The sequence below is a fragment of the Phodopus roborovskii genome, unplaced genomic scaffold, assembly GCF_943737965.1.
Source record: "Phodopus roborovskii unplaced genomic scaffold, PHOROB, whole genome shotgun sequence".
NCBI classification, from domain to species: domain Eukaryota; kingdom Metazoa; phylum Chordata; class Mammalia; order Rodentia; family Cricetidae; genus Phodopus; species Phodopus roborovskii.
Genome location: NW_026126433.1, coordinates 8,467,814 through 8,529,388, shown reverse-complemented (window position 1 = coordinate 8,529,388; position 61,575 = coordinate 8,467,814). Strand labels below are relative to the sequence as shown.

Here is a 61,575-nt window from a genome sequence, read left to right as displayed (position 1 = left end):
ACTGAATGATCGCATGTAGACCAGACTGACCTTGAGGTAACCAAGATGACCTTGAATTTCTGATCTTCCCACTTAGACCTCCCCAGGTGCAAGATTGCAGGCAGGTACACACTACTACAATGCTCTGTGGTGCTAGGTCTCTGTGGTGCTGGTAAGCAGTCTACCAAGTGAACCTAGCACCAGCCTAAAAGACACTCAACTTTAGAAATGCTAGGGGTGGTTCTGGGAACATATGTTAGTATTTGTAAATAACAGCCAAACACCTATGTAGCTTAATTTGTAAAGTGATTCCAGCTTACTCTGATTCACATTTGTTTTCCTCCAGGGATGGCTTCCACAGGGGAGTAGGGGTGGGGAGTTGTGTCCAGGGAGTTTGGGACTGTTTTTGATTGCTGCTTCTGGGGAAGGTGTCACTGGCATCTATATAATGTGTGGGATTACCCTATAAGACAGATCAAGCCCTAAATCTCAACAGCCCAAGACTTTGTAGCGTATGTTGCTAAATGATTATGATCTGATGTGCACATGTTATAAATGAACATGCATTTGGCATGTCATGGCAAGAGCCTCCATGGTTCCCAGCTACATAAGCTGAACAGCTGAAACTTTCCAGGGATATTTGTAATAAAATATTTTAGCTAGATTTAAAATGAGCTACTTTCCCTCCTAAAGTTTATTTATACCAAATCATTTTAAGTCTTTTTTTTTTTTTTTTTTTTTTTTGCTTTCAAGTTGATGAAATATTTAAGTTCAGATCTTAAAGTTGGCAGTGAAACCTCAAATTTATTAAACATTTTGAATCCAGTAGTTTTTTGGAGTAAAACAGCAAGCTGGCCCACATGTTAGTGTGTTTATTTTACTTTTGGATGAGTACCAAAATACTTACACAATGTCCAAATACACAATGTTGCTGACTAGGCATAAAAACTTGGTTGTGTTACTATTTAATATCCACCACACCTTAGATCCTGTGTTGAAAAGAGGAAAGTTAGGGACCAAGAGTTTCAGGTGTGTGTCCTGAGCCCCCCTGTCCTGTTTGTAAGACTGATCCTTGGTGCTACGGGAGTTCCCCCAACACGGCAGCACATCAACAGATGATTATGGATACGGGCCTCTCCACTTGCTTAAGTCTATGGACTGGAACAAAACAGCATTTCCAGTTGACAAAAGGATCCACAGGTAATATTCCATCTCTTAAATAAAGCTTCTGGGAGTTAAACCAATAAACTGCAGCAATGAGAAAACTGTTGACAAAGTACAGCCAGGGAACATTCATTTCTACATATGCTGGGATCTGAACTCTAAGTGACAAGGTGAGGACCTGAAGTACTACAAAGGGAAACCAGGTACCAAGAAAGCACACGATGAGCCTGGGCAAGAGTGCTTCTCTAGACCTCACAGTGTAACCAGAGTGGGATTGGAAAGGAAAGTAGAGGACAGTCTTGTTCATATAGGATGCTATCCTAATTGCTTGTACCAAGGCAACAACTTCTGGCCATGAAATCAGAAAAGCCACAAATAAAACCATTAGCATAGACAATGACAGCCAGTAACTCTGAGTGCTGACATAGGAAGGGCATTGGTACATAGAAGCCCTGTGTGTCTTCAGGCTTTGTGAGATGGCTGGCGCTCCCAAAACATAAGCAAAGACTGAAGTCCAAATTAAAATGACTGTCAAGAAATAAAATAATTTTTGCCATTTAGATGAATGCTTGGTGGCTCGAGACAGATTGAAACAGTGATCTATACAAGCTAGTAAGCAAACTGGATAATGCAAAAAGCCATAAGTGAAGGAAATGATTTGTGTGAGCAGACAGATATGGTATTTTGTAAACCTAATACCTAGAACTACAAAGTCCCTAAAGTAGGACAGAATGGAAATGTTTATCAACAGCAGAAGATCAACAAATGCTAGTGAAAAGCAGAAATACTCCATAAAATTCCAATAGGTGTCTTTCCTTTTCATTCCTAAGATGAGGCTATTTAATAATATTTTCCCAAGTATGATCAAGAACAACAGACAGTTAACATCTAGGGGCTGCTTTGACTGGTGTAACAGGTGCTGAAATGAGCAGTTCACTGAAGAAAGAGCTGTCATTTTTAGTTAGATTTCAAGATGACCTCATGAATACATAGGACAAGAAACAGCTCCACTTTATCTTCTTTCCCTGAAAAAGAAGAAAAGCCTTGATGTTATCATGGCACTCTCTCTACTGTAAGACTTTATTTACATGCTTCTCCATTTGCACAAATTCATGACTTGTGAGTGGAGTGAAGCAGCATTACTAGTTGACAAATGGATGCACAGACAATGACCTAACACTATGAATAGTGACCAGGATCAAACATTTGGTCAGTTTTTGAGCTGTCTTTAAATTTACATGAAGTGTGACTTCTCTATTAAGTGTGGTTTTTATTGACTTGTAAAAGAGAGATTTACCTCAGCCAAAACATTAAAAGAAACACAGATTCAGGGAATTACCAATTACTCCAGACAACCTCCCTTTCTGTGCTTTTGATAGTGAAATTTAGAGGTTGTTTAGGGGTCATTTTGAATACACATTTTCACATTTTTCTATCTAGCTTTCTCTGAAGTTGGGTTGAGAATAACAGGAACCTATGAAAGAACAGGCTTTCTCTTCAGGACATACTTGTTTAAATCTGGCAACTGGGGAGAGAACACAGGAAAGAACAGGATTGTGCATGGGCACCTGAGAACATAAATCCAAGAACAAAGGGCAAGAGCTGAAGCTTGAGTGTCAAATGCATGGGCAAGTGGGAAAGACATCAGAGAGAAAGAAGCTGAGAAAGGATGATTCCAGAAACAGCCTTTCAAGAAAAACACATTGGGGAATAAAGTTCATTGCTTAGAATATACAAAATCCCTCCAGGGTTTGATCCCTGGCACTCCATCCCCTGCAAAAAGAAAACCCTGAACAACAACATACATACCAAATACACACACAGCAACAAGAACAATAAAATGCTAACAATAACAAATCTGAAGAATGTCAACAATTAGATGGGTTAAACTAACACATGGTAGGTGTATCGTTAAAATGTGCTGTACGCAGCCATTAAAAAATAGCAAGAAGGGTGGGATGTAGCACAAAGGTAGTACATCTGCATTGTGTGTTCACAGTCCTAGGCTTGATCCCAGCAATGCTGAAAAGCGTATTCAGCTAGGAAGATTTCGTTTTCTAGTGTAAAAAAGTACTTTTTCTATACTTGTTGAAATTTTTCACATGTAATTAAAGCAATGATAAAGTTCTACAATATTTTAAGTGAAATTCAAGTTATAATATTATGCAATATTTAGGCATAGTGTGTTGAGTCTCAGCTCCCGGGAGGCAAGTGGATCTACATAGAAGATCCAGACCAGCTAGGGGTACTGATATTTTACATTAATAGCAATGATACACTTGAAAGCTTTAGAAAAATAAGAACAAACACCCAAAAAGGGTAGACAGGAAGAATTAAACTCAGAGGTGAAATTAATGAAATAGAGACAACAAAAATACAAAGGATCGATGAAAAGATGAGTTAGTTCTTTCAAACAATCAAGTTAACCAAATTAACCAAACCTTTAGCTAAATTAACCAAAAGAGAAGGATCCAAATTAATATTATAGATGAGAATGACATTACAGCAGACACTCAGGAAATTCACAGAATCATAAGGACATGCTTTCAAAGTCTATTTCTACCAAGTTGAAAACAAAAATGGATGAATTTCTGTATGTGTACAACCTATCAGAGTTAAAAATTGAAATAGACCCATAACATCTAAAGAGAGAGAAGCAGTAATTTAAAAACCAACTAAAAAAGCCCGGGCCAGATAGAGTTAGTTATGGAATTTTACCAAACTCTCAAAGAAAACACCAATATTCCTCAGGTTATTCCATAAAACAGAAGCTGAATGGATATCTCTGAGCTCTTTTTATGAAGCCGGTATTTGTACCCAAACCAGACAAAGACAAACTAAAGAAAATTAAAGACCACTATTTCTTAGGAACATAAATGTAAAGATTTGCAACAAAATACATGCAAACAATCCAAGAACACATTAAAAAATATCATTCACTATAATAAAGTTAGCTTCCTCCCAGTGATATAAGGGTGGTTCAATAGAAGTTAATCAAAAAATGTAATCCACCATACAAGTAAAAGGATAAAAACCACATGGTCATCTCATCAGATGTAGAAAAGGCCTGTGACAAAAAACAACATCCCTTCATAAAACATTTTGGAGAAGGGAAAAATGGAACAGGAATGATAAGTGGGATAGGGCTTGGGAGGGTGTGATAGAGAATAGAATATGGTGAGGGGCAGCCAATACTAAAGGTCTTTTGAGCTAGGCGGTGGTGGTATAGGCCTTTAATTGTGGCACTCAGGAGGCAAGCCTAGTCTACAGAGTGAGTTCCAGGACAGCCAAGGGTTACACAGAAAAACTGTCTTGAAAAACAAAAGCCCCTTTGAAAGCACAAGTTTAAACAGAGTTATTCTGGGGGGGGGGTGGTAGGCAATACCCCAACTAGACACCATATACTTCCAAATAAAACCATTAATACCAAGATTGAGTCATCTACTTTTTGAGTTGTTGGTCAATGGTATCCATAGAGCTGCACTGAAACATTACAGCCTACTGCCGAAGTATTGGTTGCCCTCTAGAAATTGATGATAAGAACCCTATTGCTGAAGATACCACATGCTTGAGTTACATAGAACATGGAGATATCTAGCTGGTACTGGAAGCTAGCTTTCATATTGTTGGGAGGCACTATGCATGCTATCAGAAAAGTAATTGTCTCATCCAGCTATGAACTCTGTGAGCTACAATAACAACCTGCCTGGTAACAAATATTATAGAAGTAGCACAAATATTATAGAAGTGGCACAAATATTATAGAAGTAGCCAATCACTTTTTGATTGGATTTAAGGCCTGATCCACAGGATGGAACCCATACCTCACATCATCAATGAGGTCCAGAACCTGTGGCAAGATGGTCAAGGGCCCTAGGAGGAAACCTACTACTCTGCTAAATGGATATAGCAATAAAACTACTCCTAATGACCTATTGCTATACCTGTAGAGCAGCCATTACTCAGCTCTCGTCAAAATGCATATTATAGTAGCTGGCAATTAACATACAGATCCACAACAGGTCAACATGCAGAGAAGGACGGACTGTGAAAGTCCCAGGCCTAAATGGGCTATCTGTATCTTATCCTTCCTTCCGAGGCTCAGAGAGCCATGTGAAGATGGGGCAGAAAGACAGGAAGAGCCTGAGGCAGTGAATGAGTTCAAGGAAACTGTTTTCAGGATACAAAGGACAGATGTACATACTAACTCAGAGGTTGTGATGACATGCACAAGACTCAACTAACTCAATCCACATTAAATCCCAGAATGGAGGAGGGAATGTGTCACAAAGTCTCACCCCTAGCTAAGGAGCTATTGGCATTGTATTGGTGCCAGGAGAGGGAGAATCCATTTTCTTTAATGGAATGACACCTGATATACTGACCAGGCTCCTGAGCAAGACCCATGCCCAGAACTAGTTGGCCAACATAAACTGGCTTGATGTTTGTTTGTTTTGTTTTTGAGTAAGAGTGGGGAGGCCTCTGAGAGAAAGGAAGGATGAGGGAGGGAACAAGTCAGAATATATAAAGTTGGGTGGACAGGGAGATGAAACAGAGAGATGAATATGATCAAGATGCATTGAATGAGATTCTGAAAGGAAAAAAAATATCTAAAACATTAACAGCAATATATCAAGTTTATGTAAAAGTAATCATAAAGTACTAAAATTATAGAAAAAATATTAAAAATGGTATGGTAGTTAACACTAATAGGTGTTTCTGTCTTTGGTAAACTTTACAGAGTGAAGAAAGATGACAGACCTCAGTTACCTGGTGAACAAATTATTTCACAGGATTAGTGAAGAGACTGAGGGTAAAGAAGCCAGTGTGAGGTGGCTACCAGTCTGTTCACAGTGTGGATCATTACTCTCCAGGACCATCAGCCTATTGTGCCATCAACTCATGACAGTATACAGTTTATTTACATGAAATGTAAGAATCGTGGTTAAAAACATATTATTTTATAAATATAGGTATAAAAGAGAGCAAAGAAGCAAGTGCTTTTCTTCACTCAAGGTTTTTTTCCCTGTGCTCACTCCAGTTTAACTTGGCCTCTCTGAAAAAGTTCCATTCCAGATCTAGCAAACAAGGACAAAGAAATGTAGCTGTCCACCTGACTGACACTGCAGGCTTAATGAGTGGTGGCCTGGATGAGGAAGCCTAGAGGGAAGAGCAGACCACACAAAGCCCTCCTTGGACCAAGAGACAACTTGGCTTAAATTTAAACATGCCATGTTGGTTTAAAATGGAGGTGCAGGAGGAAAAGGCTGAGGGTTCACATGTATAAAAATCCTGGGGCCCCTCAGGGACTGGCTCAGTGGAAAAGAGCACACACTCCTGTAGATGATCTGGCTTGGTTCTCAGCACACATATTGGATGGCACACCTTTTATTCTAGTTCCAGGGGGAACCAATGCCTATGGATTCTATGGCAGCTGAACTCATGTGCACACAAATACACAATTAAAAATAAAAATCCAGGGCCAGAGAGATGGTTCAGCAGATGAAGGTGTCTGTGGCCACGCTGGATGACCTGAGTCAAACCCACAACCCCATGTGATAGAAGAAGAAAATGGACTCTTTCAGGTTGTCCTCTGACCTCCACACATAGGCTGTGGCTCCTCCCAAAATAAATGAAGATTAACAATTTCTTTAAAATCCAGCTTTAACAGTCTATTTTTGGAGTAAGAGAAGCAAGAGAATGTTCTATCCTCAGTGACTCTATTGCTGACATCATCTATCCAGACTGAAATTGGTGCTGGCTAATGTTTGGAGGATCCATTGTTTCCTGGGGGCTCAGAAAAACAAAAAAAAGGATTGGCTCTAATAGAAAACTTACTGGAAGGATTTGACAGAGAGAGTCTGAAGCAGAGTATGTGGGAGAATCTCACAACGGGGAGAAGTTCAGGGAAGGTACACATCTGCAGGCACCAAAAGCAATTAAAAGGGAGCATGCAAGTGATTCCTGAATATGGCCCTTGAAATCAAAACTTTCTCAGAGGAGACATTTCTTAGAGAATTTTATATATGTACCCACTTCTCCCATAATCCACTACAAATGTTCACAATTCCAATATTTTTCTCTTTTCCGCAGGCTCCCAGGATGAAGTGAAATCATCTTATCATACTTTGCCTGCCTCTGCCTACCAAGAGCTGGGACTAAATCCATGCATTGCCATGCCCGGTGCCTATTTTTAGATTATGCTATACTTAGTATACTTTACTAACACACCATACTTGCTATACTTTACTAACACACCATATTTGCTATACTATACTAACATGCCATACTTGCTATATTATACTAACATGCTATACTTACCATACTACAGTAACACGCCATACTTGCTATACTATACTAACAGGTCATACCTGCTATAGTACACTAACATACCACAGTTGCTATACTATACTAACATGCTATACTTACTCTATACTTACTATGCTATACTAACATGCCATACTGACTATACTACATTAACACAGCATACTTGCTATACTATACTATACTATACTATACTATACTATACTATACTATACTGATATGCCATACTTGCTATACTTACTATACTGTACTAATATGCTATACTTACTTTTGACTTGAGGTTATTGTTTTCATTTTACATCCTTCAACTGCATTACTATTGGCTCCTTGTGTGTTATGAGAAATCTCTGTGAAAGGAAACAAAGTGACCATCATTATCAGCCATTTTAATAAACAGTCTATATGTCCCTGTAGAGAATAAAATCATTTTGAGGCTAGAGGCAGCCAAGTGTGTCCCATCTTCATTTCTTTGAGCAGCAGGGAGGACTGTACTTAGTTTGACAGTCCACTCGAGACGCTGAGTTGGGCACACCTAACACAGCATGTGTTTAAAGAAATCTTGTAGTACAGTGCAGTTTTCCCAAGGTCCACACCAGCAGTTCTTACTATTTGGTTTAGTGTCTAGCTTAATATCAGCTAAATTCTCATCTGCATTTAATATGTGTAGATATCACACATACCATATCACTTCTGGAAAATTCTTTGTATATTTAGAAGAGTTGGAGAATAAAAAAGGCTAGTAACTTCAAGTATTATTGTAATACAATTGTATTGCAGAATCTCACTTCTGATCTCAATTTTAAAGCACTGACTACAGCATCAGAAGACAGGTGCAGTGGTGTCCACTCTGGGTCTGGGATGCAGGAAATGAATCAGTGCTACAGATGTTGTGTGAGGTGCGAAGAACGCTAGTCTGAGTCTCATCAGGGGTTTCCCATACCTGTGTCCTAAGATTAATTCTAAAACTAGGGTGTATAATTATGGCCCAGATCACATGTGGAAATGTGGCCCAATCTACACATGAAATAACCTTCTAAAAATAGGCACCATCCAAATGCAAGGGATTCTGTCACTGCTGTTACCCATAGGAGACTGCAATTAACTGTTGGTTAAAAAAAACTGTTCCTCCAAAACATAAACACAAACTTTTAAGATGTAATTCTTGCTTGATAGTGGTTTTGATAGCTTGATAGTGGTACAAAACTGAGGTTCCTAAAACATACACATTTTATTCAGTCCTTTAATAGCCCATATTTCCCATTGATACCCATCTCAGATCATTTCCTCAGATACCCTACACACACATATAATACATAACCCCATTTATGCATGTATACATTCCATATACATATCCCCCCATACACACACACACACACACACACACACACACACACACACACACACCCCATTCCTAGATTCTTCCTGTTAGATTGGCCCATGTGGAGACATCCTTCTGTGTTCTTGTCCCTGCCGTATACTGGATGACACAGTTGAAGATGATGGAGGCTCTGTCAATGTGGGTCCCTGTGTGACTGTGGGGCAGAGCCACTGAGGATTCACAGTTGATGCCTGGTAAGCAAATCTTTGCTGCATTAAGCCACTGAGATTTTTTAGATGACCTGTTAAGCCAATTCTGACTAGAGTAATTCCTCAGTGTTCTGTGTCCTCTGGAAGTGTTTTTAACCTCACATGACTTATTTCACAACAGAAAAGCTATAAAGGAAACTGTAACTTTGAAAAGTAACGATACGAATATAAGAAAATTGGCTACAATTACTATTTAATTTTAATTTATGTGTTCTAGTAGCTTTTAGGTTTTCTTCTGATGTGCTCACATAGGAAACTAATATCTCAATTCAGTGATCTGAATTTAAACTCCAAGAAATGAGAGTGTTGAAGGAAGGACATCAGACAGAGCAGGAATCAATGAAAGGTAAAAACAGCAACAGGATGAGCATCATGGCTCATGCCTATTAATCTCAGCACTCGGAAGGTGGGACCAGGAGGACTACATTGCCTGACTATTTTGAACCACTTTTCTTAATAATTAAAAATTTTCTGACAAAATAGTTTATACATACTACCAAAATTCATTCACAAAAGAGTGCTAAGTATCTATTACAGAAACCAACCTCTGGCTGGAGACATGGCTTGGTACTTCTGCTTTTGCAGAGGACCTGGATTTGGCTCCTTGCACCTGCATAGTGGCTCAGAGCCATCTGTAACTCTAGTTCCAGAGGATCCAGTACCCTCCTCCAGCCTCAACAGGAGCAGGCACATCTGTGCTGCACACACACAATACACACATAAATACCAATACATATAAAAATATACACAACACAGATATAAACACCAATATATATAAAAATATACACAACACAGACATGTACACAAATAAAAATAAAAATATACACAATGTAGGCATAAACACAAATACATATAAAAATATTTTAATCTTAAAAGAAACTATTTTAGACCTTCCCCCACAAAGTTTCAACAGTTATTTTCATTGACCAAGTATTTAAGAATAAAGTACTAAACTTAGTATAGAGCTTAACTCGTGTCACAAGACCAGAATTATACTAACATCAAAACCAAAGGTAGTTCAAGAAAAGTATATCATAAATCAATATGCTTTATGAACATAGGAGCAAAATTCTTTAACAAAACACTACAAAGTCCTACACAACCAGTGCCAACTAGTTTAGAAAATCTAGTAACAGGCTGGAGAGATGGCTCAGAGGTTAAGAGCCATCCAATTCCCAGCAACCACATGGTGCCTCACAACCATCTGTAATGAGATCTGATGCCCTCTTCTGGCATGCAGGGATACATGCAGGCAGCACATTGTATACATAATACATAAATACATCTTTACAAAAGAAAAAGAAAATCTAGTAACTAACTTGTAAATCTTCTAGATGACCATCTAGAGGCTGGAAAACAAGTGAATGATGAGTAAATGCAGTCCTCAGTAGGACCCTGGGGCAGAAAGTATGGTACAGAGATGTGTGAGCAGAGGCCTGTCTAAGGAGACTGTTACGAACAGATCCTTGGAGCCCAAAGGCCCCTGGGCCTTGCCAGTTATAGCTGAGTTCTGCTGCTGCATGCAGCTTCCCTTGATGTCCCTCATTCCTGCCATGTGACTTTCTCATGCTTCTGTACACTGCCTCTGGGCTTCTTCCAAGAGGGAATTGGATCTTGCTACACACTGCCTGGCCTCCTGGGATTTCCTTTGTGATCTGGTGGAGCCTGTCACCGTGGCACCTTGCATGCCTGCAGAAGCAGCCTGATGTGCATGACAGCACTGTCTGCCACCAGCTTGTCATTCTTAGTGCTGTCTGAATGTCTTAACCTTAAATGGCTCATTGTGAAGTACTGGCTCATACCTTGAGAACCTGTGTTTGGCTTACAGGGCTTATAGATAGACCCAAGCCTCTGACCCTGACAGCTCAGCCTACAAGCCACTAGCACTCAGCAATCAGAACAGTACGCCTCTGGTTTGAGAGTTTAAAGACAAGTCCCTGGTGTCTGACTCCAGGAGCAATTCTAAGTGCTGTTAAGTTTCTGGCTTTGAAATCCCATCTTATAAGCTTCCCCCATTCAGCACCTTAGGCTAGACCTTGTACCGTTCCCACCAGAGAGGGCTCCTCTACTAATTGATAACTACCTTCACCCAGTCTTTCAAGCTTGAGCTCCTGTTTTGACAAAATAGCTAAATTTAAATTTTGTCTTGTTCTCTCTGTCCTGCAGCTTTCACACAGGTTTTTCAACACCTTCTGCATGTATGTGTATGTTGTATATGCCTCTATGCACTTAAGATTTTAGGTGACTGTCCAGGTAGCTTGCTGTTTCTGTCTTCTCTGCACCTTTTGGAAGTTGCTTGACTGCATTTCCTAGTATTGTTATCCTCCTCCTCCTCAGGGTTTTGATGAGGTTGAAGATTAGACTGTCACTATTGTTGCTCTCTCTTCCTAAATAGAAATATTAGATACAAGACTTAAACTTTCCAGCTTAGGACAACTCTGTAGTAACCTGTTATACTATTACCTTAGGACTGGATATGTAGTTCTTGCCATTTGCTCTTGTTGCCTCCATAGCAATAGATCTTAAGTGGGTATGTTCTTACTTTTCTTTCTCCTAGAGCATAATTGATATATGCTATCTTTATATATATAGTCTTGTATCAAGCCTAAATATTTTCTTTAGACTAAAAGGGGAATTGTAGTGAGATATCCACCCGGCCCACACCTGTTGCACCAACCACGCCCATTTGGGCATGGTCACGGGTTTGGATGTGCTAGGGGACCCCAGCTTGCTCTCTTACTTCCTGGTCAGGTTGCATAGAGCATCTGGGTAGCATCTGTGAAGCGGGAACCCGCGGCAGTCATCTGCTTCTTGTGTAAGTGAATTCTCCCCAAATAAACCCCACTTAACCTATATTGAGTCCACTGAATTTTATTTTCCATGCTATATCTATCTATCCATCCATCCAACCATCCATCCATCCATCCACCTACCTACCTACCTATCTACCTACCTATCTATATATATCTGACTCTGGTAGGTTAACAGAATGTTGGGGGTTAAGCAGAACCCTTGAGCCAAACAATTCTACCTAAGTATATATGGTACTCTTGAATTTATTGATGTAAAAAAATTTTGTGGATGGCATATGTATACCTTTTTAAAAATTGAATTTAGTTATTGTGTGTACATGAGCAGATGTATGTATGCCACAAGATATGTGGTGGTCAGAAGACAAAGTGTTTGGTTTTCTCCTTTACCCTGGAGACCCTGGGGCTGTCAAGCACCATTCCCCACTGAGCCATCTTGTGCACCTTCTACCATGCTTAAGAGAAGATGTCCCACTGAATAGAATTTGCTATTTGTGCTACATTGCTGGCTAGAAAGGCTTGCAGCAAGGTTCCAGAGAAAATCTTTGTAATTAGACAATGTGTGAAATTGTGAAGATGAAACAGAGAAGACCCCAGATCTTAGAAATAGCAGGAATGTATCGTGTCTGCCAAGGAAAGCTACAGGCAACAACAGGTCTGTAAGAACAGGCCAGGCCAGGCCCATAGGAAATCACATCACACCACCATGTGTCTCAAACACTAGCAATGGACCTATAGGATTTGCTGTTCTCCCTGCTGGCTGTTGGCTTTGGGAAACCTTGCAAAACCCTGGCTTGGAATGGGGTTGTTCAATCTGTACCACTATTTAATGGGAGCATGAGACTTGCTGTTTTGATTTTTATAGGGCCTCAAAGTTAAGAAGACTTAGACTTGAGTCTCAGAAGAGAGTTTGGTCATGGAGTTTTGAATAGTGTTGGAAGTGTGAAGACTATGGAGGTGCAAGCTAGACTAAATGTATTGTGTATTATGGGATGGCAGTGGTCTTTGGAAGCAAGGGGTCAAAAAGACTGTTTTCTGGCCATGAATGTCCTCTTGTGTTGTTTTGCATCTGGGAAGATGTCTTAGTTGGGGTTTCTATGGCTGTGAAGAGACACCATGCCCACATCAACTCTTAAAAGGAAAACATTTAATTGGGGTGGCTCACTTATAGTTTCAGAGGTTTGCTCCATTATCATCATTACAGGCAGCATGGCAGCATGCAGGCATAGTACTGGAGAAGTAGCTGAGAGTTGCAGGCAAGAGGAAGTGGTCTGTGTGTCACACTAGATAGTATCTTGAGCAATGACCACCCCCAGGAACACACGTCCTCCAACAACACCACATCTACTCCAGCAATGCTACATCATCTCCATGTAGTGTCACTCCCTTTGGAAGCCATTTCCTTTCAAACCACAGAAGGCCTTATTCTTTATCCCCACGGGCCAGCTTTGCTGGGTGCAGCAGCTTTAGTTGGAAGTGACTTTCTCTCAGGGCCTGCAGTGGCTCACTTCATCTCTTCTTAGCCTGCAGTTTCTGCTGAGGAACCTGCTAGATTGCAACTAGGGCTTTCTTACTTTAAAATAGATTTGAAAATCTTTTCTTTGTCTTGTACTTCAGCGCTTAAGCTGTATTAGAGGTCTTTTCTGGACAAATTTGGGTTCTACAATACTTCATCTACATATATATCTGCATTTTACCCATGATTTGAATTGTCACACTATTTCATTGAAATCATTTGTTTCCTTAACTTTTCCCTTCAACTTTGGGTATTCAAAAAAAAAAAAAAAAAAAAAAAAAGGACTCTTTGTTCATTTAATGGTGTCCTAGAAGTCCTAAAAACCTGACTAAACTTTCAAAAGGCCCATCTTTAAGTTCATATATTCTTTTAAAAATTAAAATAAATTGAATTAAAATATAATTTCATCATTTATTCCTTTCCTCCCTTTAACTCCTCCCATATCCTTTTACTCCTTCCCAAATTCAGTCTCTTTTTATTATTTATTATTGTTACACATCTGCATAAATATACAAATACAACCTTCTGAGTCCATTTAGTATTAGCTCTATGTATTATTTCATGGCTCAGCACTTGGTATTAGATAATCAGTTAGGGTGTTCATTCTTGGGTTCTTTGTCTAGGGGTAAGGTGCCATGAGATTTTTCAATAGAGTGTCTATTAGTGTTGTCATTGTGTATGTCTTGCATCCTGTCGAGGTATCTTGGGTATAACTTCCTTGTCACTTCTAAGAGACACAATCTACAGCTGATCCTCAGCCTTTTACAATCTTTCTACCCTCTTTCATTATGCTGCTGAGTCTTAGGTGCAGGAATTGTATTGTATTATAGACGTATCAGTTATTCTCTTCATTTTGACCAATTGTAGTTTTCAGTGATGGTCTGTGTCCCCTGCAAAGAGGAGTTTTTTTGAAAAGGTGTGTATTGGTTTGAATGAGAGTGGCCTCTATAAGCTCACAGATTTGAATGCTGGATCACCGGGAGTGGCACTATTTGAAAAGATTAGGCCTTCCTTGTTGGAGGAAGTGTATCACTGGGGGTGGGCTTTAAGATTTCAAAAGCCCAAGCCAGGTCCAGTCAGTCACTCTCTGTTCCTCCATCCTGTGGATCAGAATGCACCAAGCCTGCCTGCTACCTGACATGATGGTCATGAAGCAGCCTCTAAAACTTAAGTAACCCCCCCCCAATTAAATGCTTTCTTTCGTAAGAGTTGTCGTGTTCATGGTGTCTCTTCACAGCAACAGAACCCTGACAAAGCCAAGGGGTGAGAGCTACACTTACCAGGCTGGATTGGAGCATAATGTGTACTAGCCTGGCTGGACTTGGAGGATAAATACAGAAAGTGGTGAGATGGCATAAAGTCACAAGTTCAGACATTCTCTCTTCTGCTTAATCTAGATTGTCTGTGGAGGGTATCAACTGTATTTCTTATTTAAGTTACTCAACTTTTCATCCCAACATTACTATTTGGTTCTTTATCAATCTATGGAATTTTGCATTCATAATATGTGATTATCTCTTTAATTTCTTCTCACTATCTGTATTCTCTTGGATCTCACTTTTTAAAATATAATCATGAACCACACTGAGTTGAAACCCACTGACTCCTCTGTGGAACCCGCCAGAGCATAGCAGGTATAGCACAGACAGTGATGGGGGTGGTACTGCAACAGTGGCTGAGACAATTTACAGTGCCCTGAGACAATTAAAAGTCCTCAGGATCCGTCAATGCTAGCTTTGCTAATAGCAAAGGCTTCAGCATGGGTGGCTCCAGCAGCGGTTAAGGGTTAGGATTTGCCCCTATAATCAGTCAGTGGTGCAGACTAGACATTCACAGGAAGGTGGAAAGTTCAACATTCACTTGGAGGGGCTTGTTCCCAGTCTTGTTAGCAGTGTATGGTCAGACAGGGTAGGGCAGCAGGGACTTGCTAGGTGGTTCTCCTTTGTGCTTCTTCTATAGTACACCATGGTGTACTAGACAGCCAGAGCGGAGAAGTTCTCTTTGGCTATGTCCATCTGGGGACTGGCCAGTGCTTGACTCCATGGAATTGCTCACGGCCCCTTCAGCACCCACATAGGCAGAGCAGCATGAACATTGCCCTATTCCTGCTGACAAGCATTTGAGTGTTGTGCACTGGGAACAGGGGGCAGAAACTTCATGGGCCTTCAGTGGGAATTCATGCATATAGCTGGTCATGCTCCTGACAGTCAGTCCATCTCAAAGGGAAAGCACCCTGATCTCCTGATTCTAGAGGGTGACACTGTTCTGTTACAATGCCTGTCCTCTACAATGCCTGTCCTCTACAGTGAGTGTCTGTGGAGTCCCGAAGATGGCAATATACAGATGAGGAGTCTGACTGCAATGCCAGTTTAAGTTCAGACACCTTCCCTAGCTGGCTTTAGTAACAGCAACCTCGCATGGGTAGCAGTCAGTGGAATATGTGAGCTCCTTTTGCAAAGGACATGCTATGTGCACATTCCAGGTTCCTGACATCAGTGAGCTGCAAGCATGAAGGTTAGGCAGACTTCCAGGAGTGAAAATTGCTAGCACACACTGTGTACTGGCCTCTCTGTCACCCTCACAGGGAGGCTTGTCCTCCTCTAGCTGTGGATGTGGGGTACCAGCACTAAGATTCTCTTTTCCTTACTGTGCCCTGGTCCTGGGTCTCAGGTTCCCACAGAAGTCCAATCTCTTTCTAATTTTCAGGGTGCTCCAATGATCACTCACCTCAGAACACAATTAAGCATCTTTAGCTCTTCTTTGTGGGGGAGCTGAGTGATGAGCACCTCTCCCCAGCCATCAGCCAGGAGGATATTGTTGCAACCTTTGGAGCAGGTAAAAAAGAAAAAAAAAACCTTAAAATGTTTTTAAAAGCACAGAAATTGATTAGAAACTCACTAAAACCAAGCTCTAACCATAAAACACTAAAAGAAAAGAAAATTTTAGGAGCTCTGTTTCTAACACATATATCTAATGAATGATATGTGGCCATGCTGTGTACACAGAACATTCAAGACTCAGCAAGAAGGCAGCTCATAACAGAATTGCCAAAACTGAAGACACGTTGAGTAAAAAATGCACGAACAGTCAGCGACATCTAGCAGCTCTCCACATTAGTCACTAGGAAAAGCTAAACCCACAATGACATAAAACTGCACATTCCCCAGAACAGCTGAGTTAGAAATCAGTAATACTAAACACAGGAAAAGCAGTCTGACTGGTGCTGTGTCTCAGGGTTTGAAATGGCCCCTGGAGGTTTGTGTGCAAAGGCCTCAATGACAGTGGCTGGGATTATAGGCACTGAGCGCTAGAGGTGGCAGTGCGAGGTGACAGGGAGAGGGGAGTCCTCAGTCTCATCTCTGTCTCTGTCTCTTTCTGCTGTCTGGTGCTGTGAGGTAATGAGCTCTGTTCCAGTGCAGTCTTCCTCCATGATGTACTCCCTCACCACAGGTCCAAAGACAATGGAGCCACTCTACTCATAGTAGCTAGGGGATGGGAGAACCCTAATGTCCTTCAATTGATGGATCAATAATGAAAATCTGTGTGTGTGTGTGTGTGTGTGTGTGTGTGTGTGTGTGTGTGTGAGAGAGAGAGAGAGAGAGAGAGAGAGAGAGAGAGAGAGAGGATACTATTCAGATGTAAAGAAAATGAAATGAAATTTACAGGTAAATGGGTGGCACTAGAAAATATTTTATTGAATGAGGAAACCCAGATCCAGAAAGACAAACACTGCATGATCTCTCATGTGTGGTTTCTAGCTCCACATCTTCAGATGTGAGTATACAACCTGGAGTAAGTGTAGAAGCCAGGGGAGTAAAACTGAGTCTGTGGCATTGAAAAGGTGGTCCAGAGACCAGAACATCAGGGTATGGGTGATTAGCGGGTGAAATGGGGAGGCTTTAAGTGGGAGGGGAGTGAGGAAAATACACAAGGAGTGGGGAGGAGAAGAAATAGACAACACACCTCAGGAATATTATTTTACTTACAATACATGTAAGTGTGTGATGGCTTGAATAAGAATGATCCTACAGGCTAATTCATTTGAATGTTTTGTCCCTAATATAACTGTTTAGGAAGGGTTAGGAGGTGTGGTGGCACTGGAGTGGGTGTGACTTTGTTTGAGGTGTGTCACTGGGGGTGGGCATTGAGGTTTTCTAGTCTGTCTTTGCCCCTCCTCTTTGGTTCAGGATGTAAAGTTCTCAGCTACTGCTCTAGTACTATTACTGTCTGCTTCCTGTCATGATAATGGACTAACCGCTGAAACTAGAAATCATTCAATTAAATGCTTTTGTTTAGTTTTTTGAGACAGGGTTTCTCTGTAGTTTTGAAGCCTTTCCTGGAACTTGGCTCTGTAGACCATTCTGGCCTGGAACTCACAGAGATCCACCGGCCTCTACTTCCCTTCTCCCCCAGTTCCCGGATAAAAGGAGAATGCCTCCACCACCTGGCTAAATGCTTTCTTCTATAAGAGTTGTCTTGATCATGTCTCTTCACACCAATAGATTAGTAACTAAGACAGTGTATGTACATTTACACGTACACAGGTACACACACACATACATTCTCTCTCTGTCTCTCTCTCTCTCAATCTCTCTAATCTCTCTCTTTATTTCTTGAAGATAAGCTACTTATGCTAAATGCTCTTCCTGACAGCCATAGACTATTTAACAAACCCCAGTATCAGGCTGGCATGAAAAACTTTCTTTGGAGCATTGGTTAAGGGAGTCCAAATGGCTCCCCAAACAATATATTGCTGTTGCCCTTGGTTGTCTCCCACAGGATTCAGTGAGCTGGACCTGACCTGAAGGCCTCCTCCCTAGGGACTGGTTTTTATATTAATAAAGCGCCATGAAAGCTGCCAAGGCAGGAATGCTTATGACCCACAATGACTGGCAGAATCCCATACCCTATAAGTGCAGTAGTGGCACTAACATCTTGGCGGTAATAAGCAGCCAGCCAACTGGATATTAGGCCTGAGCAGTAGAAGAAAAATCATGCCTGGTACTGGAAACCTAGCCAATGCCCATGGCTAGAGACATCATGGATCTCAGAGGAGAAGCTACTATGGCCACTTTTTAAAACCAGTACCATGCCTAACTGCATTCCCCACACTCACCCCTATACCCACAGGTTAAGTGTAGCTCCACCCGTCCACACATTAAAGAAGCCTCCTTCAAAGGAGGCAGATGAAGATTGTTATAGAAGTCTACAACTGGTCAATGCAGAGAACAATTAGCAGTGGGGCATCCAACCCTAACCTATACATCTACAACACAACTCCTGCACCCGAGGTCAGGGAATGTCACTGATGATGGTGAAGAAAGAGGACAGGAAGTCTGCTGCAAGACTGTGTCTTATGTATAGGACAGGGAAGCTACAGCTATGAAATCACATTATAGTGGCTTAAACAAGACCTGAACAGTGACAACACCAGCTGACACACCAATGTAAATGGGAGAAGTCTCATAGAGCTCCGTCTCCAGATGAAAAGCTCTAACAGCTGCCAAGAGAGGGAGACTTACTCTTCCCCAGGGATGTATTCCCTAAATGGTTGTCTAATACTAAGTGGTCAGCCCTAAAAACATATGCATGCAAGCAACAACACTACATGATTCAGCAGACTGCATGTCCCCCTCCTGCATCCCCGCCCCGTGTGTGTGTGTGTGTGTGTGTGTGTGTGTGTGTGTGTGTGTGTGTGTGCCCATTTGTGTAAAACAGTAATAATTAAAAAGAGGCCATGAATTTGAGAAGGAGCTGGGAGGAATGAAAAGGCTGGAGGGAGGAGAAAGGGAAAGTAATGTAGCTGTATTTTAATTAAAAAAATAAATTAAATGTAATAGCAAGAACCTGGAAGCAACCTAGATGCCCCTCATTTGAAGAATGGTTAATGAAAATGTGGCACATCTACACAATGGAATACTACTCTGCAGAAAAAAATAATGGTATCTTGAATTCGCAGGCAAGTGGATGGCACTTGAAGAAACCATCCTGAATGAGGTAACCCAGTCACAAAAAGAGGAACACAGTATGTACTCACTCATATATGGATTTTAGACCTAGAGCAAAGGATCACCAACCTATAATTCATACCACCAGAGGAACTAGGATACAAGGTGTATTCTAAGAGATTCATATAAAGTCCCTCACAGAACTGGGAAGGGACAAGTCCCCCGGAGCTCAGGGGAAGTGGGGGGGGCAGCAAATGGAGAGAGAAGTAGGAGAAAATGAGGGGGAGGAAAGGAAAACATGTGAGACCAGGAAGATTGAGCCTGGTTAGGAATAAAAGATAGGAAAGAGAGAGAGAGACAGGGTAGAGAGAGAGGGGGAGCCAATATTGGTTTGAAGATAAAATTGAACACAAAGAAAGGTCTAGAGAACTACAAGACTGCTCCCAACTAACAATTTGAGCTTCCGTGGAAAGGCTATCATAAATGCCCTTCCTGGAGAGTGAGATCAAGAACTAACTTATCCATGGAGCCCTCAACTAATGCCTGTTGGAAACAGGATCAAACACCCATACATAAACACTGAGTCGAACTAGAACCCAGATGCAGATGGAGAGGACAAGACCATGCGGCAGAAACACATACAGACAGCTTACCTGAACAAGGAGGAGCTAAGGGCCACTAGACTGATAGCTGGGAAGCCAGCATGTGACTGACTCAGGCCCCCCTGAATATGGGTCTCAGCCAGAAGGACTGAGCAGTCTAAGAGACCTCAGACAGTGGAGCCAGGATGTATCCCTGGTGCACAAAAGGACCTTGCGAACATATCCCCCATGGAGGGATAACTGCCTTAACCTAGAGACAGGATAGAAGTCCTAGTCCCTACTTCACATGACCTGTCAGATCTACATGACCCCAACTGGATGGCATTCCCCTACATGTGGAATTGTGGTGGGGGGATGGGAGGGGAAGGTGGTTGGAGTACATGTGAGAGGGCAGAGAGGGTAAAAGGGATGGAGGGAGGGGGGAGGGAGAGGGAACTGGGATCGACATGTAAAATAATAAATTAAATTAAAAAAAAAATGCTTTGACTCCAAAATTTAAGTTGAAGGACAAGTTACTGGGGAAAAGGATTTCTATTTTTGTTTCCACAGAAAATGAAAAGCTGTGGATTCCTTCCAGACTAATGTGGTTTGATCACACCAGACCACCTGAAACAGAGTACAAGCTGATCCTACATTCAAAACAGCTGGACAAAACAGCCCTACAGACTACAGCCAGGATATCTGAATCTTCTTCGAATCCCCCAAGACAGCGCCCCTTACCAGCAGGAAGTATTTTGGAAAGAACGACGCCCAAATTCCCAAATATTGTGTATAAATGTTTGTTTTCATTTAATTGGACTTTGTTATATAAAATAAAATAATAAAAAAAATAAATTAAAAAATAAAAGGACTGGCAAAAGATTTCACCACATAAGATGGTTAATAATCAGATAAAAAAGCCCTCCACATCATTCATTTTTAAGAAAATGTCAATTAAAACTAATATGCTGGAAGAGCCTGACCAACTCATCTAGAAGCTGCTGGACCATGAGAGGAGCTGGTGCTGCACAACCAGATCCAGGAGCATAGCATCACCACTGAAGATGAAACCCTGAAGCACGGCTGTGATTGAAGAAGTCTCAGCGATGGTCAGATAGTTCTGAGGCTTCAGAGACCAGAGGTCTTGAGTCAACAATGACCCATGGCAATTAAGTATTTGCATGTAGACCTGCTGGCTTCTCTATGGCCATTTCCAGTCAGCTAGTCACTAGCTCTACCCTGATTCAAGGTAAATTTTATTTAACAGACTTGGAGTGTCATAATGTGATCAAAATTCCCACAAAAGGTGACTGGAATGCATTATGTGAAATTCCCAAATAATCAATAAAATTTATGTTAATACTAATTTAAAAAAAAGAGTAATGCTACACTATCACATACTCAAGAGAATGGCTATGTGGTGGTTTGAATAAGAATATTCCCAGGCCGGACAATGCCTTTAATCTCAGCACTCAGGGTGTTGATGGGTACTGGTGGATCTTTGTGAGTTCCAGGCCAGCCTGGTCTGTAGAGTGAGTTCCAGGACAACAGGATGTTACACAGAGAAACCCTGTCTGAAAAACAAAACAAATGAAAAAGAATAGCCCTCAGTGGGCGGGGAATGTGTGGTGCCCACCTGGTGGGACTTTTTGGAAAGGATTAGGACATGTGGTCATGTTGGACAAGGTATGTCACCAGCAGAGAAATGTAATGTTTCAAAAGCCCAAGGCATTCCCAGTTAGCTCTCTTCTGCCTTGTACTTGTTGTCTCAACATGCAAGCTCTCTGCTACAACTCTAGTATCGTGCCTGCCTGCCTGCCACCGTGCTCTGCATCGTAACTATCATGCACTCACCCTCTGAAACTATACACCCCATTAAATGCTTTCTTCTATAAGTTGCCTTGGTTATGGAGTCTCAGCAAGGCAATAGAAAAGTAATGATAATATATTCCTGGCTCTAATAAAGATGGCCAGGACTGGATGTTGCTGAAAAGTGGAGAAATCAAATCTCTCACTCATTGTTGCTTGCATTCTTGCACTGCATAGATACTTGGAAAAAATAGTTTGTGAGGTTCTTAAAAAGTTAAACATAAACTTGATTCTACAACTACACTCTTAGAAACTCACCCAAGAGACAAAAATCAAATCTATACAAACACATATACAACAGCATTATGGTCCCAAAAGCATCATTTGTAATAACCAAACTATATAAATAACCAAAACCAAAATCACTGAAACAATTCAAATGTTTATCAGTTCATAAAAAGATAAGAAGTTACCTCATTTCCTAGAAGGAAATCTTATAACAATAAAAAGGAATAGCCTACTACTGATGAATTCTACTACAAAGATTAACCTCAAAAATGATGTCTCCTCTACTAAAGCACTTGCTGTGTAAGCATGAGGGCCAGAGTTCAGCCCCAGCACCTACATAAAATGCCAGGCCAGTGAAGCATGTTTGCAATCCAGCTAGACAGGTGGAGATCCAGGTAGAGAGTGATCCCTAGGCCAATCAAAGAGCATGTCTGATGGGAGATATAATACCATGTTTCTAAAAACAAGGGGGACAGACAGCTCCTGAAAAATACCCAAGGCTCTCCTCTGGCTCCATGAACACTCACATCCACACACGCTCCTCCATCACAAGAAGCCAAGTCCCCCAAACTATATTCTGAGATTCCATTTAGATAAAACTTCTTAGAATGTATGACACAAAAAGATCACTAGGTGCGTGGGGCTAGCAGCTGACTGCACTGACAAGGGGAGTTTCTGGACAATGGGAATTTCTAAAACTGCATTGTGGCAACAACTATTCAAATCCCTGAAAAGCACAGATTTAAGAACTTACAATGAATGGGTTTTAAAAGCATGTAAGTTTACCTTAGTAAGATGGTTTTCAAAGAGTTACACATGATTGTTTACAGCAGCTTTTTTTCATGATAGTTTAGTGGCATCTCAGAGGGTCACAAAGGACAAATGGAAAAATAATGATCAACTTAAGGAAAAAAATATTAGTTGTCAATAAAAAAACTACTTAAGAGGGGCTGGAGGGATGGCTCAGAGTTTAAGAGACTGGCTATTCTTCCAGAGGTCCTGAGTTCAAATCCCAGCAACCACATGGTGGCTCACAACCCACAACCATCTATAATAAGATCTGGTGCCCTCTTCTGGTTTGCAATCAGAACACTGTATAAATAAATCTTTAAAAAACAAACAAACAAAAACCCTAAGAGCTGGAGAGATTGCTCAGTGGGTAAGAACTAAAAACAACTGTTGACTAACCATGAAGATCTGAGTTCAAATCCTCAGCAACCATGTAAAAAGCTGGGCCTGGCTACTATACTTGTAACTATGGGACATTTGTATGAATTTACTGGCTACAAACCTATCTCCAGGTTCAGCGAGAGGCCCTGTTCACAAGGAATAAGGCAGAAAGTGATACAGCATTGTTTCTCAACCTTCCTAATGCTGCAACCCTTTAATACAGTTCCTCATGTTGTGATGACTCGCAACCATAAAATGATTTTTGTTGTAACTTTGCTACTGTTTATGAATTGTAATATAACTATCTGTTTTTTTCTAATGGTATTAGGTGACCCCTGTCAAAGGGTCATTCAACCCCCAAAAGGGTCATGACCCACAGGATGAGAACTACTGTGATAGTGGAACCATGTGTATACACCAAACTCACTCTTAAATACACAGCCATGGAGATGAATCTTTCTCTCTGTGCATGCATTCAAGTTCAAACTCTAATTGAACCTCATTTGTAGAGCGGACAGTTCACTTTTTCTTCATCAAAAAACTCCTAGGACACCTTGCTGAGTAAAGTTTACACACTATGAACACCTGGTGTTCTGTGACTTACCAGTGTAAGACTCAAGCCTGGTCCCAGTCATGATGTACAGATCTGCGGATTATGGAGTAGTCACCTCACACCTTCAGTTACCATAGGTAAATTTTACTCCAGCACCCCAGGACACTGGGAGGAAAGTCTAAACTGTGCACACAGCATGCATACCATGAAAGAGGACACTTCCTAGTTAGTGGTATCTGTTACTATGCAGGACTCAGCCGGAAAGAATTCTGCCACCACAGGCAACTGCCTGTCCCTCTGTCACTTATGTCCCCTCCTCCATTCACCTGGAATGTTCTCAGTCAGTCTTGGAGGCAAGACAAAAAATGGAGACGTAAGGCCCGCTCCCCCATTTTTCTGCAGACCACCTCACACAGGCCTATGCACACTCCTAGAGAGCATAAAGAATATTTAAAGTGAGCATACCTTTGGCCCAATAGCAGGATTCCAAGATTTAACTAAAAGGAATAAGGGAGGAGCCGCTGGACCAGCTCATTCTGGTCCAACAGACATAAAATGTCCTCCTTGCAAAGAATCAAAACAACCTGCTGACAGTAGGAGACAGTCAAGTGAACTGTGACACAGTAGGTTGACGACTATTTCCTGAAGCCACGAGATAACATGCTCTAGGGAAAAGTGAACAAACAGGAAGACACTGACAGAACACAAAGCCATGTGCAGCAAGGCCTTTTATAGGCAGGAATGGAGGAACTCTCCTAGACTCCTAGAGAGTGAAGATATTTGTGTAAAACTTTGAGAGGAATCATGGCTATGCACACCTGTAGTTCTCAGACTTGAATGTGGCATAATTAAGTGAAGGGCATTGATTCAATTTATGTTGAGGTTGGTCTAAGAGTCTGCACTCTCTCAGGTTCCCAGGTAAGGCACCCCTGACATATACCTATGAAGGCTATCTCCAGGTGAGAAGAACACAGGTACATTTCCTTTTTATACTATCTTACATATTCCATAAGGTAAAGTACTTTGTAATAGTGAAGAAAACTTATTCTTCAGAATATTTAATTTGAGCCTGGTGTTAGTGGCACACGCCTTATCCCAGCACTCATAGGAGGGGAGACAGAGGCAGAAGCAGGAGGATCTCTGTGAGTTCGAGGACAGCCTGGTCTACAAAGCAAGTTCCAGGACAGGCTCCAAAGCAATACAGAGAAACCCTGTCTCAAAAAACAAAAACAAAAAGAACATTTCATTTGTAATTATTTTTATGGCAACCATCTTAGGGTTTCTATTGCCATGAAGAGACACCATGGCCATCGCAATTCTTATAAAGGAAAACATTTAATTGGGGCTGGCTTACAGTTTTAGAAGTTTAGTCCATTATTGTCATGGTGGAAAGGAAGGCAGCATGCAGGCAGTGATGGTGCTGGAGAAGGAGCTGAGAGTTCTACATCTTGATCTGCAGGCAGCAGGAAGTAAACTGTGTGCCACACTGGGAAGAGCTTGAGCATGTGCGACCTCAAAGCCCACCTCCACAGTGACACACTTCCTCCAACACCTCCTAACAGTGTCACTCTCTATAGGCCAAGCGGTCAAACAAACGAGTGTATGGGGGCCATTCCTAGTCAAACCACCACCAACGACCATCTCGAATACTGTGAAATGGGATCAAAGGTTTATTACATTCAATACAGAATAATTTACAATAAAAATGAGCAATGGCATAGTGAACTAATTTTTATTTTATTATTATTTTAGTTCTGGGGTTCAAACCCAGGGCCTTGCACATGCTAAGTGCTCTGCTATTGTGCTATAGCCCCAGTCCTCTAGTTTTTAAGAGAATGGTTGAAAATTGTTGAAAGGGCATGAAGCTATTAATATTTCCAACGGCACAGAAAAACAAAATGGTAAACTTTAGTCACAACATGACAACTAGATTAAAATGCTAACATTGTTTATAAAGAGTTAAATGTATTAAATGTATGGGGAAAGTTAGATCACATCTGTGGTCCTTGCACTCAGGAGAGGCTGATGCAGAAGCATCACCTTGAGCATGAGGCCCACATGGGCTACAGAATGAATTTGTCTCAAAACAGAAATGAAGAAGGAAATATACAAAAATGTTAGTATCTTTGGATCCTTGGGAAGGATGTTTATTAGTCATCTTGCTGCTGTGACAAAAGGAGCAGGAGAAACCAGTGAGATGGCTCAGCGTGTCTGATGACCTGAGTGAGTTCAATCCCCAAAACAGACTCTTTAGAGTAGTTCTCTACCCTCTACACATGCACCACGTCACAAGTATGCTGGCATTCATATATTCACACCACAACCCACCCCAAGAATAATAACAATCCTTTTTTTTTAAAAAAATCTTACAGGAGAAAGCATTTATTTGGCTCATGGTTTGGGGCTTAGTCTGTGGTCAGCAGGCTCCACCACTCTTACAGCAAGCAGAAACCTCTTGGTAGAGGGCACAGCAGAGGGAGACTACTCACTTTATGACAGGCATAAGTGAACAGGGAACAGAGCTCAGGCCACTGGCCATGGGCTTCCCTGTGTTTCAGCTTTTGTTTCACCTGGGCCAAGCCCACCCTCAGCTGCTGTCCCCCTCTGGAAACACCGTCAGTCACACCAAAGACAAGCCTTAGCAATCTCCTTGGCATCTCTTAAGCTGTCAGTAGAGATGGTTACTCATCACATGGGGTTTAGAGAGCCTTTTCAGCAGCATGGATGTATACTAAAGCTGGAAAGACAGAACGTACGGCGGTCCCTGTACAAGGATGACACACAAATTGTGAGGTATTTTATTAAACAAAGGATTCACTTCCTTTTAAACTTTGTAGACTAGAACAGAATTAAAGGAGGGCAGAGTTAGGATTAGGAGGCAAGGGTGTCCTTGGAAAGTGGCAGGGTCAGGGGAGAGAAGGGAAGCCATTCAAGGTTTGGGAAGGCAGGACCAGGCCTGGTTCCGTTAACTGGAGAGTAGGGTTTTTCCTAGAAACCCTGGCTGGATGCAGAAACTCAAGGCTTGCTTCAGGAAGACATGGTGCACTGCTCTCTGGACCTTGAGGCACAGCTGGGGACTTTCAAAACAGCCACTTTTTCTCCATTTGCTGGCAGGGTCTGGACACCAGCTGTGAGCAGGGAAGGGCTCTGCTGCCTGGAGGCAGCCTGCTGCTCCTCTACTCACACCATGCAGGATTGGAGCCTCCTAGAGAGACCTGAGCAGGCAATCCCTACCTTTCATTCCCCAGAAACAGACACTCCTCCTGAAAGACAAGTAACGGACACATGCGGCCACCTCTGATACAGAAGATGATGCCCAGTTGGTGTGCCTGTTTCTAGGCTCACTTCCTGCCAGGAGCTCACTTCACTTTCCTCTCTCCTTACAGGCAGCAAAGGGCAGCAGTGACAGATGCTGACAAAGTCACATTGCTGGTTGAAGGTCAAACCAGACAGCCCTTTAAGAGGATAGAAAATGTTTAACACTTAAACTGTGGCTATTAGTTAATAATATAATACTTTCCCAAGTTAAAAAGTAAACTGTAATCTGCTCCAGAGGTTCCCATTACAGACTGTGTAAGAACTTCTGGAAACAAACTGTCCACAAAGCCTGATTGACTGTCTAACTTCAGTGTTGTGGGAAGGTTGGAATGTTGTTAGTCCATAACCTAATTACAATTACTTTAATCCCCTAGATAGCCAATCCTCGTCTACCTCTGCGCTAACATCCTGTGACTAACATAAGAATACCCTGGAAAGTATGAACAGACCTGTAGTTTTCAGCAATCAAAGGGCTGAGAATGGTGGTAGTGTCTGAGGCCAAAGGCAGAGTTTCCTCCACTTTGCTAAAACCCACCTATTTGACGCAACCACCAAAGTATCCAAAAGGAATCTTGATTTATGACTGTCTTTGTGCTACTACCATAAAAGTGTCATAAAGCTACTTCCTTATTGAAACAGAATTTGAAAAGAATCTTGATCTGTGGCTTTCTTTGTTTCATTACTATAAAAACTTCATACAGGAACACAGAATGTGTTCCCAGACCATGGTCACTCATAGCTGACTGCAGATAAACTCTCTCTGTCCCTTTCAGGTGGGATTGCTCATTTGTTGTCAGAACAATTGGATGGGGCTCTTCACTGTGCCCACTTCAGGATTCCATCAAATGTTCTTGGCCTCATGGCATGTGTGAGGTACCCATATTGCCAGCTGGTACAAGAGTCAGCAGAAATCAAGAAGACTCAACCCCGAGGCCCTGCCAGGTTCTCACTCTATACTGACAGTTAGCTTGTTCTTCACAGCGAGAGTTCCAGAGAATTTAAGTTCTTGTGAGTGCACATTGGGGCAGGATTCCATTATGTTCACAGTCAAAGACGAGCTTCATTCCCAAAGTCAAGGACACACATGCAGTTCTCACCCATTTCAAAGCTGCTGATACAAGAAGCACGCCTACATTTGTCAGGGAGAATAAGTCATGGGGCACCAGAGAGAGAGGTTAGAGCTGGAGAGCATTTGCAACTTTCTGTCTCCCTTCCAGCATTATGGGGTGGAGAAAGTGCCCACAAAGTAAATAAGCCATCAACAACAGGGGACCCCCACTGTCCACAATGGGGGTGGCTTTACCCCATGCCCTTATACCTCCAAGGCACTGACAGAGGCTCACCTCCAAGAACAGCATTGCTGCTTCCTCTGTTTGATCCAAGAGGAATGATGGGAGAGCTAAACACGGTAATCAATGCTACATGATGAGGTGATGGAAACACCGGAACCCAGTCTCACGCACAATGGAGTTCTTGCTCTGGACTGTTTTGTCTTGCTTTTGTTCTCAAGTCAACAGTCAGTCAACCAACCCTCTTTTATGAGAAAACACAGTCAAACCTGAGTCCCAGAGTATCTGAAAGGTCCACCATCAGATTGATGACCTGCCACTTACAAAACATCTGTGTCTGTAAGGTGGGCTTAGGTATTTGGGCCTAAACAGGCATTCCATTTGCAGCCCTTGCGTTAGCTGCTTTCTTATTCCTAGTGCCTTGTTTTCCCCTGAGCCGTTCCACAGGCTCACTTCTGTTGGTGCCCAGACCTGTGGAACCCAAGGACTCTGGGGAAAGAAACCATATTTTGAAGAGAACTTCAACTGTGATGAAACTGCAGACACAGCAGAGATGAGCCACCAACACCATGACCCTTCACCGAAATTTTCAAATTGAGGAAACCAAGCACCTTAGACGACTTGCGGAAGCATCTGGGAGGCTGTGGGCAAGTCTTCAGTTCCTCATTTAAGCCAAGCTTTCTGAGAAGCCACGCCTAACAGCATACAGAAGCAGCCTGACAGTTAAGAGGAGTCAGGTAAGCAGAGCAGAAATGGGGAGATGCAGTCCTTCAGTATGCCTGGGACCAGCTCAGAGCAATTAATTCAGGGACCCAGCCTCAGGATCCACTCTGCTCCCAGAATCAGGCTAGAGTCCCGAGGTGCACAAGCCCTACCTTCTGACTTACAAGGAGGCACTTCTAATGTGCTATTATGGACACTCCTTTCTCTCCCAGAGGCCTCCAACCCCAACTCCATCTCTGCAAAGCTAAAGCATCATGTAAACCGGAAAAGCAAATGAGTGAGCAAATGACGACTGTTCTAGTCACAGAGCTCTGATGAGACAAACAACATAAGGAGGAAAGGGTTGCTTCCAGCTCACAGCCTGTCCATCATCCATGGAAGTCAGACAGGAACTGGTGCAGAGGCCATGTAGGGGTGCTGCTTACTGACTTGCTCCCCATGGCTTGCTCAGTTTGCTTTCTTAGACACCTTAGGGCCACTAGTCCGGAGCTGACACCACCCACAGCAGGCTGGGCCCTCCCACATCAATCTATAATTTAAGAAGTGCACTGTAGGCTTGCCCACAGGATGATCTTGGGGGACATTTTCTCAGTTACAGTTTCCTCTTCCCTAATGACTCTAGCTTCTGACAAGTCGACATAAAGCTAGCCAGCACAACAACCTAACCTGTGTTCTCTCAACACAGGCCTGTGAAGTGTCAAACGCAAGCCTGTCCGTATTCCCAGAGGACCGAGTCTCTAAACTTGCTTACCTTCAGTTGGCCCTGTAGGTTGTTTTCTGTCCTGGGGTGCGGAGATGGTTCTGTGGCCAAAGTACTTGCTGCCTGAGAATCAAGGCTGGAGTTTGTGTCTCTAGGGCCCGATTGAGTAACAGTAGTCAGCCTGCAATTCCAGCCTTAGGAGGTGGAGACAGGATCCTCAAAGCAAACAGGCTAGTGACACAATCTACACTGGGAGTTCTGGGTTTGACTAAGAGACCCTGACTAATAAATAAAGTGTAAGAGTGGTTGAGGATCAATCCTGGCATCATGCTAAGCCCTCCTCATACATGCAAACAATGTGTCAATATGTCATTCCACAACCCCAACACACCCTACAACCACATTCACACAAACAGTAAATAAAAACATTGTCTCATATTGGAACTCGGAGCCTAGAAGTTGCTAGGCAAGTGTTCTACCCTTTGGCATATAGCTCCAACCCCTGTGTTTATTTCTTTGAGAAAAGATTTTGATATAAGCCCAGGCTGGCTTTGAGTTTGTTTACTCTTCTGCCTCAGCCCCCAGGGCTGCTGGGATCACAGGCATGTGCCCACTATACCCAACTAGTTTGCCTGTTCTGATATTACACAGGAGGACACCAATTTTGATGGCCTAGCCACAAACAAGGCCTCCCTGCCAGGATACCATTCTCAAATCCACACAGCTGCTCCCTGTCCAGATGTTTAACAGACTTAACTGCAAGAGAAACAGACTAAAGGATGGCAAACACTTTAGGGGACAGTGGAGACCTGAGGGAACAAGAAGCTAATAGCTTCCCCTAAAGAGGGGCTGCTTCATTACTCCCAGGGACATTTCTTAGAACAGTTCATGTTAAAAAAAAATGTGATTTTCTTTTTTAAAACATCTATTTCAAGCATAATGTGCACACTTAAGCACATACATGGCATGTGTGTGGCGGTCAGAGGACAACATGCAAAAGCAAGCTTTCTCCTACCATGTGACTTCTGGGGACTAAAGTCAGCTTGCTGGGCTTGGCAACTTACCTTCTGAACCATCTCTTAGGTCCAAATCTGATGTTTATTGCAGGTTCAGTTTTCTTTTTAACTCTGTGATGGCCTAATAAAACATTTTGTTGGCTGTGACTCATGTCCCCAGCATGGAGGTGTGGTGAATGAGTGAATGAGTTTGTCTGTACTACTGAGCTAGTGTGTGTGTGTGTGTGTGTGTGTGTGTGTGTGTGTGTGTGTGGGGATGGTTCTGGGCCCGAGTGTGGTTTGTCTGCACTGGCGCGTGTGTGTGTGTGTGTGTGTGTGTGTGTGTGTGTGTGTGTGTGTGTGTCTGGTGCATAATGGAGATTCTGGATGCCACCTGGCACAGAAGAGAGGCTGGGAATGATGTAGCCCTCACTTTTCACAGACAGAAGTTTCAGTCCTGGCGCTACTGCAACAGGCAGTTAGACTCTACTTTTGGTAAAAGGCACCGAGGCCAGCAGTGTCTGAAGGAAAGCCTGGCACTGTGCGTGTGTGTTGCTTCGCTTTGGCACAGACACCCACTCGACTCTCCACGTGTGATACTCACTCCAGGGGTAGCTGTTTACCTAAGCTAGCTCATGCTCCTCTAGACTGAAGACATCAGGGACAAGGAAGCCTCATATGACAGACTACCCTCAAGGTGAAGGCAATGTCTCTGTTGGGGGAGGCTCTCCTGGAACCAGAAATAATCACCCTGTAGGAACCCAGACTGCTTCCCTGAAGTGACGAGAGGTAACAACTTCTTCGGACCACCTTGCAAAACCATTATTGAGACACTGGCCAACCAAACGACACCTTGATCAGAACTGCGCACATATTGTGCACATATCTCTTGCTCCTGCCCCAATTCCTTCTCCATTTAAAACTAAAGTCAATGTTTCCTTGAAGATGAGCTTAGGGCCATCAGACCCTTTGTTTGCCTCTCTTCCCAATATGGTGACTGAATCCCCTTTCTTTGTTTTATTATTACTTGCTTTTTCAAAATTGGAGTATAGGGATGTGGGGAGGGGGAGGCAGGAGGTGAGCCTAGCTTGTTCAGAAGCTGAGCTCATGCTTCTGCCCGAAAACTGTAGTACTTTACCAGGAGCAGGTCATCAAGTCTTTTAAGCATGGTTCCCTTCCAAAACCGGGCTGTGATGTGATACCCAGTGTAAGGTAGATTTGTGAGAATTAAACAAGTTTGTGAAAGAAATCGTGAGATGGACCAGCGGGAAAAGCGTGAGGGTGAGAGTTCAGGACCCCAGAGTACCTGTGGCAAGCCAGAAGCCATGGGGTGTCCATAGCCACAGAACTGGAGTTGGGGCAGAGATGTGTGGACCTGGGGGCTTACAACCTTGCTAGACTGCTTGAAGTGGTGATCTCCAAGTTCAATAGGAACATCTTTCAAAACACACTGTGGAGAATGACAGCAGAAGATGCCTGATATCAATCTCTGGTCCAAGAGACACATGAACAGGTGAGCACACCAGTGTGCGTATACATGCCTCCACCCCTGCCCTAAACTACAACAAGTGGGAGGCCAGGCAAGATGGCTCATGCCCGTAATCCTAACACCCAAAGGAGGCCGAGGAAGGAGGGCAACCCATAAGCTCAGGGCTAGCTTGGGATATATAGTGAGTTCCTGAATTATCCTGAATATAGGGTGAAACCCTGTCTTAAAAAATAAAGTGTATAATTAATAGAAAGACTAACATGGACTCTTAGTTAAGTTTTTCTTTTTCAATACGTTTAAAAAGCGAAGAGAGGCTGAAAACATTAGTGTCCTTGCCTACCACATAGTAAACTATGGATTTAATCTCCAGAACCACAGAAAACCAAGAGGAAGAATCAGATCAGGTGGAGGCAGGTATGGCAGACATCCAGCATCAACTCAGGTACGTGCAGAGTTTGAGGTTAGCCTGGGTTACATGGGTCCTGTATCAGAAAAACAACAACTAAGAGGGCTAGAGCGGTGGCTCAGAGGTTAAAAGTGCTTGCTTCTCTCTCAGAGGACCCAAGTTTGGTTCCCAGCATCTTTGTTATGCAGCTCACAATCATCTGTGACTCCAGGTCCAGGAGATCTGACACCCTCTTCTGGACACTTCAGGCGCCCACTCATACATGGCAAACACAGAAATACAGACATATGCACAGACAAAAATCGATCTTTAGAAAAAAAATGAAAAAAAAAAGTGACTCAAAGCCAATTTGCCTCCCTCAGACCTCAATGTCACCCTTTGTTGAAAATCCAAACACCCCCCCCCATCACACCCTCAGGAGACAAAGTGAAGCAGATGAGACTCGTGTTCACACACAGCTGCTGACTTGGCTGCCATTCATTCCTTCCCTCTCACTTCCAGGCCAACAAGGGAGCAACACACATAGGAAGCATCAGGCTACTGCCTTGTCACTGAGTGACCTGGCAACTTTCTCTCTCTACAACATCTTATTTCAGAGGACCAGGGAGAAAACTACGTTGGAATAGTTATGTAATTGGGATCTCATGCCAATACTCTGGGAGAAAATTTAAAGAGACACTGGTGTCATTCACTTTGGCTATCAGACTACTGTTACTTTTTTCTTTAAAAAAAAAAAAAAAAATCCAGTGTGTTTTGCCGGGCAGTGGTGGCACACGCCTTTAGTCCCAGCACTCAGGAGGCAGAGGCAGATGGCTCTCTGAGAGAGTTCAAGGCCAATCTGATCTACAGAGCGAGTTCCAGGATAGCTAGGGCTACACGGAAAAACCCTATCTTGAAAAGAAAACAAAACAAAATTTGTATGTTTAACAGGCTTTAAAGATCCTAAGTTTGATGACCTCCAAAGAAAAGAAACAAAAGGCTACTGTCTGTGTATTGGCCAACTGAGCTCCAAAGATTCCCCAACCAGTACAGGCTATTGCCAGTGCTCCTGGTTACTCTTCAGAAGCTGACGACAGTAAGACTCTGTTGCTGAAGACACTACATACCTGAGTCATAGAACATGGGGAATTCTAGCTGGTACTCAACTGGAAACTTCACCCCAACTGGCTAGCTTTCACACTACCAGAGGTTCAAGCCCACTAAACTGTGGACCCTGAAAACCAGTCATAAACGGTCTGACAAGACATGCCCAGTGATACAGCAGTGGCACACATTTTGGGAGTGCCCAACCACTTTCTGAGTGTATCTCAGGCCACTTCAGGAGATGGACCACATACCTAGCACCGCTTAACTACACCCAGAATCTATAGCTGCACAGATCCCAGGAGAGAACCTGGTTCTGTTATTCTGCCAAATGGATGCAGTATCAAAAACAACTCCTAAGTACTATGGCTAAACCCATCAATTACTGCATCCCTCAACCATCTTCAGAGACGCTCCTTGCAGCAGATGGCAGTTAACACAGATATCCTTAACTGGCCAACATGCAGAGAGTGCTCAGCTATAAATGGGAGATTTACATCAAACTCCTTCCCCCAAGACCGCCATCTTCAGGGAAGAAGGGCAGAGAGGGTAAATACCAAGGTGGTGGATAACATCAAAGACACGGTGTTTTCAAGATACAACAGGACGATAACACACGAACTCACAGCACAAAACGGCACAAGCTCAAGCCAGAGAAAAATTCCTGCATGGGGGGGTAGGGGCAGCTCCTACCACTACTGAAGGAAGGGCCACCAGCATCTGATAGCTGCTGACGAGGAGAGCCAGTTTTCTTTGTATCACCACTCCAGGGCAGGCTCACACTCATGAGTAGATGGGCAACTTAAATTGGACTTGGTGGGCTTTAAAACAGAATCAAAGGAAGGAAGGAAGGAAGGAAGGAAGAAGGAAGGAAGGAAGGAGGAAGGAAGGAAGGAAGGAAGGAAGGAAGGAAGGAAGGAAGACAGACTAGAAGTTGAGTGGGTAAGGAGGCGACGGTAAGGAGCAGGGTGAATATGATCAAAATATACTCTATAAAATTCTCAAAGAATAAAGTATTTTAAAAGGTAGATGTTTGTGTGTGAATGAATTTACATAGCATAAAGCTTTTGAGACCTACATTATCCATATTATTTAGTAACATATAGTATGCCAACATTTTCCTTTGTATAAATACAATTTATGAATCCATTCACCTGTTGATTGAGAACTGCGATCTTTTCAGTTTGTGGGCAATTTAAAATAAACTGTCCTGAGCAGTTTTGTAAAAAAAAAAAAAAAAAAAAAAAAAAAAGGAGGGGGGAGAATTTTAAAAAAGACCATTCTGTATCTATTAAAGAAGTAATTGTGACAGGCCTGAAATGGTGTTATCTCACCAGACCCCAAACCACAGAGACTCTTCTCTTTAAAGAATAGGGCTCCTTTAAGGGCCCATTTTCAGAGGGCAGAGGCAGTGAGGTAACATACAGGAAAGATTAGTTAACAGTGAACAGTTAATGCTCATGCTATAGACTTTATGTCTGACCCATCAACTGTGAGATGACCCCAAGCAGTGGGGGTGAAAAATTCCCCACCTCAGTCTCACAAAACTGGAAATCAATCTATCAATTTTGGTTTCCTATTTTCTTGGATCTAAGTGCCTGACAACCACTACATATTTCTTTTATTCATACAATGAAAACTGAACCATATGTCAAAGGATTTTACTGAGGTATTGTGAACTAAGTTCCCAGAAAGGGAAGAAACAAAACCACCCAACCCCACCTTACATGTGTACAGTTCAACTGATTAGAACTCAGTGACTGGAGAGAGCTAGGATGTTGTAGAGCCTGAGTCATCCTATGCTATCTCTAGTCCCCTTAACAACCACTCATTGCCCAATTCTGTCCGACCTAACATCCTTGTGACTCTCAAGTAAAATCCTTTGCAATGCATTAACTTAGCAGACCATTAACTTCCAAAGGAACATTAAATTCAGTTGTAGTGAGTTACTTAAAATGTAGTTCCCTCTTTCTGGAGTCTGTATTCCCTTTCTTACTGTACTTCAACAGTTCCTTCTCAGAATCTACACTTACACAATTTGCCTATCAAGAATGACAGCACAATAAGAATTATAGTATAATCTGAGGAAAAAGTATTAGATGAATATAACTATCTCTCCATGCAAACAAAAAGAAAAGAATGCATGAATCATGCAACACTGTGAGAGTCAGTTCTTGGATGGATGTCTGTTTTATGATCCCGAAAGCAAAGTGGAATACATATGGAAAAGTTATATTTTTCAAGGATTAAGTACATCCCCACTCATCTTATGCTGTCTTCATCATTACAAAAACTACTGACAATCAGAACGTTCCAGAAGCACATATGATCCCAAGTTACCACATGCAGTTCACTACTCACTCTTCTGGGGAGATCCAACCCAGGTCCCAGAGTATGCCAGGCAAATGGTCTACTGCTGAGCTGTACCCAACGCCCAGGCCTGTTTTTCTGCTGAGTATAACTTAGAAGGGATTTGAGCCATTGGGAAAAATGCTAACACATTTGATACAAACCGCCTGACTGGAGGCAGCCTAACCTCCAGGTCTGCTAATGGCCTGTGTTCAGAAAAAGCTGAGCCAGCACCCACCTGCATCAACTTGATCCACTTAACAAACACCTGTGCCTTCTTCTGTGCGAGACAGACTATGATCTTTTAGGATCAGTCTGAATGAGCAGCATTCACATTCAACTTATGAAAAAAGAATGAAACTAGAGTCATCTGTATAGTGCTGAATTTACTTTCTAAAAAGAAAGTAGTGTTGCAAATTTTGAAGGGAAATACTCAAAAACAAACAAACAAACAAAAAACAGACACAGTAAAGACCTGCGTGCTGAACACCCATCTTTGGCTGTTAACCTCTCATGGCCACAGTGTACTCCCGCACCTCCAGACTTTGAAGTGAATCACCGATTTGTATTTCAACTTCTGTAAGTAAACCTAAAAGATCAGTTTATAAATAGTGTAATTATGGAACCAGCAAGATGCCTTGGAGCTCTTGTCATTAAGCCAGAACACTTGAATTCCACCCAGAAACATATGTGAAGAGACTATTCCAGAAACTTGTCCTCTGAACTACACATGCACATACGCAATGTTTAAAAAAATTAAATGTAATTATGATACCCTTTCTAAAACTGAAAACAATTCCTCAAATTCCAGAACGTTCCCAAACCAGGACACAGTCAAGTTGTTTTGCTCCTTTAGGCTAACTTTTATCGTACAGGTTTCCAATCCCTGCAATTCTCACAGGAGTCAACCCCAGTAACTTTAAGAACTTGATTCACGAAGATATGCTAGGCACAGGCCCTGTCAACATGTTCGTATACATTCATAAACATAAAGCACATGCGGAACCACCTTTCGGGTGTCCTCTGTAACCGTGGGTGTTATTTACCTCTGTGGTTTGAGCAACAACGCCCTTATCAGATCATTTGCACAAGTTGGGGGCGAAGCGGGCGTGTTTCCTTCCCCTTGCAGCCAGGTGGATGCTGGGGGCCTCCGCCGCGGGAACGGGGGTGGGGTGCCACCGCTCGCCCACCTCCGCAGGAGAGAAGTGCGGGTCCCCGAGCCAGCCGCCGCGCTCCAGTACCAATCGTCCGGCAGAGCCCAAGGTTCAGTCGCCGTGACCGGGTGCGGCCGGCCAGGCAGGAGACACACCCGACACACCCACTTCACCCCTTTGCCGGGTGCAGAAGGCTTGGAACCGCGGCGTGGGGACCGGACCGGGCGCCACCGACGTCCGTAGAGCGTCGCGCTCCGCTCTGCTGAAGCTCGCCGCTGCGCGGCGTCAACCCGAGTCCCAGCAAGGGAACCTGCTCGCGACGCGACAGTCCGATGGCCCCCGCGAGTCGCGTGCCCACCTTCGCTTGCACCCCTCAGCACCCGCGCAGCGCGAGGAGTTTCCAACCGCCAACCCCCGTGACTGCCCGAGGGGCGGGGCGGGGCGGGGCGTCGCTCACCTCCGCTCGCCCCGCCCACCTCCGCTCCGCTTGCCCCAGGTGAGCCCCACTCCACGGGGCGGAGCCGCGCGTTGCTCACCTCTGCTCGTCCCGCCCACCCCACCCCTTCCTGTCCTAGGTTGTTCCCAGAGTAGTCTGGTCGCTCCTCTTTTCTTTCAGCCCAGCCAGGCCCGGAACGCTCCGGGTAAACTGCCCGAATCCACCCAGAGATCGCCCATCTGGCTCACAGTGGGAAAAGCAGGCTCTGGCTTCCAATAGCTCGCAAGCAAGCACTCCCTAGACACCGGCACACCCCCTGCCGGTGGGTGACGAGAGGCGACCAAGGCAGCAACCCCGGGAAGGCTGGAAAAGACTGAGTTGAGAACCCATGGCTTGTTAAAATATTGCACGATTTTCTCCCATTCCTTTCCTAACGGATCCATGTTCAGGATTGTAGTCTAGGCCTTTTCCCCTCCCAGTGGGGCTGAACTGACCTTGCCAAAAACTCAGAAATGGCCTAACAGGGTAGAAAAGGACTCTTGGGTGTTAAATGTGGACTGTAAGGGGAACTGGGGTGTGTCTGCCTCCCAGCTCAGATCCTGGAAGGATCGATGAATGAAATCAAGCGAAGCTGTGAGGTGCTTCAGCCCAGAGATGTGTGTGTCCCAGCCGTTGTCTGCCCCGCTAAATCACCCCCCCCCCCCGCCCAAGCAGGGAGAGGGTAGAGCACCAGAAGTGGCTGCGGGATCCTTTTGCAGAGAGGGAGGAAGGGAGAGAGGGAGGGAGGGAGGGAAGGGAGGGGGTGTGCCGTCATATAGCCCTAAGAAAAACAGCAGCCACCAGCTGTAGAGTGTGGACTTTAAACAGGGCCAGCCGTACAGCTACCTAAACTAGGTGTGCACCGGCCTGACAAGATGGCCTTAACAGACCCGGCAGCACGGCAGAAGGGGCACTGATGAGCCAGCCTATACTTTCATAGAGATGGAATTATCCAGAAGGCAGAACTGGTCTTCAAATGCTCCTAGCATTCCTAAGAATCCCCACATGCCCACTTTCTCCCTCCATGCCCACATTTCTTATCAACACATCCTGAGAACTTTCCCATCTGGAGGTGTTAGAATGACTATATGCCGCATTCCTCCCAGGGGCAGGATCCTTTTTGGGACGCTGGTGGTGGATTGTGACAGATCCATTGTTTCCCAGTTTCCTATGGCCTTTTCTGCCTCCGTTGCAACAAAATTCATTCAGAAGGGTAATATGATGGTTAGCCTTCCTTGACAACTTGATTGAATGTAGAGTCACCATGGAAACACACCTCTGGATGTGTCTGGGAGGACATTTTCTGAGACCCTTCAAGGAGTTGAGAAGACCCACCCTGGATGGAGGAGACATGATCCATGTGGTCTTGGACTGAATGAAAGGGACAAAAGGAGCTGAACTTTTATCTCTGTTTTCTGACTGCAGCTGACTCTACACCTGCCTTTGATACCATATTGTGCTGTAGCCTGGAAATGTGAGGCAAAATAAGCCCTACCTGCTTATTTTGTCAGGAATTTTGTTACAGGAACAGAGAAATGAGCTAAAGTAGGAATCCAGAGCTCCTAGAAACCTAGATCTGAGGTTTCTGTCCCAACCATCTTACCTCTGAATTATCAGATGTCTACAAGAGACAGACAGTGTCATGGTAATTCCTCACCTCAACTTGTTGGAGAATGCTACTCTCCTTCAGGGAAGCAATTTACCAAGCTAAAGGGCAGCAGATGCCATTGCTAAGGAGAGTACAGTCACATGATTCTGGCCCTGAAGGTGCAGAACAAAGTCTGGGGAAGGCTTGCTTCCTTGAGGAAGGCCTCACCTCTCTTCCTGTTTCCTTCCTGCTGTGAACAGGGGTCAGAACAGAAATCTTGGACTAAGAATAACACTCAACAGAAAAGGGGGCTGCACCCATCCTGACCTGCTATGCTCAGGCTTCTTATTACAGGAAAAAAAATAAACTCTTTTCCTTGTTTAACTCGTGGGCCAAATAGTTTCATGCAATTGAACACCATAGCAGCGGATACACAGCCTGAAAATCACTCTAGGCAGGCTACCTAAAAGGCTGACATTGCAGAAAGGGGGTTTTCCAGCATCAGAAAGACCAGATTTTAGCTTCAGCTCTGATGGTTATGTTAGCTAATGATTGTGCCTAAGTTTGTGAAATTAGATTTTGTATTGTAAAATCAAAAGCTATCATTAAAAACTAAAGACAATGATTTATCAGTAATCATTGATATCTACCAGTTTCCAACCTCCATCAAATTTTTCTCTAGTGGAATTCAACATCCCCATTTTGTATAAACTGAAAACATAACCCCTCCAAGGTATGGTTGAGGGGAAGGTTTTTATTGTAGATATGAGGGAGAGTATAGCCAGAAGCACCTAGAAGAATCCAGAGCAGGGACAGGAGGTAGACGGAACATGCCCATAAGACTGGGCTTGTCTAGGAGAGGGGAGAGGGTGGCATATGATGACAGAGATGACCAAGAGAGGAAGACAGGAGGGGGGGTGCAAAAGAGATTGAGGATAGCCTAAATAGTAGGGCTATAAGGAGAAATGAGTAGCTGGGGGCAGGGAAAGCTCATATGATGAAGAAACTCATGTTAGAGCAGGAGACAAGAGGAGCTAGGCACTTGTGGTACCCAGGGGGCCTTTTGGTATGCTAGTAGGCACCTTGGATAGACATTTGTCCCTCCTGCCAGTGATAAGGGAACCAGCTCCTTTGTTAGAGGGGTATAGGCTTCACAAGGTCCACCAGAATTTAGGAGAGTGGAGTTTCCTTTAGACCTGACAATATTCATTCCCAAGGCAATTGCTTATTCAGATCTTAAATGTTTTTGCAACAGCAAGTTTCATTACACAGCACCAATGGCCTAGTACCATTCTATTTATGTGTCTGTGTCTGTGTATGCCTCATGTGTGGGTGCCTATGGAGGCCAGAAGAAGGCATCTGATCTTCTGGGGCACTTTACAGACAGTTGTGAGCTGCCTGATGTGGGAGCTGGATCTACTGGAAGAGCAAAAAGTGCTCTTAACCGCTGAGTCGTTCTTCTAGCACTTGCCTGTTATGAGTAAGGTTTTTGCCTCTGGTCTTATCCCAGAACTGCACCAGTCACAAATAATAAACAGCAACTCTGTATTTGATATAATTCTGTTGGCCTACTACTAGCATTTCTTATTGGCTAACTCTGTCTTAAATATTAACCCATTTCTATTAATCTAAGTATTTCCATGTGGTCTCATCTTACCAGAGAGAGGGACCTACCCTGTAGGTCCTCCATCTTGGAATTGCCTTACTACTTCCAGAATCCTCCTTGGCTCCTAGTCCCATCATCTTGCTTTCCAATTGGCCAACAGTGCTTTATTCATTAACCAATAAGAGAAACATATTTACAGAATGACATCTCCCATCATCTCCTCTTTTTTGTCTAAAATAAAAAGGGTTTTAACCTTAACATAGCAAAATATATCACACAACAGTTATCAAATAAGAATCACAGTTAACAATATTTAGTCCATTAACATTTAGTAAGACTTAAAGAAAATAGTCTATCATCTATCTTATCTTCATGCACCTAAAGTCTTATATGTAAGTTATCTTTAATCCTAACCAAAGAAAACTATAACCATAACTATCTGTCTTCAACTCCATCAAAGACCACAGAAGGATAATATATAAACTCTAGAATGACAGAGACAACTTGCCTGGTCAGTCACCCAAAGTTCTTCTGTAATGTTCCATTTTCAGCCTATAGGCCATAGTGTGTCTGGCAGACTTCTCAGCAAAGCAGGAAACTTTAAACTGTCCACCTGTATTGGCAGTTTGTCAGACACTTTTCTCTGTGTCCTGTAGACTGTCTGGCAGATTCTTCCATGAAGCAGGAATCCTGTAGCAATGTCCATCTTGTATCAGCAGTCACTTTCCTGTGGGTCCTGCATGTCCAGTCTATACAGCATAAAGTCAAACAGTCCAGACAAGAGCAGTATCTTGCTATAATGGCTCGTCTTCCATATTGAAAGCAAACTCCATAACACATTTCTTCAAGGTCCATCTTCCTTTCTGACGCAGGTGGTGTTGCAGGAGCAGTTGTGCCTCATTGTTAAGAAAAACCCTAAATGAGTTTAAATGCCATATTCTGTAGGTCTTTGAAAGGTTTGAAGAATGCCTATCCATCTCAAATACATCTTGAAAACCTAACTAACTTAACTCTAAGTTTTGACTATCAGAGATAACTACCTATAATCTGTACTAAATTATACATTACATTCCTAAATGAGCGATATAAACACAATACCTAAACAAGAGGATAAATACACATATCACAAAATTGACCTTAAGTTTGTATCAATAAATGAAAATTCTTTCCAAAACAAAGTATTCATATCTATATACCATAGTCCCCTTTTTACCTTTAGGTCATTAACCATTTATAACCAACCCTATTTAAATGAAAACAAATACATTTATAAACAATATTTGGGAATTTGGGCATCGTTCTTTCCGAACTGCTTCCTGCTGAAAGGGGGCACTGTCATGGGAATCCTAAGAAGATGCAGAAATCATAGCTGTAGTCTGTCTGCAAGGCTTCTTTGTCCCATGGACATTGCTTCAGGAGGTCTTGCTTGATCAAACCATGTTAGTCTAGAAGGAATCCAAAGCTTTTTCTTTTCTGTAGAAACAAAAATAGAAATCCTTTTCCTCAGTAATCTGCCCTTAGACTTAAAATTTGGAGTCAAAGCATTTTTAAAATATATAAATTGAATTAATCCAGCAGCATTTCTTTTAACAGTTATTTCCTCAGCAGTCAAACAATACAAAGACAATATAATACCGTTTAGTATCCAGATTCTCTCTGTGCTTTCCATCTTTATGTGGCTTTTTTATTACTCTATTTCTTCTACTTCTATTTTTTTTCATTTTTTTTTTTTTTGAGACAAGGTTTCTCTGTGTAACTTTTATCTGTCCTGGAATTAACTCTGTATACCAGGTTTACTTTGAAATCACAGATATCTGCTTGCCTCTGTCTCCTGAGTGCTGGAATTAAAGGCATGTGCCACCACACCCAGCTACTCCTGTCTTTTAAAAACCATTTTACTCTTTTTCTCTTTCAAGCCTATCTATATTTTAAAACACACTGTAAACCTTTAGTGGTTTTTCTTCATGTGAATCTGTCTTTACTATAAATCTTTATCTTTTTCTGGCCACGAGTCTTTTTATCTGGTAAACAACAACATTGCTAAACTGAAAGCCACAGTTATTTCAGCCATGGTCTATCAAAGATGGCAGCGGGTACTTTTACCCCAGAACTGAGAGCTGTTCTCACTGCCTTGGTCTATGCTGCTTTCCAGCAGTATGCTGCCGGCTTGGAGATGTGGTTACTGCCATTGCCAGCTCTCGTTCCCACCATTCACTTGTCAGCAGAGCTCTTTAAAGGCCTTTCGGGTTTTTTTGTTTTGTTTTGTTTTTTGTTTTTTGTTTGCCTCTTATGCTGAGTCAGGAAATCTCCCTTAAAGAAGCTGTGCAAGTCTCTGCTTGTCTTTAGTTAAACAGAGTCCAACCAAGAAAAATGCTGCTTTCAAGAAGTCTTGCTTGTCTTTGTTATTCTGTTTCTAAAACCCTTTCTTAAGCTTTTGTTAAGTTTTAAGTGGAAGTTTTTGGTCCGTGTTGGACACCATTATGTTATGAGTAGATTTTTCCACCAGCCGGGTCCCATAGCAGCACCAGCCACAAATAACATACTGAGACACTGTTTTAGATATAAAGCTGTAGGCCAGTTACTATTTTCTTATCGGCTAGCTCTGTCTTAATTATTAACCCATTTTTATTAATCTAAGTACTTTCACGTGGTCTTATCTTACCGGAGAGAGGGGCTAGTGTTCCTCTCTCTGTCCTCCATCTTGGATCTCCTCCTTACTACTTCCTATTTCCTCCTTGTCTCCTAGTCCTGCCTATCTTGCTTTCCTATTGGCCAACAGTGCTTTATTCATTAACCAATACAAGAAACATATTTACAGAATGACATCTCCCATCACTTGCCTAGCATCTTGTACTAGTTAGGGTTTCTGTTACTGTGATGCAACACCATGATCAAAGCAAGTTGAGGAGGAAAGGGTTTATTTAGTTGTGCTTCCATATCATGGTCCATCACCAAAGGAAGTCAGGACAGGAACTCAAGCAGGACTGGAACCTGCAGGCAGGAACTGATGCAGAGGGCATGGAGGGTGCTGCTTACTGGCTTTCTCAGCCCTTCTTTTCTTATAGAACCCGGGACCACCAGCCCAGGGGTGGCCCCATCCATAACTGGCTGGGCTATCCCCAATCAATCACTAATTAAAAAAATGTTCCACAGGCTTGCATGAAGCCTGATCTTTCATAAAGAATTTTTTTCCCAATTGAAGTTCCTTCCTCTCTGATGACTCAACCTTGTGTCAAGTTGACATAAAACTAACCAGGACACATCATATTTCTTCATATGCTAGACTGCTTTACCAAAAACATGCTGTATTCTGATCGCTCATGAGTTATTATTGGCTTAACAGGTAAACTGCAAATTTCTCTTAGACTCTTGGTTCTTTTTTAAGTGTGTGTATGCATGCATATGTGTATATGTATGAGTTCTGCCATTTATGCATGGCCAAAAGTGGATGGTGGGAGTCCTACTCTGTCACTCTCTGCCCTACCCTGGAGGTTGCCAGATTTTTCTAGCTAACTTAATGGCCAGTGAGCTCCAGTGCTAGGGTTTTATAGTAAGCAGCTTTGCCTGGCTTTTTATGCAAGTGCTGGGATCTGAACTCAGTTCCTGATACTTGTGCAGCAATCACTCCCCTCCCCACTCCCTGGGTCATCTCCCAAGGTCGCTCTTGTGTTTTTGTTTTTGTTTGTTTTGTTTATTAGAGACAGGGTTTCTGTGTCTTTGACTGTTCTGAAACTCACTCTGGAGACCAGGTTGGCCTTGAACTCACAGGGATCCACTTCCCATGTGCTGGGATTAAAGGTGTGTGTCATCACTGCCTAGCTTGTTTTTTGTTTGTTCAAAACTAGGCCTGGATGTTCTAGAACTCACTCTGTAGATCAGGTTGGCCTCTCGAGTACTGGGATGAAAGCCACCCCAGGCTGTAGTTCTTTCTTAAGTCTGAAACTGTAACATTAGTGGTTATAGGGTTGTATTTTTAATTGCTAAAGATATTTTAGTGGCTCAGAAACATTATTTAATAGCATTAATAATTGATGAGATTCACTTTGCCTTTTTTGTTGTTGTTGGCTACTGGCATGGATACAGGAGAACTGACTCTGTCCAGAATGACCAACTCAGTTACCACCCAGGCTTACAAGCAGGGCTTTGAAATGGAACATCAACCTCATCTGTGATAAAGTCAGAAATCAGCACCTAGATCACCCAAAACCCAGATGACTAGAGGCCAACGTAAGAACACAATCAACAACAGCATGGGCAATATGGTACCACCCGAGCCCGGCTATTCTACTACAGCAAGCTCCAAATATTGAAACACAGCTAACACACGAGAAAATGACCTTATGTCCAATCTTATGAAGACCCTTAAAGAGGAAATAAAAAAATAAAGAAATCTAGAAAAACTGGCCAAACACAGAAATAAATGAATAAAACTGTTGAAGACAACATAAACTAAGGGAATTCTGCAACTAGAAAATCTAGGTAAGTGAACAGGAACCACAGACTCAAGCATCACCAACAGAATACAAGAGTAGAGGAGGGAATCTCAGGTATTGAAGATATGATAGAAGAAATTGACAAATTAGTCACAGAAAAATTTGAATCTAAAAAGTTCCTAACACAAAGCATCCAGGAAATCTGGAACACTATGAAAACACCAAACCTAAGAAGAGTAGGAATAGAAAAAAGAAGATTTCCATCTTAAAGATCCAGAAAACTTTCAACAATACCATAGAAGACAATTTCCCTAACCTAAAGGAAAAGATGCCTATAAAGGCACAAGAAACTTACAGAACATCAAAAAGATTGGACCAGAAAAGAAAGTCTCCCCATCACATATAATCAAAATACTAGATGTACAAAACAAAGAACGGCTCTGAGTTCCCGCCAGCAAGATCCTTGACCCCTAAAGCAGGGCCTCTGCTAAAGAAAGAGGCCTCAGCTGGAGAGTCCCAGTTTCCAGTGAGATCAGACTATCCTGCAAAACCTTCCCAAGTTTCAGCTCAGCCTTTGTCCTCTTCCGCCAGCCATTGGCTAGAGTTGAGTCTGGACCCAATTGGGGTGGCCTCTCCCCTACAACCTCTCTGCCTCCCCCCAACTCCCTGGGTTGGCCCCTGATCCTGCTGCTCCTGTGTCCTGTCCCCATCGAGAGCACCCTTGGAGCTCTAATACACCCCCATCCATCCCCACCGCGAGCCTGCCCCCCCCACCCTGTGCCCTACCCTGCCCACTGTCCCACCACCTTTCTGGTTGAGCACTGGGACAGAGGGTGGAGCCAACAGTCCACCCTACTTCGGAGACTTCTTGGAACAACTCTGAACAAAGGAGACTTGCCTATCCACTCGGGACCACCTGTAATTTCCACCTGCTTGGTCTCTGACCCCACCTCCAGTCCTCTGCTGGAGTCCCGGGCCCCTCCCAGAGATCCGCCTATCTCTGCAGGTTCACTCTGAGTTCCCACCAGCAAGAACCTTTGGGGAAAGCAGGGCCACTGCTAAAGAAAGAGGCCTCAGCTGGAGAGTGCCAGTTTCCAGTGAGATCAGACTATCCTGCAGAAACTTCCCAAGTTTCAGCTCAGCCTTTGTCCTCTTCCGCCAGCCATTGGCTAGAGCCATTGGCTAGGGGCATCTTCTACTGGATCCTCGGCCCTGACCCCATCCCTGGGTCCCTGTCTACGGAGAGACCTCCTATAGAGCTTGGACCACCCAGAGCTACAGATATTGAATCTCTGACCCATATAAGACCACCGGGGAAGTACCATAGAGAGAGGGGGGACCCCACCAACACCTACTGGAAGAAGCTATGGGAAGACGGCAATACAAGAAAACACCTAACAACAGAAAGACAAGCATGACACCACCAGAATCTAGGGAATCTACACCAACTAGAACGGAACACAACAACAAAGCAGAGGAAGCAGAAGGGAACGACTTAAAAATTACCATCATAAAAATGGTAGAGGCCCTCAAAGAAGATGTGAGACCATCCCTTAAAGAAATGGAGGAAAAAACAAACAAAAAAGTGGAAGAAATGAACAAATTCCTTAAGGAAAGCAAGGAAAGTACAGAAAGCCAAGAAAAAACAATTAAGCAGATGAAGGAAACGGTTCAAGACTTGAAAACTGAAATAGAGAAAATAAAGGCAACACAAACCAAAGGAATGCTGGAAATAGAAACACTGGGCAAACGATCAGGAACTACGGACACGAGCATAACCAACAGAATTCAAGAGATGGAAGAGAGAATCTCAGGCTCAGAAGATAAACTAGAGGAAATAGATTCATCGACCAAAGAAAATCATAAATCCAACAAATCCTTAACACAAAACATCCAGGAAATGTGGGACACCATGAAAAGGCCAAACCTAAGAAAAGTAGGCATAGAGGAAGGCGAGGAAGCCCAGCTCAAAGGTGCCGAAAACATATTCAACAAAATCATCGAGGAAAACTTTCCAAATCTGAAGAAGGACATGCCTATGAAAGTACAAGAAGCATACCGAACCCCAAATAGGCTGGACCAAAGAAAAAAGACCCCTAGACATATAATAATCAAAACACCTAGCATACAGAATAAAGAAAGAATATTAAGAGCAGTGAAGGAAAAAGGACAGGTAACATATAAAGGCAGACCTATCAAAATTACACTTGACTTCTCCATGGAAACCCTCAAGGCCAGAAGGTCCTGGATAGATGTTCTACAAGTATTAAGAGAACACGGATGCCAGCCTAGGCTACTATATCCAGCAAAACTCTCAATCACTATAGATGGAGAAAACAAGATATTTAATGACAAAACCAGATTTTCTCAATACAGCCCTACAGAAACTATTGGAAGGAAAACTCCAACCCAAGGAAGGTAACTACGCCCACAAAAATGTAGGCAACAGATAATCCAACTACACCAGAAACCAAGGGTAAAGCAGAACTAATATATTCACAATATCACTGCCAACAATAAACCTAAATCAAACAAGCATCAACAATCAATGGTCCTTACTCACCCTCAACATTAATGGTCTTAACTCACCTATAAAAAGACACAGGCTAAAAGAATGGATACGAAGACAGAGCTATAGTTCTGAAAACAGCCTGGTATTGGCATAAAAATAGACAGGTAGACCAATGGAATCGAATTGAAAATCCTGACATTAACCCACACACCTATGAACACCTGATTTTCGACAAAACAGCTAAAATTATACAATGGGGCAAGGACAGCATCTTCAACAAATGGTGCTGGCACAATTGGATGAGGGTGTGTAGAAGACTGCAGATAGACCCATGTCTGTCATCATGCACAAAACTCAAGTCCAAATGGATCAAAGACCTCAACATCAATCCAGCCACATTGAACCTCTTAGAAGAGAAAGTAGGAAATACCCCTGAACAAATTGGTATAGGAGACCACTTCCTGAACATAACTCCAGGGGCACAGACCCTGAGAGAAACAATTAATAAATGGGACCTCTTCAAACTTAGAAGCTTCTGTAAGACAAAGGACACAGTGGACAAGACCAAAAGGCAGCCCACAGACTGGGAAAAGATTTTCACCAATCCTATATCCGACAAAGGGCTGATCTCCAAAATATACAAAGAACTCAAGAAACTAGTCAACAAAACACCAAATAACCCTATTAAAAAATGGGGTACAGAACTGAAGAAAGAATTCTCAATAGAGGAAATAAAAAAGGCTGAAAGACACTTAAGAAAGTGCTTCACATCCTTAGCTATCAGGGAAATGCAAATCAAAACAACTTTGAGATACCATCTTACTCCTGCCAGAATGGCTAAAATTAGAAACACCAATGATGACTCATTTTGGAAAGGATGTGGAGAAATGGGAACACTTCTCCACTGCTGGTGGGAGTGCAAACTCATACAGCCATTTTGGAGATCAGTATGGCGGTTCCTCAGGAAAATGGGAATTAGTTTTCCACAGGACCCGGCAATCCCCCTCTTAGGCATATACCCAAAGGATTCACATCCATGCAACAAAGACATCTGTTCAACTATGTTCATAGCAGCACTATTTGTAATAGCAAGAACCTGGAAGCAACCTAGATGCCCCTCAATTGAAGAATGGTTAATGAAGATGTGGCACATCTACACAATGGAATACTACTCTGCAGAAAAAAATAATGGTATCTTGAATTCGCAGGCAAGTGGATGGCACTTGAAGAAATCATCCTGAATGAGGTAACCCAGTCACACAAAGAGGAACACAGTATGTACTCACTCATATATGGATTTTAGACCTAGAGCAAAGGATCACCTGCCTATAATTCACACTACCAGAGGAACTAGGATACAAGGTGTATTCTAAGAGATTCATATAAAGTCCCTCACAGAAGCGAGGGAGGGAGGGAGGGGAGAGAGAGAGAGAGAGAACATAAAAGGAGCCAATATTGGTTTGAAGAGAAAATTGAATGCAAAGAAATGTCTAGAGAACTACAAGACTGCTGCCAACTAACAATTTGAGCTTCCGTGGAAAGGCTATCATAAATGCCCTTCCCAGAGAGTGAAATCAACAACTAACTTATCCATGGAGCCTCAACTAATGCCTGTTGGAAACAGGATCAAACACCCATACATAAACACTGAGTCGAACTAGAACCCAGATGCAGATGGAAAGGACAAGACCAGGCAGCAGAAACACATAGAGACAGCTTACCTGAACAAGGAGGAGCTAACGGGTCACCAGACTGATAGCTGGGAAGCCAGCATGGGACTGACTCAGGCCCCCCTGAATATGGGTCTCAGCCAGAAGGACTGAGCAGTCTAAGGGACCTCAGACAGTGGAGCCAGGATGTATCCCTGGTGCACAAAAGGACCTAGTGAACACATCCCCCACGGAGGGATAACTGCCTTAATCTAGAGACAGGAGAGAAGCCCTAGTCCCTACTTCACATGACCTGTCAGATCTACATGACCCCAACTGAATGGCATTCCCCTACATATGGAATTGGGGTGGGGGGATGGGAGGGGAGGGTGGTTAGAGTGCATGTGAGAGGGCAGAGAGAGTAAAAGGGAGGGAAGGAGGGAAGGAGGGAGGGAGGGGGAACTGGGATCAACATGTAAAATAATAAATAAAAAAAAGGCTTTGACTCCAAAATTTAAGTTCAAGGACAAGTTACTGGGGAAAAGGATTTCTATTTTTGTTTCCACAGAAAATGAAAAGCTGTGGATTCCTTCCAGACTAATGTGGTTTGATCAAGCCAGACTGCCTGAAACTAGAGTACCAGGTGATCCTACATTCAAAACAGCTGGACAAAGCAGCCTTACAGACTACAGCCAGGATTTCTGCATCTTCTTAGAATCCCCCATGACACTGCCCCTTACCAGCAGGAAGTAGTTTGGAAAGAACGACGCCCAAATTCCCAAATATTGTCTATAAATGTTTGTTTTCATTTAAATGGACTTGGTTATATAAAATAAAAACAAACAAACAAACAAAAAACCAAAACAAAGAATGAATACTAAAAGCTGCAAAGGGAAAAGCCTTCCTATTAGAATTATACCTGACTTCTCAATGGAGACTCTAAAAGCCAGGAGGGCCTGGACAGATGTCTTTAAGACTCTAAGAGACCACAGATGCCAACCATACTACTATACCCAGCAACTTTCAAAACACCATAGATGGGGAAAACAAGATATTTCATGACAAAACCAAATTTAAACAATATCTATCCACAAGTCCAGACCTACATAAGGAAATCTTCAACCCAATGAGTTTAAGTATACCAAAGAAAACACAGGAAATAATTTCACACAACTATCACCAACAATATCAACATCAAAATGACAGGAATTAACAATCATTAGCTATTTATATCTCTCAATGTCAATGGACTCAATTCCCCAACAAAAAGACACAGGCTAACAGGATGGATTTGAAAACAGGATCCATCATTTTGCTGCATACAAGAAACACACCTCAACATCAAAGATGTTGGAGTAAACCTTGGAAAAAGATTTTCCAAGCAAATGACTCCAAGAAGCAAACTGTTGTAGCCACTCTAATATCTAACAAAATAGATTTCCAACCAAAATTAACCAAAAGAGATGGGGAAGGACACTTCATATTCATCAAAGGAAAAATCCACCATGATGACGTCTCAATTCTGAACATCTATGCCCCAAATTCAAGGACACTCCCAGTTGTAAAAGAAACATTACTAAATTTCAAATCACACATTGAACTGCACACATTAATAATGGGGGATTCCAGACAGAAACTAAAAAGAGAAATAATGGAACTAACAGACATTATGACTCTAATGGACCTAACAGATATCTACAGAATATTTCACCCAAATATAAGAACATACCTTCTTCTTAGCACTGCATGGAACCTTCTCCAAAATTGAACACATACTCAGTCATAAAGCACGTTTCAACAGATACAAGAAAATTGAAATAGCCCCCTGTATCTCATCAGATACTTGCTGTGGAATAATCCTCTTGTACATTGTAAAGATTTGTCACTTGTATTGGTTTAATAAAATGTTGATTGTCCAGTAGCCAGACAGGAAAGGTAGGTGTGGCAACCAAATTAAGGATGATAGGAAGGAGAAGGGCAGAGTTTGAAGTCACCAGCCAGATATAGAGGGAGCAGGAGACTACAAATTAATCTACAAAATAGAAACAGAAGGAAAATTGCCAAATTCATTTTATGAGGCCACAGTTGCCCTGATACCCAAACCACATAAAGGCCCAACAAAGAAAGAGGATTACAGCCAATTTCTCTCATGAGCACTGATGCAAAAATACTCAATAAAATATGTATAATATTATAATATATAAAGACAATTTATAGCAAGCCAATAGCCAATAAATGGAGAGAAAATTAAAACAATTCCACTAAAATCAGGGGCAAGATAAGGCTGTCTACTTTCTCCATATTTATTCAGTATAGTACTTGAAGTGTTAATTAGAGCATTAAGACAGCTAAAAGAGATCAAGGGGGTACAAATTAGAAAGGAAGAAGATGCTATTTGCAGATGATACATAAGTGACCCCAGAAATTTTTATCAGAGAATTCCTCCAACTAATAAACACATTCAGCAAAATGTCTGGATACAAAATGAAAAAAAAAAAAAAAAACAACTTTCATTTATACAAGCAATAAAGTGTCTGAGAAAGAAATCAGGGAACCAAAGTTCACAGTAGTTACAAATAATATAAAATTATCTAGGTGTAACTCTCACCAAGCAAGTGAAAGATCTGTATGACAAGAAATTCGTCTTTGAAGAAAGAAAGGGAGAAGATATCAGAAGATGGGAAGATCTCTCATGCCCGTGGATTGGTAGGATTAACATGGCAAAAATGGTCATCCTACCAAAAGTAATCTACAGATTCAATGTAATCCCCCAACAAAATTCCAACACACTTCTTTATAGATCTTGAAAGAACAATACTCAACTTCATATGGAAAAACAAAAAATCCAGGGTAGTCAAAACAATCCTGAATAATAAAAGAATTTCTGGAGGTATCACCATCCTTGATTTCAAGTGTACTACAGAGCAATAGTGAAACAAAACAAAACAAAACAAAACAAAAAACTCTTATGGTACTGGCTTAAAATAGATCAATGGAATCTAATAGAAGACCCAGAAGTAAATTCACACACCCATGGGCAAAGTTCAACACATGAGCCTCTGGGAGGAATTTCAAGCTCACACTATATAGCACCTAGCTGAGAAGTCCTCCATCTGAGGTCAAGACTACCTTCAGATTCTAAGATGGCTTAGAAAGAGAAACTCAGTTTGTACAAACTAGCATATTATTTGAAAATTTCATAATAAATTTTTAGCTTAAATTTTAATATCATGACAGTTAACATATTAAATGAGAATAATAAGGACATTCTATCAAAGGATAGTATAAGAATTAAATGGAATAAGTGTGAAAACATGCTTTGAGTCTAGTTAAATATTAGTTGTTCTGGTTTATTTGTTTATCCTTTGTGATTTGATACTTCACAGGTACATTGGCTAATTAAATATACTGGTTTCTACACATGGTGTGACCAATTTTTACCTAGATGACTCATTTCTTCTAGATTCAACTCTTGAGTGCAAGGTATTCACTATTTACCTTTGAGTCTTCGAAACCTGGCTTATTATGCAGCTCATAATCTCTTTGCCTAAAGATCAGTTGAATCCTCAATTTTATGATCCCACAGACTTGCAGCTTAAGTTCTGGGATTGTAGGCATTATGCTATCCTGTTTTGCTCATATTTTTAAAAGTCATATTATTTTGTTTTTAACTAAGTCTATTCTTCAATTTTATCAACAAAGGCTAGGGAGCCAGATGCTGGGGTAAAACCCTAATAGCTCATAGAGGCAGAGAAAGTACCCAACTGTTTCCTCCTCTGCCATTGTTCATGAAAGAGAGCTTTTTCTTATGCTGTTTGAAACAAAAACTCCCAAACTGGACGTCTCTCCCTTCTATCTACTTCCTGTGTATCTCTCTCTCTCTCTCTCTCTCTCCTCCTGACTTCCTCTTTCTCTTTGTTTTTTTTTTCCTGTCAACGGGCTGTTTGCTCTACCTCTTGACCTATGATCTATTTTATTTAATTCTGCTTATAATATTCAAGTAGAAAGCTCTTGGGTTAAAGGTATGTGCTAGGGCTGAGACACACCAGAGCTAGAAGTAGGTTTTTCCAATAAATAACACAGTCTTGGGGTTCAGAATGTGATCAAATATCCTGCAACATTTCCCCCTTTTTTTGTCTAAATAAAAAGGAAAGGTTTTAACTCTAACACTGTAAAGCTATTTACAATCATGAGGCTATTTCTGCCAAGCTTTCCACAATGTCTAGCTTGGTTTTATTTTACAGATTTCACTTCTGAGTTCAAAGTTCTGTAAAATGTTTGTGTCAGTTTCATATTAACTCAGCAATTTGAATATTCTGAAGCAGTTTGTAGTTGGAAACTGATTTTTTGTGTGATATTTGTCATCTTAGCAATGTTTCTACGATTCAGATGGATTGGTTGTTGCTGAGCTCCTCATCTTACTGGAGACCTCAAAGGTTATCAACAGTCTGTTCTTCAGATATTTCACCAGCCCAGTGGTCTCTAGATTCCTTAGTTGGATGTTTTTATTCTCCTGACCCAACCCTAACTCTGGGGGAGGAGGGGTTCCTTTTTAGACAGTTTATATTTTTGCTAGGGCTGAAGACAGAGGTTTCTGTCCCACCTGGTCCCACAGTTGCTTTGCCCCAATAAACACACACACTCTATTAATTATAAAACTGTTGGCTGATGGCTAGGGCTTCTTATTGGCTAGCCTTCTCTTAATTACTAATCTATATATTTCTTCATGGCCTTATCTTACCAGAGAACGCCTGCTATGTCCTATCTTCCTTGTCTCTACTTGGTGTTTCTTCATGGCCTTTCTCTGCCTCTCTCCCCAGTATTCTCCTTATCACCTAGCCCCGAATATCTACCTGCCTCTACTGGCCAACCAGTGTTTTATTCAGTAACCATTAAGAAAAACATATAAACAGAAGGACATCACCCATCTAGGGATTTTTTGTTGTTGTTGTTAACAGAAAAAAAATTTATCTTTTGATTTAAAAAAAAATCTTTTTTGAAAATCGGAACTAAATATAGCTTTGTATGTATGGATAAATACATCTATATTCCTGTGGCAGTGTGAATGTATTTGGCACCCATAATCACATAGAGAGTATTGCTATTTGGAAGTATGAGTGTGGGCAAGACCTTGTTAGAAGAGGTATGTCCTAGTGGGGGTGGGGTTTGTCATTGCCTGTGTTCATGCCTGAGAGGGGGAGTGTGGATTAAGAAATGTCAAGTTGAAAAAGTATAGATACTAAAGAAAAGACAGAGACACAAGATAGAATCAGGAGGGCTTTCCAGTGAATACGGGGGGGGGGGGAAGCCCCAAGTTTATTACATATTTATTTACATATCCCAATAAAAAGTGGGTAAAGGCAAAGAGATTTCCTTACCAAGATACAAAGAACAAGCAAGTGTAGTTACCTTCTCAATACCAAAAACATCAAGTAACCATACCCTAAACTGTTGTCAAGGTAAGATAGACAATAACCACACCTTCTGTTGTTAAAGTAAGGCATCCATTAGTTAACTTCTTTGGCCAAACATTCTGTTGTTTAACCTTGAGAGAGCAATAGCGGGTTGAATTCCCTGAAGTGGAGCCATGTCTGTGGGCCCTGATAGGCTTTGAGGTTTCTTATGCTCAGGATACTGCCCAGTGTGTCAGTTGACTTCCTGTTGCCTACAACAATCTCAGCTCCAGCACCACATATGCCTGTGTTCTGCCATGCTCCCCATCATGATCACAATGCGCTGAACCTCTGAAACTGTAAGTGAGCACCCTCAATTAAATATTTTCCTTATAAGAGTTATAGTGGTCATGGTGTCTTTTCACAGCAATGGAAAACCCTAAGACAAAACCCCTTTCCCTTTATACATAAATTCAAGGTTAAAGTGTATTTGGTTTTATATTACAAAGTATGTTCCCTTTAAATTTCAGGTTGCATTTGCAAGTGGCTTTTAAATGTAAATCACTGTAATTCTTATGTGCCTACCTCTGCTGGTATTAAAGGTGTGAACCATTGCCTGGCTGTAGATTCCTTGTAAGAGTTATTTTCATAGTGATATTCTGGTTTAATTTTGTTCTCCATTGCCCCTTAATTTTTAGTGTTGGGAGTAAATTTTAAAGTTTTTTGAATGTGTGTGTGTCATTCTTGTTGCTTTCTTCTGAATTTGTTCCCTGGAAAAATTTAATATTCTAGTCTTAATTAAACATAATGTCAATTTATCCACTATTTCATTATTTTCAGACATTTTGTCTTTCTTGCTTATATAAGCTACATAAAAATTAATGTCTTTGCTAACTTTTGTGATGGTACATTATTTATGATTTATTAAAGCTTGCCTGAGGATTCATTAAGCAAAGTCAGACACAAGCTATAGAGGTAAGGCAGTGGTGATACACACCTTTAATCCTGGGACTCAAGATTAAGAGGCAGACAGATCTCTGTTAGTTCAAGGCCACACTGACTACACAAAATTGATTCAGTCCTAAAAGAAACAGCTCACACAAAAGTGATCTCAGCACCTGGGATCACCTGCTTTTAATCCCAGCAGTAGGGAGGTAGAAACAGGAGTGATATGGCTGGACAGAGAAAAGAATATAAGGCAGGAGGAGACAGGAACTGAGAACTTTTGCCTCTGAGGATTCATGCAGATGGGATTGCCATTTCAGCTGGGCAGAGGTAAGATCTACTGGCTTGGTTGCTTTGCATTTCTCATCTTCAGCTTGAAGTTTGAACCCCATTATCTGCCTCTGTGTTTTCCATGCATGTTTCCCATGACTAGATAGCTTTGCTTTTTATGTGCCAGTTAGTGGTTTTACATTTTGATGATCCATATAGCTATACCATTGCACATGCACCTTGCATTGGAGAAGACAGATCTTCCTTTGGCCTTTCTTATGTTTGTCTTACAGCCAATAGCGCTGCTATTACTTTAGCATGTTGTGAGATCTGGTAATTCTCTCCTCAACAATAGCCATTACTTTCCCAGGTCTACAGGCCTCCTCTTTTCATTTAGTTTTGGTTCCATCAGTGGTTGATGAGCCATCAGTAAACCATGTATTAGCTGAATGCTGTGACCATTCCATTAATCTCCATTGTGCAATGGTGCCTCTTTTGGGGAAAGGGTGAATAGCTTAGGGATGGGGTTTATGGGCAACTGAGCTATTCCTTAGTGTGGGAAGGCACAGACCCCTTTCCTACCACATCCTGGCCATGAAGGAATTCAGATGGGGATCAGTTTCACTGTAATTCCTTTCCTTCCATGGTTTAGCCTGCAAAGGACTCTGCCTTTAAACAGATCCAATTCATCATAGAAAAGGTTGCTCTTATGACCACAGGGTGGTTTGGCAATGACTGAGTATAAGGTTCTCCTTGTCTTGTAAAATGTCCAGGTATGTTCCTCAAGAAGAGAATAAGTGTTTGCAATAGAAGCCAACAGACAAGTGTTGGTGGGCTCCTTTTTGCTTTATTTAGATTCCTAGTTGCCAATTCACCATTAAATATGATATACATAAGTAGGGTGTCATCAGGTTCAATATTGGTCAGAGTTGAATGCATGGAGAAGATCTTACTGGCAGTTGTGGAAACTTTTCTTTGTTCCTGTCTCCATTTGAAGGTAGCTGCCTTTCTAGAAACCCTGTTGAGGGTTTTTATAATAATCTATAAATATAGTATGTGATTTCTCTAGTGTGCAATCATACCAACTGGGGACTGTATCTGGGATTAAAGATTTATGCCACCACCACCTTGCTCACTGTAACTCTAGAATATAGAAAACAACTAATTTAAAGGTCCTTCTGTCTCTGCTGGAATTAAAGGCATGGGATACCACCTCCCTGTTGAAATATTTTCTCTTAGCTCTAAATCACTCCAACTTTTAGAGATTTAGAAAACAAGTGTGAATGCCCCCTTGAATTTATTTAAAACACTTAAAATCCCTTAACTGTGTTTTTAGTACCAAACAACAAAAATATCCTTCTATTTAGGAAGAAAATTCAAAAGCTGGTATCCAAGATAGTATTGAACATGTAGAAATCTACAATCTAATATTCTAACATGGAATTAAGACACATGGTTAGGAAAATCCATTTTTTTTCTTTCATGCCAGTAAGAGAAGTGTTCCTTTGGTAAATTATCATTCAAAAACATTTTTTTATATCTTATCAAATGAAAAGCATGTATTTGTCTTTATACCTTAGTTTGGACTGAATGACCAAATGTCTGATGAACTTCCTAATCCAGGAGGTCTCTCCTGTTCAAATCTAATCTTTATAAACGAAAGCAAAACCTCTTCCTCAATATTACACATATTCCGGTTTCTATTCTGTAGCATAAATTGTAGTTGGTATTTGTTATGATAAAGTATGAAGGGAACCTTGGCAGATTCCATGGCAGGTAAGGGTAGGGAGCCAGATGCTGGGATGAAAGCCTGCTGGGTCAGAGAAGCAGACAAAGAGCCCAGCTCTTCCTCCTCCACCATTGCCCCAGAAAGAGAGCTTTCTCCTATGCTGTTTGAAACAGAGACTCCTCCAATTGGATGTCCCTCTTTTATACTTCCTGTGTGTGTCTCTCTCTCTGTCCTCCTGACTTCCTCTTTCTCTCTACATTTTTGTTTTTTCCTGTCAACTGGGTGTTTGCTCTACCTCTTGACCTATGGATGGTTTTATTTATTGCTTATAATATTGAAGGAGAAATTTCTTGAATTACAGATATGTGCTAGGGCTCAGCCACACCACAGCTAGAAGCTATTTTTTTCCAATAAATAACATAGTCTTGGGATTTATAGTATAATCAAATAGCACGTAACAATATTGACTATAATAACATATACTTAAGGGCTGGAGAGTTGGCTTAGTGGTTAAGAGCATTTGCTTCTGTCCCAGAGGACTGCAGTTCCATTCCCAACAATCATATAATGGTTAACAACTGTCTGTAACACCAGTTTTAGGAGACCCAACACTCTCCTCTGACCTCTGTGAGCATATGTACAGGCATAGAACTCATATACATAAAAAATAAAAATAAAAAGTAAAATTTAAGTGTAGTGGTGGCGTATACTTTCAACCCCAGCACTTGGGAAGCAGAGGCAGGTGGACCTCTGAGTTCGAGGCCAGCCTGGTCTACAGGGCATGTTCCAGGATAGCCAGGGATACACAGAGAAAACCTAATATATAAGTTAATTATATACATGTATATTTAAAGGTTAATTATATATGTTTAAAATGAAAGAACTGTTTTGAGTATTGTTTCTTGGTTATATATTTAAGGAACTGGGCTGAATATATAAGCAAGCAGTTTATACCATTAGATGTGTGGTGGTTTGAATAAAAAACGGCCTCCATAGGCCCACAGGGCACAGCACCATTTGGAGGTGTGGCCTTATTGGAGTAGGTGTGGTGTAGCTGGTGGAAGTGTGCCACTGGGGTTGGGTTTTGAGGTTTCAGAGGCTCAAGCCAGGCCCAGTGGCTAACTTTCTCTTCCTTCTACCTGCTAATCTAGATTGGAACTCTTGGCTCCTTCTCTAGCACCAGGTCTTCCTGCATGCCACCATGCTTCCCACAATGGCAATAATGGACTGAACTTTTGAACTGTAAGCCAGCCCCAACTAAAATGTTTTCCTTTATAATATTTGCCATGGTTGTGGTGGTTTGCAAGAAAATGCCCCCCAAAGGGAGTGGCCCTATTAGGAGGTGTGGCCTTCTTGGAGGACATGTGTCATTGTGCAGGTGGGGTTTGAGGTCTCATATATGCACAAGTAAGCCCTAGCAAGCTGAAGGAATTGGAGGTCTGAAGAGCGTTTAGACATTAGACATAGAGATGCAAAGTTTGGAGTTTGTCCAGCTGGTTTTTTGGTTTTGCTTTGGTCCTATATTTCCTCGCTATGTTCCCTTCCCTGTGTTTTAGAATTTTAATGTTTATCCTGTGCCATTATATATTTGAAGTATGTGATCTGCTTTTTTGACTTTGATTTTACAGGGGATATTTAAGAGTGTGCATGAATCTCAGAAGAGACTTTGAACTTTAGATTTTTAAATAAGTTTGAGACTGTTATAGACTATGAGAATTTTGAAATTGGACTGAATGCAGTTTTGGATTATGATATGACTACAAGCCTTTGGGAGCCAGGGAGTGGAACGTGGTGGTTTGAAAGAAGATGGCACTATTAGGGGGTGTGGCCTTCTTGGAGGACATATGTTATTGTGCAGGTGAGCTTTGAGGTCTCACATATGCTCAAGCCACACCCAGTAAGACAGACCACTTCCTGTTGCCTGTGAGTCAAGATGTAGGGACTCTCAGCTCCTGTTGTAGCACATTGCCTGCATGCTGTCTTGCTTCCTGTCATGACAATAATGGGCTAAACCTCTGAATTGTAAGTGATTCACCACAATTAAATATTTTCCTCTGTAAGAGTTGCAGTTGCCATGGTCATGGTGTCTCTCCAAAGGTACTGAGCTGTGCACTGGGTAATAAGCCAGGGAATAAAACTGATATATGCCTGTGAGGCTGACTTTTAATAGATGCAATGCTTTGCACAACTAGTTTAAACATTTTGTATTAATGCTTGCATGGGAGTCATTGGGAACTAAGAGATCAGCCAGTGAGGAGCCTACTTGAACCTAGAAGGTCCCTGAAGGAGTGATGGTCACAGTGGTAACATAAATACAAGTAGCCACACCTGAGCAAAGACAGTAATAGCATTAAACATGAGCCCTCTGAGAACTGAATACAGCTAAGGGTCCTCTGGAAAGGGACTGTAACATGCTGGAAATTTTGAGACTAAGCTGGTTAGCCCAGGTGCAAGGAACTGTTGCTGCAGAAGCCACTGGACTCAGCTGATGTGGAGCCTTGGAAATCTTGTGAAGTGTGGAAAATATGATTTTTTCAATCTATTTAAAGAATCTTTGGCCCCTACATGCACTGATCCACGAGATTTACCTCAAACCATCCAAAAATATTGATAAAGCAAGTGGGTACTATGAAAATAAAATGAGCCATCCACTCACAGGTAGTTGTTAAAGCTTGGGCATGTGTGCTACTTTGTGAATATGTAAAATTTGTATAATAATAAGTATGTTAAATTTCTGTAATAATAAATCAGGAAAACATTCCTCCAGCTTTAGAGAAGAAAAGAGATCATGGGAGAATCAGGCGCATATGTGAGGAGCCCAGCCTCTGCTGTAAACCAGGTGAGAGAGAAAATGAAGCCTTGAACCTCTTGGGTAGCAGCTGAGCTTCTAGGAACATGGAGATCATGGAGGACTGGCTCATCAGCTAAGTGTGAGGAATAGAAAGAGGATGTTGGCAGTCCAAGTGAACTACCAAGAGAAAGACCTCCTCTCTTGGTAGTGGGGAGCCCAGCCCAGCCCAGCCCAGCCCAACCCAGCAGCCTGAGCTCTCTTCCAGCCTGGGACCTGTGCTCAGAGAAAGCTGGATCCTTGACTACAGAAAAGGAGTTCAGAATTCCAGACAGACTAAAGAAAAGTTATGGAGCCAAGATAAGGGAAAGCACACACTTCTATTTAAAAACAAAACAAAAAACAAAACAAAAACATTGTGTTTGGTGTGTGGGGCATTTTCTACCCTGTGTCCTGTGAGAGCCCTGATGTCCTTACGTTTGTCTGTGACAATACATCAGACAGAGCAATTTAAGGGAGCAAAGGCTTTTGGACTCACAGTTTCCTGGGACACAGTTCATCAGGCAAGGGAAGACCCCAGGGCAGGAAAGCGAGGCAGCTTTCCTACTGTGTTCATGATCAGGAAGCAGGGTGAGATGAATGCTGGGGCTCCAGCAGGTGGAATGGAATGGTCTGCTCATGTTTAGGGAGTGTTTTTCATCTGCAGTTTAAGCTTTTGTAAACACCATAAGTGCATTTCTGTGTTGATTCTAGATCTAGTCAAGTTGATGATGAAAATTAACCATTACAGCCCTCAAAATATAACACCTACCCTCTGCCCAGGTGGAAGTTTGGGACAGACTGTCTAGTCTGCTCTCTCAATGGTGGTCTTGAATAAACCTGCTCCATTCATTAGTGTCTATCTTCAGTTTGTCAGCAGAACACAAAGCAATAGAAAACCTTCAGTTTCTAC

The 61,575-nt window shown here is 42.2% G+C and overlaps 1 protein-coding gene across 2 annotated transcripts; it reads right to left on the bottom strand.

The window, feature by feature from the left end:
- Window positions 1–835: 835 nt before the first annotated feature.
- On the bottom strand, window positions 836–37,668 carry Gpr160 (G protein-coupled receptor 160). 2 transcript variants are annotated; one of them, XM_051185874.1, is made up of 4 exons: window positions 37,128–37,668; window positions 16,108–16,204; window positions 7,736–7,814; window positions 836–2,168 (listed from the first exon to the last, which is right to left on the bottom strand). In XM_051185874.1, the coding sequence occupies exon 4, from the start codon at window positions 2,096–2,098 to the stop codon at window positions 1,088–1,090; it is 1,011 nt and encodes a 336-aa protein (XP_051041831.1). In that variant the 5' UTR covers window positions 2,099–2,168; window positions 7,736–7,814; window positions 16,108–16,204; window positions 37,128–37,668; the 3' UTR covers window positions 836–1,087. The 2 variants fall into 2 exon arrangements, with proteins under 2 accessions (XP_051041831.1, XP_051041830.1); XM_051185873.1 differs by lacking the exon at window positions 16,108–16,204.
- Window positions 37,669–61,575: the final 23,907 nt, after the last annotated feature.

What these genes read in the sequence shown, in the direction of transcription:
- Gpr160 (XM_051185874.1), bottom strand. Translation starts at nt 2,098, where the DNA reads ATGACAGCTCTTTCTTCAGTGAACTGCTCATTTCAGCACCTGTTACAC.